The sequence below is a fragment of the Haliotis rubra genome, unplaced genomic scaffold (genome assembly GCF_003918875.1).
Source record: "Haliotis rubra isolate DU_JTF1 unplaced genomic scaffold, ASM391887v1 Scf185, whole genome shotgun sequence".
NCBI lineage: Eukaryota > Metazoa > Mollusca > Gastropoda > Lepetellida > Haliotidae > Haliotis > Haliotis rubra.
The window spans coordinates 346,335-418,423 of record NW_025765836.1 but is presented as its reverse complement, the minus strand read 5'-3'; the positions used below and the strand labels follow the sequence as shown (position 1 = coordinate 418,423).

Here is a 72,089-nt window from a genome sequence, read left to right as displayed (position 1 = left end):
GAAGATATTGTTGTCCTAAACTTCAAGATCGAATTTCTCGAAAATAGGTTTTTGTGACTTAGTACACTCTGGTTTTCAGGCGACGAAATCCTCGAAGGCGTTTTCTAGTTAAATTCGCCAAATACAGCTTACAATCATACTATCTCAGACACATTTGTTTGAGTCCTTTTAAATCATACATTGTAAACGCATTAAATTGCCAGAAGCCTTTATCATTTATCATATGACAATCAAATCACTTCACTAATCTCTGCCACTTAAGTTGGTTCGCTGCTCGTTTTACAGGGCAGCGGATATCATTGTTCACAAGATTCTTTATTTCAGTGTATTCTTATATTGTTCAAATTTTAGCCAGCAACGTTTTCCTTCTTTAATTAATAATCTGATACAGACACGGGTTTGATATCTAAATCTACTTGCGTCATACACAGTCCGCAGCTGCATGGAAGATAAATTGTTCCTACAGAAAGGTCATCCCCTGCAGCAGTGTTTGGTTTCTATCGTCGTGTTACTTATGTTTCACGTTTTTGTAAGAGCATCGCTTGAATTTCAATGATTGCTATTCCGAATAAGTAGATATCTGCAAATATTCAGTTCCGTACTGAATTATGTCCCTTTTACCACTTTCACGTGTTGAGTATCTTTCAGTTTCATATGTGTTTTCCTCACTAATGAATTGTATTAACAGGTACTACATCTTTTCTGTGAGGTCATATATATCTTACTTCATCTAAACAAGGGGCGGTGGGGTAGCCGAAGTAGCTCGTCACTCCGAAGACCCGGGTTCGATTCCCCACATTGGCACAATGTGTGAAGCTCTGGTGTTCCCCGCCGTGATATTGCTAAAAGCGGCGTAAGAATAAACTTACTCACTCACTCATGTGCGTTTAGGGTACATTTCAACTCTTCAAGATTCAGTCGAACGTAGTGATATACATGTGTATTGAATTGTACCTGTAATCAGTTGTCACGAATGTATTATTATCTAATGTAAGCAGTGTTGTGGAAGCTAGTATATATTGATGCTGTTGGAGTCAAGTGTTATCTGGAATGTCCTGGACCAGCTATAGACTAATCCAGCATGGTGTGAGTGAGTGAACGTGGTTTTACGCCGTTTTTATCAATATTCCAGTAATATTTCGGCGGGGACACAGGAAATGGGATTCACGCTTTGCACCCATGAGAGGAATCGAACCCGGATCTCCGGCATGATGAGCGAAGGCTATAACCATAAGGCTACCCCACCACCCCAAGTGCAACAAGAACAAGACACCAAGGAAATTAGTGAAACTAACTTGAAGGAAGCTTGCCAATCCATTGTGTCCGTGTATGAGTTGTTTAACGCCGCGTTAAGTAATATTCCAGCTGTATGACGTCTGTAAATAATCGAGGCTGACCCAAACAATCAAGTGATTGACATGTTCCCCGTGATAACCACTAAGCTGCCCCACCGTCCCTGAGGAACTTTCTTGAAGGTATTAAGGCTATATAAGCAGACAGGCGTAAGCTTCAGTCATCTCACACACAGGCAAATTGTAGCGCAAATAGGGTTGCGCATCAAAGAAGAGAAAGTGACCAGTCTTCCCATTTGCGCGCGAAGCGCTTCGCTCGCATATGGGAAGACTGGTCATTTTCTCTTTGTTGCGCAACCCTATTTGCGCATCAATTTGCCTGTGTCTCACAGCACGTCAAGATCTGCGGTCCTATGATGATCATTTCACATTTAATATCCAGCTCAGTTCAGTTTTGGAAATATAATTATCAGTGAATGTATTGCGGTTTGTTTGTTGTTCGACACCGCACTCAACAATACACCTTTACTATTCTAGTATACACTGCTTATCGGTGTGGTAACTCTTCACGGTCCAGTGACGGTAGCGCTTTTCAAGCTCGTCATTGTCCGACGGTCGGCACAACTCGGCCCATTTCGGCACTGCTCGGTATCTTAGTACTCATTACGGTTTCTTTGGGGAACCTTTTGTACATACATTTTATTAACTAACAGGTTAATCGTATACTTTCATCATGGACTGTCATGATACAGGTGCGTGGTGCAAAGAGAGCAGGTCACAAATCAGGTGAAGTTAAGCAACGTTGGTCACGGAGAGTCCTCGGATGGGTGACCGTGCTTGGCAGCTTGATTCCTGAGAGTTTCTAGGACTTCTGTCCTGCCCCACAATGAAGCACCTAATGTGGTCACACCTTAGGCAAGTGAGTTTGTTCAAAATGGCCTCTGTTCATCCAGCAGAAAATGGGTACCCGGTGGTATAACTCATATGACTATTAACCTTCTAGCGCCTCACAATCAGCTCAGGTTATCCGGGGTAATAATGCATGTCGTATGAGATCGGAACAGGTCCCTGCGACGTGGAGTTCAGCGCTATGTAAGTGGCCAGTTATTATTATTATTATCTCACATGTGTACAAAACTAACAGGTTAATCGTATACTGACGAGCAAAAGAAAGTACACAGGTGTAATTGTTGTTGCAATCCCAAATATGCGTTCTAACTAATAAAATTATTGAAAAACATTGATTGTATAGAACGCAACCATCATGTTTCATTTGCCAAAATGCAACCAAAAACATTTGTACGTGTTTTGCACGAATTTTTGCAAAATTGTGATTATTGTCCCATGCACCAGCACTTTTCTGACAGAGAGTATAAAACCTGTTTGTCGTGAAGACTGAACAATCACTTGACAGAAATCTCACGAGGAAATGCCAAGATTGACGTCGGCGCAACGAGAACGGGCCAAAGGAATGACACAAATGGGTGCTTTCAACAGCGATATTGCAAGGACATTGGGTTGCACAAGACAAACCATAATTCGGCTGTTTAACCGTTTCAGTACGACAGGCCAGACATGTGATCGACCCAGAAGTGGACGTTCCAGAGTCACAACACCCCAAGAGGATCGCTATCTGCGGGTTATTCACCTACGCAACTGGATGTTGACGGTGACGTCATCAGCAGCCACATCATTGGGTCATCGCGTAAGCCGATTCACAGTGACAAGACGACTTCGTCCTGCTGGCATGTATGGGCCTACCGACCGCTGCGTGGAATGGCCTTGACCTTCCAGCATCGTAGGAACCGTCTGCAGTGGTCATCACTACATCGCTGTTTATTGTTACAATGTCATTTTGCTGATAAAACACGTGTATTGCAGTGTGCTTCAACATACATTTTCCATTTCATCAAAAGGTTTTGTTATTTTTATCTTATTGGAAGAAACACAACCTGTGTACTTTCTTTTGCACATCAGTTTAACATATATGAAACACAGGTGCCTCTCTTCATTTCTAGTTGGGGCGGTTAGGTAGCCTAGTGGTTAAAGCATTCGCTCGTCACGCCGATGACCTGTGTTCGATTCCCCACATGGGTACAATGTCGGAAGCCCATTTCTCCGGCCGTGATATTGCTGGTATATTGCTGAAAAGGTAAGCAATGCTAAAGCAATACTCACTCACTCATCTCGAGTTAGATTTTTTCCAGATTCGACCTAATCAGGTTTCTAGGCTTGCCATCACCACACCTATGCTCTTAGGTGGTGATTGTTTAAGAATCAAACTTTAATTTTTTCACGTATGAGTGAGTTTTGTTTTACGCCGCTTTTAGCAATATTCCAGCAACATCACGACGGGGGACACCAGGAACGGACTTCACACATTGCACCCATATGGGGAATCGATCCCGGGTCTTCGGCGTGACGAGCGAACACTTTAACCACTAGGCTACCCCACTAGGCTCTCTCGTATGAACCTGACACGTCATGCTCGAACTTGAATGTTGTTTTAATGTCTAATAAATAGTGTACTAACGGGGATTTACACTAATATCAACAACATATATCATCACACATCACATCCCATCAAGGTCAGATCTTCACAACGTGGCATTGTCAGAGCTTGCTGTCAAATCAAACTTAGTTTTCCAGAATCAAACTGATGGGATTAATGGTTGATGATGGTAGCTCCAGTAAACGAAACTTCTCCAAGACCTCGATTTAACACCAACATTAAAATGCGAACTCGTGAATGTTTGTGATTTCTTTCAGTTTGCAATCTTATATTGTCGAAACGCTCGAAGTTCAAGAGGAGAGCGAAATAAGATCTATGCATCAGCATCTTCTAACGATGGTCGGGTATGTGAGTTGGTCTTCATCGTCATCTGGGGCGGTGGGGTAGCCTAGTGGTTAAAGCGTTGGCTCGTCACGCCGAAGACCCGAGTTCGAATCCCCACATGGGTACAATGTGTGAAGCCCATTTCTGGTGTCCCAGATATTGCTAAAAGCGGCGTAAAACCAAAACTCAGTCAGTCAGTCAGTCGTCATCTTGATCCATGTTCGTATTCGAATCATTCCATGTAGGTATATACAAACCCATAATGTTTGTTGTGGCGATGGGGTAGGGTAGTGATTAAAGCATTCGCTAGTCACTCTGAAGGACCCATTTCGATTCGTCTTATGGTTAGAATGTGTCAAGCTCATTGCCGGTGCCCCTGTCGTTTTATAACGGGAATATTGGTTAAACGTTGTACAAGCGTACTCTCTCTGATCAACTTCAAAGGGAGTCGGTTTGCGAAAACAACACCACACAAAACTCAGAAATACACAGCGGGGACACCAGAAATGGGCTTCACTCATTGTACCAGTTTCAATCCTTTATTCTCATAAACCACCTTGGATGAAGCCGATAAAACTTCCGTTGTATAAAACGATGTCGAACATGTTTGACACTTTCAAAAGAGCAAACAGCAACATCCATCTCTTATGCTATGTGGGGATTGAATTGCAGCGGTTGTAACATCGGTATTGAATCTCTTTTGCTATGTTTGTTTTAATCGGTATTGAAAGTTTTAAGGCGGAAATCGTGAGCATATTTAAGAACTGACTTCTGTTTTCTCGTTTTGGGGGAGGTAAATATGTGTAAAAAACCTCGGCGAGCCTACGATGTAAATCTTCGAATGGAAACTTCAACGCAAACAAGGAGACTTTGTTGGCTAATTAAACGCCACGGAATCACTTATTTGACGGAGACGAAACGCATTCTTCCAAACCATTTTCCTTCTTTGAACTTTCTTTGAAAATTCAGCGCCGATGCTTTTAGACTTCTCATTTCTTTGACAGAAATGGATAATGTACACGCCAGCGGGCGACTGCGTTGGTGGATATTTTTTAGCGTGAGCTGCATTTTTGTATTATGTCTGTTTGATCTGGGGGCAAATCCCGAAGTACTGCAGATCGTGGAGACTTACCACTTGTGTGAAATCAATGAGTACGGGAACGCTACTGACAAACCTATACACATCTTGACGCGTCAGTAGGGTGAAAAGTTTGGTGGGATTCGAACTCGCAGTCATACATTTCTGGTAAGCCATAGCGCTTTCAGACGATTGGACGTCTTGGCTAGAGGATATTAAATACAAAAGGTCTTATACTCCTTGCTCCAAGGGTAGGATATCAAAGGTGACTTGAAATCTGAAGATGATCCTCTTCTATAACCCAACCCTCGCACCAATGTTACCATAACAACTGATATTTAGTCGTAACTGAAGTTAAACCTATGGATATGTCGAATTGAATTTTGACCTACGGTATTGGTAAATGTCTTCCATAAATGCTCGCTGCAGTTGATAACGATATCTATCTTATAGATCTGATGCTTCGTGTAATCGGCACCGGAGAAGGCCGCAATACATAGCTTGACAATTTCAGATTGCGACGTAAATATAAGCGACAAAAATCCTTTCAACATCCATAAGAAATCTCTGCTAAAAGCCGAGTTCGATTGTACAATTCCGACAATATTATGATCATGTGTTTGCTTCTTTGCGTGTTTGTTTAACGCCGTACTCAGCAATATATCGGATATGTGACGGCGGTGTGTAAAGAATCGAGTCTAGACCAGACAATCCGGTGACCGATATCATGTGATACGACAGAGAATGTGTTCATGAACCACTATCAAAATAGTGATAATAGCAAGTGTTTCTGAAAAGGTGAGCGTATCCTGCCCCATCGGTGGCACCGTCACAAACACATGCAAAGGATAGTCAAGTGTTCAAGTGAATCGTGAGTGAGTGAGTTTAGTTATACTCTTCTTTTAGCAATATTCCAGCAATATCACAGCAGGGGACACCAGAAATGTTCTTCACACATTGTGCCCATCAAGTAAATAGATTCGGGGACCTATGGTACAAGTCAAAATAGGGACAGACGCAAATTTTGAACACATGTCTACCATACAAAGTTTAGAAAACCTTTAGAAGACCTTGAAAGATGTAACCTTGATCGAACAACCTAACTTCCAAGATACGCACACCTTTTCGCGAGCAGCTTGTATCAATACTATTTGATGTCGATTCATAAGCACACTTACGATATAGTCAGAGTCGAACCATCGACTTGCTTTCAAAAGAAATTTCTTATGGGCGTGAAAAGGGCTTAGTGGCTTTTATATACAATGAGTTATGTTGAAGAAATACGACAGTTCATGTTCACGTCTCAATAAGCGCTGCAATAACTTGCTGCAATAACTTGCTGCAATAACTATAATTTTATCATATATTTCATTTCTTCAGGCTGATAAAGCGATCAACCACCTCAACTCTTTCAATAGTTTTTACACCGCTTTTGACAAAATCACGACTGGAGCATGACGCATGCGCGTAGGAGGGGCCGGGGCACGTGATATATGCTTTAAGAGAGTCATGTTACATTGACAAAGTATTGATATGTCAGAGTCGGTGTCGTTTTTACAGAAGGTCATATGTCTATAACGAGTTTGTTTCTTACCCGACCTCCATTTGTTATGGGCTGATCTGGGAAATGTCAGTCATATCGGATAACATTCCGAAATGGCGGGGGTTAAGATAATGCCACGTCATGAGTAGAACGCCAAAACAGCCGTCTGTCAAAATGACTGATGGTTTGATGAGCCGAGTTACTGCCAGCATATAAGTGCCGATGGTGTTGATAGACTAATGCTTAGTCTCTGAATATATATAATTTTGATAGTTACAAATAAACCCGTATATATTAAAAAGGAACCACAGTCAGACGGGAAATTCAGAACCTGAGGAAATTTGGACTTAAGCATTGCAGGGTGGGCTATTCAGTAGGCAGTCAGACGGGAAATTCAGAACCTGGGAAATTTGGTTTTGCAGGGACTCAGACAAACATGTGGTTTAGGGACTTCTTGTGTGTCACCTATTACAGACAACAAGAGTTAGCTATGCAAATGCATTAATGTGGATTGGTCTATTTATTGCTAAACTTTTGCGCAAAAATCAAATTAAAGGATATAATGATATATAATCAACTAGACCTTTGTCGTCTCACACAACAATATATCAGCTATGTAAATAGTCTAGTTCGGCGACTGACACCATGAACATCGACTTACATAACTAGGATACGATGGCATTCGTCAAATAAGTCAGTGAGCCTGACCTCCTGATCCCGTTAGTCGCCTGTTGCAACAAGCATCTGTTGATGTAGGGCAAATACAACAAGCATGTGTTGATGTACGGCAAATCCAACAAGTATGTGTTGATGTACGCCAAATACAACAAGTATGTGTTGATGTAGGGCCAAATACAACAAGCATGTGTTGATGTAGGGCAAATACAACAAGTATGTGTTGATGTAGGGCAAATACAACAAGCATGTGTTGATGTAGGGCAAATACAAAAAGTATGCATCGATGAAGGGCAAATACAACAAGTATGTGTTGATGAAGGGCAAATGTAAAAAGTATGTATTGATGAAGGGCAACTACAACAAGTATGTGTTGATGTAGGGCAAATGCAACAAGAATGTGTTGATGTAGGGCAAATACAACAAGTATGTGTTGATGTAGGGCAAATACAACAAGTATGTGTTGATGTAGGGCAAATACAACAAGAATGTGTTGATGAAGGGCAAATACAACAAGTATGTGTTGATGTAGGGCAAATACAACAAGCATGTGTTGATGTAGGGCAAATACAACAAGTATGTGTTGATGTAGGGCAAATACAACAAGAATGTATTGATGAAGGGCAAATACAACAAGTATGTGTTGATGTAGGGCAAATACAACAAGCATGTGTTGATGTAGGGCAAATACAACAAGTATGTGTTGATGTTGGGAAAATACAATAAGTATGTGTTGATGTAGGGCAAATACAAGCATATACAACAAGTATGTGTTGATGTTGGGAAAATACAAGCATGTGTGAAGGGGGCAAATACAAGTATGTGTTGATGTAGGCCAGATACAACAAGTATGTGTTGGTGTAGGCCAAATAAAACATACATGTTTTGGTGTAGGCCAGATACAACAAGCATGGTTTGGTGTAGGCCAAGAGTTAGCACAAACTTATTTCAACCCGGAACTTCATGGGTTCAACCTAACTTCACCAAATATCATTACGTGAGCAATTCATTCATTCATTCATTCATTCATTCATTCATTCAGTTTTGGGAAAATACTTCCAAAATTCGTTTTTTCTGTCCGATGAGCAGAAAGATATATGGCACGAAGCTAAAGTACAAACACTTTTCGTAAAATATACACGTAGGAAACCTTTATACTGTTTTACTGGAGGCTTTTTATGATCACGGAAATGTTCTTATTATCGCTTTTATTTGCACTAAACATGTTTTGCGTTCATAAATAATTTGTTAAAACATTTATGAGATAGACGAAATGTGTCTCTTAATGCATAAGTTACGATCAAGTTCAGAGGCATTGGCCAGGTACACAATTCTTATGTATTTCCATGTCACAAATTAATGAAATACCATACTGACAAAAACGTCAGTCTGTAATTTCATTGTGAAATATCCACATTTGAAGAAGACGGACACCCCCCATGTAGACCCTCCCTGTCACTCACTCCAAGAGGACAGTGCCCTTTCATCACATTTCAAGTATCGCCCTGTTTATGTCAAACTGGTTTGTTTACAATATCTCCTACTTCAGCCTGGGCCAGCGGAGGATTTTACTTACACGTAAGAAGCTAGCCAAGATTGCATTCAAGGTTAGATTTAACTATAATTTCGACCGTCGATAAATTTAGTTTTTACACACACAGACGCACACACTCACATACGGCATATGTACATGTTTAGTGGGAATCGACTATGCATGTTCTTTAGCATGCTGAAAAAATGTCTAAGTGTTCGTAAGCATAGAAGAATGCAGAAAGACCTGCTGGCTGATTTAGTGCAACGTATTAATGTCAATCAAATGATAGTAGACGCTTGTACTAACCTCACTATAGTCTGTTTGCTGTGAAAACGCGCCGATTTCACTCTAAACAAAAAGGTAAATCGAATAAAGTGAAATTAAGATTGCGTTTGAGAACTTACAATTGAGAGTTTGTTCAACATTGTCCCTTTGCAGTTCTTTGCACTTATTCTGTCCTTTTCCCGGGTCACTGATGGTTATTTAGGAAGGTCAAATCCTTGTCTGTCAACTACCCACACACAGCAGCAACTAAGTATTTTTTTTCAGATTTGAAAACATGTTGTAGCCATAAGGGACCCGATATACTAACGGATCTTAGCACGAAGGGGATAGTGAGTGAGTGAGTGAGTTTAGTTTCACGCCGCTTTTAGCAATATTCAAGTAATATAACGGCGAGGGACACCAGAAATGGGCTTCACACATTGTACCCATGTGGGGAATCGAATCCGGATCTTCGGCGTGACGAGTGAACGCTTTAACCACTAGGCTACCCCACCGCCCCTAATTAGACCTAGAATCTACCAAATGATATCAAAGCTTTGGTTTGTCATCCATTCATGATAAGAGTGAGTGAGTGAATATGTTTTTACGCCGCTTTTAGCAATATTCGAGCAACATCAAGGCGGGGACACCAGAAATGGGCTTAACACATTGTACCCATGTGGGGAATCGAACCCGGGTCTTTGGCGTGACGAGTGAACGCTTTAACCACTAGGCTACCCCACTGCCCCCTATGGGCATAGTAATTCCGATACTTCAACATAGGTTTACGGTCGTCGAAGTGCAAAATCGCTTTGTGAAACGGTGTCCAAATCCAGTGATCATGGTGTTTGGCTCTGAAGCTCGTATCGATGCAACATGGCTGGTGTAGACTTGAGCATTGTCTTGATGCAAGAGAACATCATGCCGAACTGTTTACTTCTCGCGATTATGCCGCCTCCTTGGTGTATTGGTTAGAACGTCCGCCCGGAGGGCGGAAGGTCGCGGGTTCGATCCCCGACCGCGTCATACCATAAGACGTTAAAATATGGTACTTGTTGGTCCCTGCCTGGCGCTCGGCATTAATGGGTACAACAAGGACTGGTCGGCTCGGAGTCAGTATAATGTGTCTGAGTGGGGTATTCATGCTTCACTGCGGCATGGTATCTCAGTGGGCTAGCACTATAATCAGCTTAAGTCTGGGCTAGTACAAGCAGCCGCACATACACATACACACGCATGCACGTCGTCATATGAGCGAAATATTCTCAAGCACGACGTTAAACCCAATTTCATCTCACCTCACCTCAACTCACCTCTCGCGATTACAGTCACTCGGTAGAGTACCATCACATAGCATTCCGGACACCCATCATCAGTGATGACACCGGGTGTTTACAAAAAGCCTGTCCTTCCCTCACTGTAGCACCCCAGCGTACATAGTTTTACTTAACAATACGTGTTTGCTGTCAAACATAACAGTCGTAATACTACAACCACATGGGTTCGAATCACTGTTTGGACAATAACTTTAAAAATATGAATCTAGACTTTTGCAATCATATATTGTTTTTATATGTTATGATTAACATATATTTCAAATTTGAACGAATTCGACGAAGAAATAAAGAATTTAGAAAATTCTACCGCTATACTCATTACATAAAATACAATCAAGATTTGTATTTTTTACAACAAGCAATTGAATTTTTTTGCAATCAAGATTTGTATTTTTTTAAATTATTGTCCAAACAGTGATTCTAACCCCTGTGACTACAGCAACCTTGCATATCATTTATGGAGCCATATTCTGTTTCGTTCGCATTTTTGCTTTAACACATGCATATAGGTAATTTATTTTTGAAAACATACTTTGGCCAACATATGCAACTGATGCTATCATATACAATTTCTCAGAATGGGCGACCGTACCGTAGCATGTGATCTTTAACCAATCAATATGAACATTCGCCTCGCCTTATTTAGTGCTTATTTTAATATCTGTTGTGCTATGTGATAATGTTAGAAGGCTAATGACGTATTCACCAGAAGTTTCAACAGATCTCATGGCAAATCATTTGTAGTTGTGGCTCATTTGTACTCGCAGACATTGGCTTCACACGATGAACTTATGTTTGGAATCGAACCCGTGCCATCGACGTAAGAAGCGAATGCTTCAACAAATAGGCTACATGAAACCATCATGTACTGGGTGCAAGGGATAAATGACCAAATCTAATGTGATAATGTATGCATAAAAGACAATGGTCCTGATTTGGGGACTGCAATACAAATTGCCATATGTTCTCGTTTTTTTCAGGTGAACAATTGACTAGCCTTTGTAATTGTTTATGACAGGTGTGGATGGGTTTTGTCACTGTTAAAAAATGTATTTACAATCTAGGGAGGTACAGGAATGGTACGTCTGGGATGTTGGAGAGAAAGGTGGTAAAGGCTGGTAATTGGTTGGCAGGAGATCGTGCTAGATGTGATACAAAAGATGGCTAAGAAAAAAATATCGGAGACATTAGCATTGACAGTAGGAGGGAGTAAGTCCTTGTTGTAGAACTGGTACACGCTGGACCTAAAACCTCTGTTAATAGTTGATTCGGTAAGGGTTCGTCATGGATGTAGCGAGATCTAGGTGAGTGAGTGAGTGAGGTTAGTTTTACGTCGTTTTTTAGCAATATTCCAGCAATATCACGGCGTTACACCAGAAATGGGCTTGACACATTGTGCCCATGTGGGGAATCGAACGTCTTCGGCGTGACGAGCGAACACTTTAACCACGAGGCTACCCAACCGCCCCCGGGATCTAAGTGGTTGGTTCTGAAGTTCGTCATTATGAATTCAGACATCTGAATGTTGACCATCCAGGACGCTGTACACCGGATGGCGGTTAGTGTAATGGGGAACGTGTGAAACTAATGATATAGGGTACCCTTCTTATATTGTTATCAGTATCAATGTCAAGGACCAAAGAATATAACGGTCGCTCAAGCAACTCAATACAAGACATCCTAATGTCGGTGACAGGATAACGATATAATGTCCTATTAACGACAAGCGAAACACGTGGCACGGCTAGTCTGGATTACGATGGCGTGTCATGTGGTATTTGATTGAGGAGGCGCCAGACACTGCTACACGATGAAGATGGCAACACGCTAATGCCCATCACTTTACAGACGTTGTGTACGTTGTTGGACTGACTGGTTGTCTGTCTTTTTCTCTTTGCACGTAAATGTAAAACGTCAGCACCAGAGAATAACATTGTAAACGTCAACGTCATTGAACGACCATACTCGATTATCCGCCCAATTGGTCACAGAGCCAGTATTGCGGTGACAGGTATATGACGGATCATTGAAAATCCGTGTGTGTCAATATTGCTCCCTGAAATAGTAGATTTGTGTACATACCGATATGAGACGCCATGGTACGTGGTGGTATTTAGAAATAGTTATTCGTTACGACTACTGCATCAGTTTTACGGCACGTCACTATAATCGTATATAGACACTAAACACTCCTGTCCTATCTACAGCACCGATCGTTTGTTTGTTTGTTGTCTCACATAGACAAACGTAACTGATACACAAAATCTGTTTCACTTGAGGCGATGGGGTAGCCTAGTGGTTCAAGCGTTCGCTCCTCACACTAAAGACCCGGGTTCGATTCCCCGCATAGGTACAATGTGTGAAGTCCATTTCTGGTGTCCCTAGCTGGAATATTGCTAAAAGCGGCATAAAACTAAACTCACTCACTCTAACTAAGATCTGATTACCCTTGTGTGTGTTCAAGTAATAATTAAACGACATACAGGCATCTTCAGTTTCCAATCTCCATTCTGTCATGATAAATACCCTGAATTAATTCACTGTCATAGCTTTAATGGAATTCGAATTACACTGAGAACGGTCGAACAGTCAATTGACACCTACAGGAACATATATGTTCCTGATGAGATGAAAGTTGTGTGAGCTCCCCTTGATATGGCTGTAACATGACACTGGGGATGTAACCCTTGATAAGTGAGGATGAGGCACAACGACCAGCAATAGTTAACGACAAAGTCAAGATGGTTAATCACCAGGATCACACCAGCTTTGATCAAAATAGATGTGATCAAGGAGAGTTTTAAGCCTACACACACGAACACGCACGTTTTGGGTGTACACACGAGTTACTGAAGCTGTCAGACTGTATATTTAGATCGTAGTAACTTTGATGTTTTCTGTTTATTGCGCATCTAACCACTGTCGGTCTTTCTTTACTTTGTGTTGTATTTGACAGCCATTCGTTCGATTGTTCATGTAATAATCAGAATCATACAATCGACACTGTTGGTAGCAGATATGTCTTAGATGTATAAAGGTTCCATAAATCGATCAAAGATCTATTTAAACATGTACATTTAATACAAACATCCACTATGAATCATTATGAATAGATCTTAATATGAAACAGATGATCTCTCTTATTCCAAACTTTGGAATGTAATTGGTTTTTCACCATTATCTGATTATACGATACCAGATCATCGACAGACATCGTAGTGTTACATATACTAATAATGTAAGATCATACGTTATATAGAGGAAAAGGGCAATGAGATATATTTTCATACTGAGGGCTGAGAATCTGATCCAAGTGGATTTTAAATCGACATGTCCGTTGGCAGTTTTCCTAATTAGAACAAAATTGATCTAAGACGTAACACTAAAGGTCCTGACATCTTTGGGAGAAACAACCTCAGATATTTTAAACGAAACTGGATTATTTTACTTATCATATAAGGTGAATCAGATGGGCTGATTCCTATTTCTGTTATTCTTTCTGCACTGAAGGGGCCATGCTCCACCATGCCTGTTTATTCTCGGTCGAAATGCTTCAAGGAACATCGTCGCGTTGTTGCACTGCCGTGGTTTTGTGGAATACAAAATATTGGCAAAATGGCAAAATGTCACGTTGTACCATTGTCATGCTTTGGTTAATGTTGACACTTTTGGCTTGTTTTTGTGAGGATGACAATGCGACAACGCAAACCAATCTCTCATAGTGCCAGGGGTCAGTGGGGTAGCCTAGTGGTTAATGCGTTCGATCGTCACGCCAAAGGCCCGGGTTCGATTCCCCACATGGGTATAATGTGTGAAGCCCATTTCTGGTCTCCTCCGCTGGATATTGCTGGAATATTGTTAAAAGTGGCGTAAAATTAAACTCACTCACTCATAGTGCCATCTATGAAATCAAAATACTTATCAACCAAGATTGCTAACGTTGAATATGGTAGCGTATTATAATAGCTTGATATGATAAGAAATTTCCAGTTAATAGAAAAGTAACCCACTACTCGATGTGGAATGAGTGAATGAGTTAGTGAGTATGATTTTACGTCGCTTTTAGCAATATTCCAGCAATAACACGGCGGGGGACACCAGAAATGGGCTTCACACATTGTACCCATGCGGGGAATCGAACCCGGGTCTTCGGCGTGACGAGCGAACACTTTAACCACTAGGCTACCCCACCGCCCCCGATGCGGAATTTAAAGAGGTAAGGCAGGTGATTGAATGGCGTATCAGGACAATTTTTATGATGTGATAGTTTTTAGTAGATATTATGTAAAAGGACATATTCATAATTTGAAGTTAATGAATTTAATCAATAGTTCTCTGCACGAAAGACTAAAATGGAAACTCTAAAAACACAAGATTCCTGTGCAATATTACACTTGTTAACAATGTAAGTAACATATAAAAATTAGTCATAACTTATTTACAAAAACACAATAATTTGTAGGATCTTGAAAATTGTTGCGATTGGACAGACAACTGGTCATCCCCGTATATCGTGTGTGTTTATGTGACCATTCTACTTTTGATGCAGATTCTGGAACCATTTAAAACAACGCATTCCTCTAGACCCGTGAAGATCCGGGTTAGAATTGATCTTCAGTAACCTATGCTTGTCGAAAGAGGCGACTAACGGGATCTGGTGGTCAGGCTCACTGACTTGGTTGACACATGTCATCGTATTCCAGTTGTGTAGATCAATGCCCATGCTGTTGATCACTGGATTGTCTGATCCAGGCTCGATTATTTACAGACCGCCTCCATACAGCTGGAATATTGCTGAGTGCGGAGTAAAACTAAACACACTCACTTTTTGCATTCGTGTAGGACTTAAGACGATTTGAAGCGAATGATTCCATGACATTTAACGAATTAGAATCGATACTATAATACACTGGAGATTCCAGAACGGCAGTGTGGTTCTTATGAAAGCAATGTTCGGGCGTTACGATATGGTTTCTGTGTTGAACTGAGAGATATAGTTTTAGTATTCAGTTACTTGGTCAACACTTATACTTCATACAATATTTTGGCCTCAATCGCTGAATGTTCATCCTGCAATAACATCATACCAAGTTAGAGTCAATTTTAGGTTTAAATTATGTTTGGTGCCTCGTGTTTGAGGAACTGACAAATCTTATAGTCAGACAGGCTAATACTGCATGCAGGGAACCAGCAGCCAGGAAAGTTTTATGATCATGACATACTCAACAGCATCAATTGGTATAGTTCACTTCAAAATGGCAGCAAATCTATGTTTTATTCTTACTTCAAAATTTCATTGTCCAGGGAATTGCATTTAAATGTGATTAACATTAAAAAGTTTAGAGTAGCACTCGCTCAGTTCAGATGTTTTTTCATCTGGAAGGTATTATAATATAGATAGAAATGATAGATTATGTTTACAGTGCGATGAAGGTTATATTGAGGATGAATACCATCTTCTCCTCGTGTGTTCCAAATGCCAACAGCTCCGCTTGAACCATTTACCTAAATCCTATTGTATCAACCCAAGTAAAGCCAAATTCAAACTCCTCATGTCATCATCAGATTGTAAACTTATAAATAACTTAGCTAGCTTTATCTATCATGCAATGTATCTAAGATGTTAAACATTATCAATCTATACTGTACACACCATGTTTTGCCGTGTAAATGTAACCTATGTAGTTATGGGCCGATGGCCTACACTTCTGTAATAAAGAATTGAATTGAATTGAACAGCATCATAGAATTGGCGTTCCAGAAGAAAGTGTTGTTAAGATTTTATTAAATTAAATTAAGTCGATTCCAGAATGTAGCATGAGGAACTTAACGAAGTCTATTTTTAAATTCACGATAACCATGTTTCTGCTGATTCTAATATTGTACTAAATACATCAATTTGTCTCATCTTCTGTCGAGTGGATATTTATATGTGATCATCGTAAACTACAAGCCGATCCATATCTATTAACTTTTACATAAGTACAACGGTATTCGAAGCATAATTTAATACTCACAGAACGATGTTTGTTAACTACCGTTATCTAAATATTCAACATTTCACATATATTTATTATATACAATGTATTCAATATTTACAAGGCGATAATTGTAACAACATATCCGTCTACCTATTCTGTATCTATAATTCAATATTGGCACGATATTTGTTGAAAAGCAGCATTTACATATCTAAAATATACAATTCAGTATCCATGGGGCGATATTTGTTGAATAGCTGCATGTTTACATCCAGAGTATACAATTCAATATTTCCAGGGCGATATGTATTGAATAGTAGCATATATCTTGACATTCTGAATCTACAATTCAACTTTCATAGGGGGTTATTTGTTCAATAGCAGCATTTACATATTCAGAATAAACAATTTAATATTCACCGTGAAATATTTGTTGAATAAATAACAGGATCTGGAAAATTCTAAATGTAAATTTTTACACAAAGCCTTGAGTGTGTCTTGATGCATGTCATCTATCGCCAATTTCCCAAAACGCACAACAAAAACGGTCATGCGAACAGTGCTTCCATCGATTCACACGCAGACAGGACACGAGAGAATGCACATCCCCACCAACTAATTATCTCAACCCAACGACACTGTTGCCGCCGAGAATGGTGTACAGCTGACAAATGCCAGTCTTTGGCTGTCAAAGAGTAAACAATGCAGTTTTAATGAGAAGAGATTATTGAAGAGAAACTTTGTGTGGTGCAGCCAGTGAGTGAGCATCCACGTGAGACATACTGCCATTGTTCGAGGCATCTGATGCTCATGACTGATCACACAAAAATTCTATGTCAGAGAGTGTAGAACCAAGTTGACATATTCTGTGATCTCAACTAACGTTGAAATTACTTGACTGTCTTGAAGAATATGTTTTTCTTCTATAATGAGGTATCTCTTGGTTTTGTCATTACATGTCATACAGTTTTGGCATAAATGAATGAATGAATGAATGAGGAATGAATGAATGAGGAATGAATGAATGAATGAATGAGGAATGAATGAATGAATGAATGGAGGAATGAATGGAGGAATGAATGAATGAATGAATGAGGAATGAATGGAGGAATGAATGGAGGAATGAATGAATGAATGAATGAATGAGGAATGAATGGAGGAATGGAGGAATGAATGGAGGAATGAATGAATGAATGAGGAATGAATGGAGGAATGAATGGAGGAATGAATGAATGAATGAGGAATGAATGGAGGAATGAATGGAGGAATGAATAGAGGAATGAATAGAGGAATGAATGAATAGAGGAATGAATAGAGGAATGAATGAATGAATGAGGAATGAATGAATGAATGAATGAGGAATGAATGGATGGAATGAATGGAGGAATGAATGGAGGAATGAATGGAGGAATGGAGGAATGAATGGAGGAATGAATGAATGAAGGAATGAATGGAGGAATGAATGAATGAATTAATGAATGAGGAATGAATGAATGAATGAATGAGGGAGGAATGAATGGAGGAATGAATTGAGGAATGAATGAATGAATGAGGAATGAATGAATAAATGAATGAGGAATGAATGGAGGAATGGAGGAATGAATAGAGGAATGAATAGAGGAATGAATGAATGAATGAGGAATGAATGAATGAATGGAGGAATGAATGACTGAAGGAATGAATGAAGGAATGAATGTCTTTATTTCCTCCAGAGTTGAATCCGAATATCATACAAAGGCAATACATTATTTACAATACATCACTTGCATTAAACAAAATGAAACAGTATTTGTAGCAAATTAATAGATAATTTACAATGTACAATTTGTGAGCAATAGGGCGATTGTGTTCAGTAGATGTACATCAGATGCTTCTTTAGATTCCATACGAAGTGGGAAAATGACAGTATTGTGTATTCCCATGTATCATAGTTAATTTTTCAGTTAAGTCATGAATATCTGCGCCGAGAAACAATGACGGCATATTATCGTCGTCAAGCATATCTATTTTCACATATATATCAACATCAAGTTTATCAATCAGGCAGGAGAAGAAATTATTTCTGTAGGACATGAAAGATTCACAGTGCAAGATAATATGGCAATTATAGTCACAGCAATGTCGATTACAGTGTTTACATTCTTTCACATTTTTGCTCTTGATCCCATTTTGACACAGAGTTGCAGGGGTTGTCGTGAATGTGGATAGATATGGATCAGATAATAACGGACGTGCATTTGTCCTTCATACTAGTCTTCAACACAGTCTCTTGGGGTTATCACATGGTAGCTTGGAAGAATTATCCAAAATTGATCATATAAACAGGTAACTACTGAATTATACATGAAATTGATTTGTTTGGTAAAATTGTTTCTTCCTAGATTGTGGATTACAGATATAAAACTCTGAACTGATATTGGTAGTTTCTGTATTTGGGCGTGTGTGTTGGGTCACGTTATGCATTCCCATAGCTATATTGGCCTTTACACCAACTGGAATCGGCCTGATTCCTGTATATTAACTTGCATTGACGTCTATATTGCAAATAACGAGGTGTTCTGAGACGTTTCTGATCCAATCCTATTGGTTTAAAGGATCATTTGCTGCTGATTGTATGTTAATCCCACTGCTAAGCCTGGTCATCTGGAGATGCTAAACAAGCAGGAAGTGCTCACATGTCAGTGGACAGGTGACCTGTCTCATACATGCCATTTATTGACATTGCCGAGATCTGGTTATTAGCCAAGGTTGTTTGCTCCATACAGGGACTATAGGCATAACTGTATAGGATGAAGTTACTTATATGATCTCTATTATGTAAATATATAACGATTTTGCCGTAACATGGGAAATCTCTTTGATGTCTCGAAGTCATATATGTTTGTATTGCCATATCTGGATATTCATTTAAAAATGAAAGGTCATAGTTGTAGAACCTTGTCTAACCCATGTTTTCAGTTTTGTAGACAATAATGGAAGTATTTAGATTTTCATATGTGATAGCTATAGAGGCTTATTTGCTTCTTAAGATCTCACTGGGGTTATTTAGACAATATGCATTGTCTGGATGTTTATGACGCTGTTATGGAGAGGGCGTTGTTGGTGCCTTATCATATGATGTTGATTTGTACAACGGTCAGGTTGAACCTCGTAATCTAATGTCGATCCAGTATGTCATTGTGAGTGAGTGAGTGAGTATGGGTATACGCCACTTTTAGCAATATTCCAGCAATATCACGGCGGGGGACATCAGAAATGGGCTTCACACATTGTACCCATGTGGGGAATCGATCCCGGGTCTTCAGCGTGACGAGCGAACGCCTTAACCACTAGGCTACCCCACCGCCCCTTAGAGTAAGAGAGTCTCGAAAGGTAATGAGTGGAGTGAGTGAGTGAGCGAGTGAGTGAGTGGCGATCAAAGCCGCGTATCCCCGTCATATCTCGGCGGGGGTCAACAGAAATGGTCTTCGCGCATTACACCCACACTGGGAATAGAGCGTGACTCTTCCATGTGACGAGCCAACATATTTCCCACAAGGTTAGGCCACCCAACCACAGATGTTGTCGCAGGGCGGCCATGTTTGATTTTAAAGGTTTAAACTGTGGCGCGAGAAGAGGTCATCTGATATCAGCAGTAGTGAGTTATGGCTATGTTTTGAAATTTCCTTGGGCGTTTGTTAAAATACCCGCGTATACAAAACACCCGAGGTAGATAAGATCAGGTGTCGACATACGGGTACCGGAATGTCGGAGGTCGCATCATACACATTATGTTGGTGCAATGCTGATAGGCGAGTCCATTCTGTAGAAGGGGGGATCTGGAAAACATCCCATAGCAACAACGTTGAATTGTATTAGTGTGGGTTAACGGTACACCAGCGTCCGTGTCATGGTGGCAGACACGTAGATAACAACCGATAACCAGCACAGGGCGATAACATCTTTCCCATTTATGTGACCATGATACGATACCTGCCCCAAAGGGCCGGGCAGTAGGTACAGTGTAAGCCACGTCTCAACACATCTGATTACCCAGATCGATAGTCAGAAATAACAAGTGATCTGAGACGCGCCCAGAACGCTACGTATAACGCCACCTGTGTAATTGAATCTGTCTCATCCGGCGGCATAGCTTTCATGTTACAGGTGTAACATGATGTTGTAACGACTATGTTGGAACAGATGCTAACACTGCCATATCAAGAATGGTTGACATAATGGACTTCGTCACTTAAATGGTAAGTGTATTCCTGAGTTACTCTGAGGTAATGTTATCAGTACTCCGTAAGTTGTGCTCAGGTGTAATTTACAACAGTAAGGCGTTGACTCATATCATTGTAATTTCGTGTGAACCATGTTGTGTGATAATGTGATAATTCCATAACATAATGCTCCAACATTCCTCTGTTTACATGGATCGTCTTTTACAGCCTCAGTTTCTGAGCGTCACTTTAAGTACAAAACAGTTCTATTAATGACGCCATTTTCTTTACATTGAGCGAATGTTATAAATGACTACAGCAAGACGTGGTTATCTCTTTGAAAGCGACGGACAAATAACGACCTTATTTCTAAACCTTTGTGATAAAATAAATATAATGACTTTTCATAATGTTAATGATATAAAGTTGATGTACTGTTAAGCTGTAAAACATGTCTCAGATTATCTTCATTTGAGATGCTGAACTAACAACCAGTAATCCTGCCCGGAAGAAAAATGCAATAAGAGATTGTTAATTGATTTATCGTACAGTCCAGACATCCTGCGGTATATAGTGATTACTTATGTCTACGATAGTAGCGTGCTGTACTATATTACTATGCACTGTGTATACTTCACTAGCGTACTGGGTATGCTTGCATTCTACGTACTGGCGTACTGCATTCTACACTAGCGTAAGTATGCTTGCATTCTACACTAGCGTATTGAGTACATGCTCTGAATTCTTACACTAGCGTACTGAATATGCTTGCAGTATGCTTGCATTTTACACTAGCGTACTGAGTATGCTTGCATTCTACACTAGCGTACTGAGTATGCTTGCATTCTACACTAGCGTACTGAGTATGCTTGCATTCTACACTAGCGTACTGAGTATGCTTGCATACTACACTAGCGTTCTGAGTATGCTTGCATTCTACACTAGCGTACTGAGTATGCGTTACACTGAGTACTATGCTTGCATTAGCACTACACTAGCGTACTGAGAGTACACTAGCGTACTGAGTATGCTTGCATTCTACACTAGCGTACTGAGTATGCATCTATTGAATATTTGTGAATGCTACAGCACTATACTGAACGTGATGATCAATTGTTTCTGAAAACCTCCATAAACAGTGGGAACATCATTGGGAATTATTAAAGAAGTAAATCATAAAGTTATTCAACTTTCAGTAGTATTGTACAATGTTATTACGATAGTTATTTAATAACGTACTACAAATCCTGTTCGGAAGAGTGATTAAAGTACTCAGTATGCCTTTATCATGCTTTTACTAGGGTCGATCACTCATGTCATATTTTATCTTAAGATATCCGTTTTATTTTGTGGACTTAATCTTGAGCAGTTACTTAAAATGGACTTTATGTCCCGACCGTCCTAGAGCATTTGTTGCTTGCTCAATGAGCTGTTGGACAGTTCCCAACAGGCTTGCTAGTTTATGTACGCCCAGTATTGAATTGTACAGAAAATTGTATACAGAGCATTAAAAATGCATTGCGCAAGGTCTTCCAAAGAAAGGTGAAACAGACGCAGTCAGAAAGTAAGAAAGTTTCAGGTGTCAAGTCTTTGTTCCAACCAATGAGAAGTGGAGTATCCCGGAAGTAAACACCAACGTGCTTTTGTTTTGTGTCCATTTGACGTCAACCTCGTGAAGCACATAAGAATACTGGGTGCAACGTTACAAACGCCCACGTCTCGAGAACGTCCCTGAACGTCCAAAACACGCCCTTGTATTTTTAGCCATTGTCAGTCGATGTCTGTAAATGTATGTACACAGTCTCTGGCTACATCAGCGACATGTGCATGTTTTGAGCGACATGTTACAGTTGATCATATACCAGTGAAAGTATTTACATAACAAATGTATTGATGGTGAATTAATCATTGTTGTCTGATTGGAATTGATCCACAAGTATAGTGTAACAGATGTTAGAACATGCTAGAACATGTGATAAATATAGAAATAATCTGACAGTGATTCATAAACAGGTGCCCGCAATATAGTCGGAATCGTACACTGGCCTCTGAGTACCTGAAAAACTTATGGTTGGGAAAAGGGTTTTGTCGGTTTTATTAATAATAGAGTAGAAACCGTTATCTCGTATGTGGCGATATCTCGGACCGCCTTACTAATTAAATACATATACATTTGCCTGCTTATCTCGTATGTGAGACATAAAATACAAACTTGGACTTTACTTGGACTTAAAAAATATGTTTACCTTTTTGTCGAAGTTGGCATTTGCCACATTAACAGTTTAATCCGGTAATATGGATACGGCAATCCTGTGAAAACTTGCTAAATCATCCAACACTCCCTCCACATATAGGACATGTGGTCCAGTTATGTATTGGCTTTGAATCATTCTGCTTGAATCAAACTACGGTTTCCAAAGGACCACAAAATGATAGGTTCATTACTTTATTTTTCGTATACTATTGATTGTTCAAAGATTGTTAAATATTGCAAACATGTGACAAATCTGTGTACTTGCATTACCTAGGCAGTTCCTTAATTCATATTTGGATATATATACCTCGTACAAAGTTAGAAATCACTTACAATATATAAATAATGATTGTTATGATTGTATGAACCAACACTGGCGACCTCACCAGTACCTAATACAGCCACCCCTTGCACGGTTAACGTGTGCCGCTCTCTTCATACTGGCAATTAAGTATCGAATTATCAAGATCGTAATTCTTTGCCCCTCCTCATGCCGTGCCTGGGTCAGTTCCTGCAGATTTTGAACAGGAGCATCACCAAGAGAGTTCCAACAATGTTTGATGGGCTTCATATTGAGGCTTATTTGCAGGCCATGGTAACGTTTCGATGGCTTTGTTCTACAAATGGACGCTAACAACTTAAAAACAATGAAGTCATACATATTATCGGATGACTGGCAAGTGGATGGTTACAAAAATGTGGCACGATGGCAGTACTTTATATTGATAACATTTATCCCTCCCCATTCTGCTAGGGTATGGTGGCCTATGTAACAGTATTGCTTGGGTTCAGATGTTGCTTTATTAATCTTCATGTGTATATTAGTGTGTATTTGTAATGCTGTAGAAACGGCCTAAGAGAAGTATAATGAAAGCGCTGAATCTTAGGCAATGATCAGAAGGAATGAGAAGATCATTCCTCGTCTGTGGAGCAGTCGCGATGACTGATCTCTGCCTTGGTGTAGATGCTGGCACAACAGTGTCAGTTTCTAACGAAGTCATTTGCTCGACATTGTAATTAGAGCGTGACACCGACTATTTCGCTACCAATGAGAAGACCTACATGGTGTGCGGACAAAGACGGACATTTGCCTACATAACTGATCACGTTGTGTTCTTTTAAGCTTCACTTCGCATACCTCCGATCGATACCTTCTTCTCATCCATAACTGTACACCCAAGCGTGGAAGTTCTGCCAGGTCGAATGACTTAAAATAGTACCAGTATTTCTCAGAAATTAATTATATATTGCCCTAAGTAATGTGACAGAATATACTGACATTTTCAAGAGCACCTGATATTATCACTATCTGAAAGTAGTTCATAATCAAATGCTTATGTAGAAAAAATCGCCCAAAGGGATTTATTTATCTATCAATCTGAAATTGAGCCAGGATATCTAAAATCAACTATATCTCAATGCATTTAAATTACCCCGTGATTTTTAGTACGACCAAATAAGAAAGATAATTATATTTTGACTTTATCTGTTCCGGAGAGAATTTTCTGCTCGTCACTGTCACATGCAACGACCTGAAGTTACATCGAAACAAATGCGACAAGTTAAAGAAACATATATCTGTCCTTTCACATTCACAGTTTCTGTTCTGCCAATCCCGATACAACGAGAGTCTATTTGTGTCAATTGAAGGAGGAAAACAAATTCTCGTTATAAAGAGATTGAACCGAAAGTAAGGAATGTGTGACAGCTTTTTGAGAAGGGGTGGGGGGGTTGCACACTATTGAGAAAAGGAGGGGTGCACACTTCATTTTCACCCGAGTTTCAATGGTCATTTAACAAACTTTCAGCACAAAAGGGTATGTGCGCACCCCTGCACCCCCCCTCTGGATCCGCCTATGTAGATGGGGCGGAAGGACAACGGGATGGTGAAAACGGTTTGCTCGTGTATAAGCTTAAGTGTGTTAGGCTCGCTGAATTGGTCGACACATGTCATTGTTTCCAAATTACGTAGAACGATGCTCACGCTGTTGATCACTTGATTGTCTGATCCAGACTCGAGTTTTACATACCGGCGCCATATAGCTGGAATATTGCTGAGTGCAGCGTTAAACAACAAGCAAACACAAGCATACAAATGAAAGGACACTTTTCACGACAAGGAAGGATATTAGAGTCTTACTAACTAAATCATACTCTGGCTATTTGAACCCGTGCAGATCTGTGTTGGAATTGAGCTTCAGTAACCCATGCTTGTCGTAAGAGGCAACTAACGGGATCGGGTGGTCAGGGTCGCTGACTTGGTTGATACATGTCATCGTATCCCAATTGCGTGATGTTGATCTCTGGATTGTCTGGTCCAGATCCAATTATTTACAGACCGCCGCCATATAACAGGGCCTAGATTTTCGAAGCTCTCTTAGTGCTAAGATAGTCGTAAGTTAATGTTAATGTATGGGACTTACGACTTTCTTAGCGCTAAGAGAACTTCGAAAATCTAGGTCCTGGAATATAGTTGAGTGCGGCGTAAAACTAAACTCACTCACACTCTGGCTATTTGAAATATTTAAATTATTTGTTGCTTAGTTTACATTTCGAAACAAAGACTGCCACAGTCTGTCTCTGAAAAATATATTTCAAGATCACTTAAAATCTCACAGGGAACCTAATGGCAACCCAGAAACAAATGCTTCACAGTTAATGATCACAGGAGCAATATCCGTCGTTGTTTGGCGTTAAGTCGCTTGCAGAACATCATGGTTCAATCTCGATCATTGGCACCGTTGTAGGGAACGTTTATTGCTCGGTGTGGCCGTTTGCAAGAACAAACACTCACCTTTTATTGGAAATAGTGTGAGTGGCGGACACCCGGGTAAACAGGAGATGCTTATCTTTTATACAAACACCTGGTGTCATCACCAAGTTTCACTGATACTTTTAAATATGTTATTACTAGTTTGCCTTTAACACTACTCTTTCGGCAGAAAATGGACACTTATTGCTATCTGACGCTGACATTTCATAATTCTAGATGTCGTAGGATGCAAACTAACATAAAGTTTAAATTAAACTACATACCTCCACGTAACATAGCAATAAAGCCGTTTCCTCCATACAATTTGAAACTTGGGTTTGTTTAAAAACAATGGCATTTTGAAATACCGAAACATATTTACATCATGTAATGACATATGTTTTTATATTACACGGAAATAGTTAAGTAAATACCTTAAGTTTTCAGTTTCTTCATCTGTCATTAATATGATATGGCTTAGACCTTCCGGCTATCTGGAGAGCACTGTGGCTATCTGGAGAGCATATAATGCTCAGCTTTCCTCTGTTCATCATCATCGGTAATATCATTTTCATGCAACTGGATAAGGTCGATATCATAGGTTGATATCATAGGTTGATATCCCCCCAAGATGCAAGTAAGTCTGGTATTGGGGTCTCTAATTCAACGTATATTTATCTTTAATTGCTATTTTTGTGTCTGTTTGTAAGTTCAGATTGGTTTCCCGTTCTTTGTGCTTGCCTTAGATTTTATGAAGCTTTCAGAATACTTTTCTGGTCCGTCATTTGACTATTATGGCATATGACGTTTTTGTGTATATTAAACCAGATGATTTCACAATGTGCTGAAATTAAATATCTAACTTTAGAGTTAGCATCATCAAATACAAAAAGCGTTCAATTTTTAACTCTTTTGAGAAAGTATTGTGAACAGTTTCAGGGTTCAGTGTAAGGCGGATTTATGAAGTATGATATCTGTTAATGCTAATACTTAGCATGCAAGATCAGTTGCCTGAGTACATTGTTAAGTTCTTTCAACATCAGTGGTGTCACGAGTAAAGAGATATGTCCATTGTTTCGAAACAAAACATTTACAAGTCGTTTACATAAGAGAGATTTGACAACTTGTTTGGATAGTCTGTGGTTTAAATGTGAATAACACGGATGTGTTGTAGAAGTGTTCCATACAGTAGTCGTAGGGGATGAGGAGGCCGTTGTGTAGCAGGCTCTGTATCACCGTTTACACACAGCAGTATGTACACACACCAACTGATACACACAGCAGTATATACACACCTACTGGTACAGACAGCAGTATACACACACACACCTACAGGTACACACAGCAGTATATACACAGCAGTATATACACACACCTACTGGTACACACAGCAGTATACACACACCTACAGGTACACAGCAGTATATACACACATCTACTGGTACACACAGCAGTTTATACATTCATCTACTGGTACACAGCAGTATATACACACATCTACTGGTACACACAGCAGTATATACACACATCTACTGGAACACACAACAATATGTACACACATCTACTGGAACACACAGCAGTATATACACACAGCAGTAAATACACGCACCTACTGGTACGCACAACAGTATATACACACAGCAGTATATACACACACCTACTGGTACACACAGCAGTACATATACACAGCTATTGGTACACACAGCAGTATATACACACACCTACTGGTACACAGCAGTATATACACACATCTACTGGTACACACAGCAGTATATACACACATCTACTGGAACACACAACAATATGTACACACATCTACTGGAACACACAACAATATGTACACACATCTACTGGAACACAGCAGTATATACACACAGCAGTATATGCACACACCCACTGGTACACACAGCAGTATACACACACCTACAGGTACACACAGCAGTATATACACAAAACAGTATATACACACACCTACTGGTACACACAGCAGTATACACACACACCTACAGGTACACATCAGTATATACACACATCTACTGGAACACACAACAATATGTACACACATCTACTGGAACACACAACAGTATGTACACACATCTACTGGTACGCACAACAGTATATACACACAGCAGTATATACACACACCTACTGGTACACACAGCAGTATACACACACCTACAGGTACACACAGCAGTATATACACAAAGCAGTATATACACACATCTACTGGTACACACAGCAGTATATACACACATCTACTGGAACACACAGCAGTATATACACGCACCTACTGGTACGCACAACAGTATATACACACAGCAGTATACACACACACCTACAGGTACACATCAGTATATACACACATCTACTGGTACACACAGCAGTATATACACACATCTACTGGAACACACAACAATATGTACACACATCTACTGGAACACACAGCAGTATATACACACACCTACTGGTACACACAGCAGTACATATATACAGCTATTGGTACACACAGCAGTATATACACACACCTACTGGTACACAGCCGTATATACACACATCTACTGGTACACACAGCAGTATATACACACATCTACTGGAACACACAACAATATGTACATACATCTACTGGAACACATACAACAATACACACATCTACTGGTACAACAGTATATACACACAGCAGTATATGCACACACACCTACTGGTACACAGCAGTATATACACATCTACTACAGGTACACACAGCAGTATATACACACAGCAGTATATACACACATCTACTGGTACGCACAACACACACAGTATACACACACACATCTACTGGTACACACAGCAGTATATACACACATCTACTGGTACACACAGCAGTATATACACACACATCTACTGGAACACACAATACAACATCTATGTACACACATCAATATGTACACACATCTACTATATACACGCAGTAGTATATACGCACAGCAGTATATACAACACGCACACTACACAGCATATACATACACACATACACACAGCAGTATATACACACATCTACTGGAACACACAACAATATGTACACACATCTACTGGAACACACAACAATATGTACACACATCTACTGGAACACAGCAGTATATACACACAGCAGTATATGCACACACCCACTGGTACACACAGCAGTGCATAGACACAGCTATTTGTACACACAGCTGTATATATACACATCTACCGGAACACACAGCAGTAGATACACACACCTACTGGTACACACAGCAGTATATAGAATTGGTCTTCAGCAACCCATACTTGCCTCAAGCCGGCTGACCTGGTTGATGCATGTCATCGTATCCCTATCCCTGGGGGCGCGGTGAGCGAGCTGGCTAAGGCGCCAGGCTAGTGATCTAGCGAGGTTGAGGTGTCAGGATCGAGCCCACCTTGGAGTCAACTTTGTGTGCAGACCCTTTCAGTGTTGTCACAACCCCTAGTGTAAAGTTAAAAGAACCCACGAATACGTTGGTATATGACCAGACGGTGGCCACATGAATACGTGCAAGCACCTATGTGTCCCAGTCCACCCAGCTGTGAATGGGTATCTCGTTAGGATGAGAAAGCCACACTAACTCGGTGCGCCTAGTGGCTGCAAGAGTTGTATACTCCCCAGGGAGTTGAGATTGATAACACGATGTGCCGTTGAGAATGACATCCAATGATCGAAGGAACAAAAATACCAGCGCCTTGAGCATGGACTAGTTGCGTGGATATGTGCGCTATATAAATATCCTATAATAATATTCCGTATGTCGATACTCATGATATTGATCACTGGATTGTCTGGTCCAGTCTCGATTATTTACAGACCGCCGCCATATATTTGGAATATTGCTGAGTGCAGCGTTAAATAACAAACAAACAATCAGGGACGCGGTGGTTCCTCATAATATCAATCACTGGATTATCTGGTACAGACTCGTATATTGTTGAACGCGTGTTAAACAAACCAAGGCAAGGAAAATTCCATATATGTGGAAAGTTAACATTATAAGAAATATGGCGTGGTACACAAAGTCCTAAACTATCTGTTTACCCCTCTGACCCAAATAACATAGAAGACGTGGGGATTCTGTCTTCTCCTTAGCTTCTTATCAGTCCAAATCTAATATGAGCTGTACACCTTTCATCCTTAACGTGGAAACTGATAGCAGTGTGTCTTGATTAAATATACATGTGTAACGCTTGACAGTTGCTTGTTAGCTTGACGACCAACTCTCCCGAGCCCCAATATAAACATGCCGACCTACCATGGTTGCTTTGTTAAAAAGGTTCACGCTATGTTTACTTTTATGTAACTTGTATATAATGTTATTGCTATCATTTAATACACTTTGTACAATCCATCCAAAGCGACGACACATTTAAACGTCTCTTGTTTTAAATAAGCATGAATATTTCAAATGAATTTAAATCAGCGGAAACACGGCTGTCTGTATCTTAACTTGATCTGGTTTCATTACTTATCATCCAACCGAAAAGACCACTAAACACCGACCCAAATACCTGTCCGAACCCCGCCAACTTGATTGACACGTGTAGTCGCTGTCTTTGAAAAAGAAGGCGAACATTCCTCCTCCTTTACGTAAATCCTTTACAAGCCTATTGCTATGACGCACGATTCATTATATGTGCAATGTGTTTACGGATTCCGCTACAGTACAGAGACACATATTTTAAGTTCCTAGCATATCGTGCGTTGTCTCCCACGGGAATAAGCTGGAAGATAGGAAGATGGGAAGATGGACATTTCTTTGAATGATATCTTTGAAGCTATTTGGACAATACTAAACGCCACATATATTGATAAGTTTGGTTTGTGTTTGATTTAGATTCGGGTCGGTAGGATGGTCCAGTTGTTAAATCAATGGTTTTTCTGAATACATGAAGTTTGATTCTCAACATTATTACAACGTATGACACGTGAAGATCCAGGTTAGAATTGATCTTCAGTAACCCATGCTTTTCGTAAGAGGCGACTAACGGGATCGGATGGTCAGGCTCGCTGACTTGGTTGACAATTGTCATCGGATCCCAAATGCGTAGATCGATGCTCATGCTATTGATTATTTACAGTCCGCCGCCATTTTGCTGCGTCCGGCGTAAAACTAAACTTATTCACTAACTATTACAATATATCAAGCCCATTTCTGGTGTCCTCCTATCTTAATAACTGTAAAACACTTCTAATTCACTTGAAGTTAGACTTGAATAATCATAATTTAGTTGAAACACTTCCCACGTGTCTTGTCACGAACTTCTGGTGCCATCACTGTTTGATAGTGGCTCATGAACACACGGAAGTGTCAGCTGGAATCGTACAATGGTTTCTGATTTTAATAGAGACGCCTTATTCATATCGTTTTGTGGGCTTAATCTAAAGTTTCCTGCACTCACTCATACTCAAGTTCATACACTCGTCAAATAGAACTATCTTTATGCTGAGGTTCTTGAGAGGATAATAGAAGTTGGTATTAAAGTAAAATACAAAATATTATGAATGTCAACTTCTTCTTTATTGCATACACAACGTTTCTGGACTATTCCTTGTCCCTTGTCATTCACCTGACGAAAGGGCAAAGAATAGCCCAGGTTGACATCGATAATATTTTGTATTTTACTATCTTTATGTTGTTTAAGGGTATCTGTATAGCTGATGGACCATAATCTTCTGTTAGAACGAATAAAGTTTATTTATTTTGAAAAATGGATAAAACAATTATTTTCGATGATCATACATGAAAAACAAATATTTCAATAGGAAATGCCGATATTATATTTTAAACAATATTGGAATTCCGAAGACCCACATTACATTGTGTTATGAATATGTGAGTTACAGAGTTAATTTACAGAAATATGGTTACTTATAAAATGTACATGTACGAAAATAGCTGTAGATCTTATATCTTTCTGAATGATAGATTCTCTAAACTTAATGCTCTTTTATGCAAAAATCAATTCATGAAGATTTCTTTGAGAGGCATTTTAGAAGTTGTATAGATGAAGGAAAACCAAGTTCTATGGATAGTCAACTTCTTTATTGCAATGAGGCGACGTTTCGGTGTAGGTACTAACACCGTTATCAAGCAAGTGATACAAAGAGTTGCTTGATAACGGTGTTAGTACCTACACTTGGTTTTCCTTAATTCCTGAAGATGTTCTTCTTAGATATCTATAACTATCGCACATCATGAAGTGCATGAAATTCATATTTGAGATATACACACTCCATTCTACCATGACTTTGAAGGATCATCTATACTACCCATCAAAAATTTAGACTCACTAGTGTAAATGTAACCACTTACTTCAGTCAACTGTCCTAAACTAGATTTTGCAAATATTCTATACTGTTTATATGTACTGTTTACACATGAACTGATGTATTGTAAAACAAATTCGTAATGTTGAAAAGATTATTGTCATGAGTTCAATAAATGATGAAACCCAGTGAAAATTGGCGAATTTGTAACAGAACTTTACACCAAAACGCATCTGTTCACACGCACGATATTTGCACATTCTTTTCAGCAGTTTGATGCATGATCCTCGTGCAATTCATCTGTATAAGGTTTGCAGTTGGTTCCCCCAAGTTAGAGGAGAAATTCATCTTCTATGTAACCATACATATATACATAACATATAGTGAGTGCTTTAAGTGAGTCTAAACTTTTGATGGGTAGTATACATTGATTTGTCAATTTAACGAGATTGCGATGATCACTTCAGATGTGCGGAAGAGAAGTACAACTGAATTGTTTAACAACGTTGCCGTAATTCGTCGTTGATTAAACACAGCTAAATGTGACATTTGAAAACTCAACTAAGAACCATATGAAAATCCCAAAGAGAAACGGTATGCCTTCTTATCAAGAAATTCAAGATCCCTGGACCAAAGAACACTACATCACAGAGGAAGATACCGTGTGAATGGTTGCATACCTGATCACATGTAGCCGATACACGTGACCCAGTCCGGTAACTGGCCCAATCTGTAAAGGACTATCCACGGTCTGAGTGACAGGGAAATCATATCATCCGTACATTATAAGCCAGAGACATTGTCAATTCATCACAAAAACAACGAGACAATGAAAGCAGTTTCTTCAAGCATCCTAAAACAACAAAGCGTCTGTACAACGGTGTGCATATATATATAATGCTGCTGATGAGAATCCTTTGGGGACGAGAAGAATAATGCCACATCCCATCAGCACACAGTCATTAAACTAATGATCAAAGATTAAGTTGGATGAGTAATTATGTGAAATGGAATAATTACGTTTGAAAACGTAATCTGTTATGTTTGTCATTTATTCCAATCACGTGACCATACAGTGGTAATATATTGCTTATATACAAAACAAGAATAACGATGATGTACTATAAAGTATCCCCCTGGTTTTGTATAGAATAGGGATTAAGATTAGGGATTATATAGGGATGTGTGTGTATATATATATTCACACACACACACACACACACACACATACATATATATATATACATATATATATATATATATATATGTGTATGTATATATATATATATATATGTGTGTATATATATGTGTATGTATACATGTCACAGGAAACAAATATAATCAGTGATTATGTATATCATTGGAATTTGCAGTGATTATGTCTAATGCCTGTTTCTGTGTTACATTATTATTTCGTATGAGAGTTCATTGTACAATTTCAGTAATTAGACATAACCACTAAGTGTAACAGGCATTAGACTTAATCACTGAAAATTATCACTGATTATACTTGTTTCCTGTAACATATACAGCCATGCATGCATGCATGCATCCATACATACATTCATACATGCATACATACATACATACATACACATACATACATACATACATACATACATACATACATACATACATACATACATACATACATACATACATACATACATACATACATACATACATACATACATACATACATACATACATACACACGCATACATACATACATACACATACACATACATGCATACATACATACATACATACATACATACATACATACATACATACATACATACATACATACATTACACATACATACATACGCACGCATGCGCATGCGCATGTGATGATATGCGCATGCATGTGTGTGCGTGCGTATGTATGTATGCGTGTGTATATGTGCGTGCGTATGTATGTATGTATGTATGTATGTATGTATGTATGTATGTGTGTGTAATGCATGTATGCATGCATGTATGTATGTATGTATGTATGTATGTGTGGATGCATGCATGCATGCATGGCTGTATATGTTACAGGAAACAAGTATAATCAGTGATAATTTTCAGTGATTATGTCTAATGCCTGTTTCACTTAGTGGTTATGTCTAATTACTGAAATTGTACAATGAACATGCATACATATACATTACACATTACATATTACTCAATAAAAATGATTAAGGACCACCCCAATATTAAATATTTAAGTATTATATGGATCATAGTTTGAACTATTAAATACTTTAATATTGCGGAAAATTGGGGTGGTCCTTAACTCTTTTAATGCGTATATATCGATAGATCTTTACATATCTATCTATCTATATATATCGATATATCTTTACATATATCTATCTATATATATCGATATATCTTTACATATCTATCTATCTATCTATATATATATATCGATATATCTTTACATATCTATCTATCTATATATATCGATATATCTTTACATATCCATCTATATATATATCTATATATATATATATATATATATATATATATATATATCTTTATATCTATCTATATATCTATATATATATATATCGATATATCTTTACATATCTATCTATCTATATATATCGATATATCTTTACATATCTATCTATCTATCTATATATATAGAGATATATCTTTATCATATATATATCTATATATATATATCGATATATCTTTACATATCTATCTATCTATATATATCGATATATCTTTATATCATATCTATCTATATATATCTATCTATCTATCTATCTATCTATCTATATATATCGATATATCTTTATATATCTATCTATATATATCGATATATCTTTACATATCTATCTATCTATCTATATATATATCGATATATCTTTACATATCTATCTATCTATCTATATATATATATCTATATACATATCTATCTATCTATATATATATCGATATATCTTTACATATCTATCTATCTATATATATCGATATATCTTTACATATCTATCTATCTATATATATAGAGAGATATATCTTTACATATCTATATATATATATATATCGATATATCTTTACATATCTATCTATCTATATATATCTATATATCGGATATATCTTTACATATCTATCTATCTATCTATCTATATATATAGAGAGATATATCTTTACATATCTATATATATATATCGATATATCTTTACATATCTATCTATCTATATATATCGACATATCTTTACATATCTATCTATCTATCTATCTATATAAGATCCATGTTCTTGTTTTGTATAGAATAGGGATCATACACATACATATTATATATTTATGATCCCTATTCTTCTTTCTTTTGTACATATACATGAATAGAGTATATAATGTCATCTCAAAATAGCTTTACTGTACAATGAACAACCAATTGCTTCTAAAGACGTGTTTATGTTTATGGCGTGCTTACATGTTTATGCTTTTATACATCATGACTAGCTATATATAAATCATGTCTATATATCATGTAAACGTGGCACCCAGGTCTCCTGGTGCGCATTCCTTCCACTTATCATTCATAATTTTTAAACCATTAGTTTAAGTTACTTATAAGTATGTGTGATTATTTTCTCTTCGGTGAAATATCGATTATGATGGATAGGCCAAAGTGTTACCACTGTCAAGTAACCTCTGCCATTTAGGAAAAATCATAAAAACATGATTAAATAAATCCGAGCCGTCGCATGTAAACTGAATATAGACACGGAAGGAGATCCAGAATCGTTTTCCAGAAGATCTAGTCATGCTGTAACAATATATTATCGTGTTAATAACAGAGTTCCGTGGACTATTGATTGTACCGTCGTCATGCCCCTAGGGTTGACACTACAATAATGTTCATAAATAAGTTACATTGCTATGTTGCACGTATTGAAACAATATACATTACGTTTTGGCAAAGCGGTGTTTTGTTTATTACGCATTTGATGAGGAACATTTGAACATAAACAATCAAAAACCTTATTTAACTTGAGTGGAGTATCCTCTACTTTCAGTCTGCCTGAGTGACGCTTCAGTGGGGATGAGTAGACAAGTCGGTATTTTCAGGGGTGGGATAATATATTCGCTTTGTATTTATATTTTTTTATATTTATTTATATTGTATTTATTAATCCTTGACAAGAATAGACTGGGGATTTGGCTTCATGGTATAGTGATGGTTTAGTTTACGCCGTTTATAGCAATATTCCAGCAATATCACGGCGGGGACACCAGAAAAAGGGCTTCACACATTGTGCCCATGTGGGGCATAGAACCCGGGTCTTCGGCGTGACCAGCGAACGGTTTAACCAGCAGGCTACCGAACCGCCCTTCATGGTATAGCGCAGCGGGCTTAATGCACTGGGGATTATGTGATAAATTGGGAACATGCTGGCTGCACGGGCATGACTCAGTAGTCGACACTGCAACAGCCCTACGACCCGGCGATAAGACGGCGTGATAAGACGAAGGTGATAAATACCCTTATCGTTGGGAGAGGCGTACATGCAGTTATAGCGGTACATTGTTTCTGGGATGTGTCTACACCCAGTTTGGTTTGTGACCGGGACGTGAACACAGTTTGGTTTGATACAGGGATGTGTATACACCCATTTATGTTTGCTACAGGGAAGTGAATACACCTAGTTTGGTTTGTTACAGGGATGAGTACACACACAGTTTAGTTTGTTACAGAGATGTGTATATATCCATTTAACTTTGTTACAGGGATGTGTATATACCAATTTAAGTTTGTTAAAGGGATGTGTATACACCTAGTTTGGTTTGATACAGGGAAGTGTATACACCTACTTGGTTTGTTACAGGATGTGTATACATGTATACTACAATTTAAGTTTGTAAAAGGGATGTGTATACACCTAGTTTGGTTTGATACAGGGAAGTGTATACACCCAGTTTGGTTTTTACAGGGATGGGTATACACCTATTTAAGTTTGCTACAGGGATGTGTATACACCTGGTTTGGTTTGATACAGGGATGTGTATACACCCAGTTTGGTTTGTTACAGGGATGTGTATACACTCAGTTTGGTTTGATACAGGGAAGTGTATACACCCACTTTGGTTTTACAGGGATGGGTATACACCTATTTAAGTTTGCTACAGGGATGTGTATACACCTGGTTTGGTTTGATACAGGGATGTGTGTACACCTGGTTTGGTTTGATACAGGGATGTGTATACACCCAGTTTGGTTTGATACAGGGAAGTGTATACACCTGGTTTGGTTTTTACAGGGATGGGTATACACCTGGTTTGGTTTGATACAGGGAAGTGTATACACCCAGTTTGGTTTTTACAGGGATGTGTATACACCTATTTAAGTTTGCTACAGGGATGTGTATACACCTGGTTTGGTTTGATACAGGGATGTGTATACACCCAGTTTGGTTTGTTACAGGGATGTGTATACACCCAGTTTGGTTTGTTACAGGGATGGGCATACACCTATTTATATTTGTTACAGAGGTGTGTATACACCAGTTTGGTTTGTTACAGGGATGTGTATACACCAGTTTGGTTTGTTACAGGGATGTGTATACACCAGTTTTGGTTTGTTACAGGGATGTGTATACACCAGTTTGGTTTGTTACAGGGATGTGTATACACTCAGTTTGGTTTAATACGGGGATGGGCATACACCTATTTATATTTGTTACAGAGGTGTGTATACACCAGTTTGGTTTGTTACAGGGAAGTGTATACACGTAGTTTGGTTTGTTACAGGGAAGTGTATACACCTATTTATATTTGTTACAGAGGTGTGTATACACCAGTTTGTTTTGTTACAGGGAAGTGTATACACGTAGTTTGGTTTGTAACAGGGATTGGTATACACCAGTTTTGGTTTGTTACAGGGATGTGTATACACCAGTTTTGGTTTGTTACAGGGATGGGTATACACCAATTTTTGTTTTTTACAGGGATGTGTATACACCAGTTTTGGTTTGTTACAGGGATGGGTATACGCCAATTTTTGTTTGTTACAGGGATGTGTATACACCAGTTTTGGTTAGTTACAGGAATATGTATACACCAGTTTTGTTTGTTACAGGGAAGGGTATACACCACTTTTGGTTAGTTACAGGGATGGATATACCCCAGTTTTGGTTTGTTACAGGGATTTGTGTACAGGGCATTGTGGTTACGACTAACACGTTGTGCTTCCTCCGGTTTGGAGGGCTGTAGGTTTAACCGCTTTGAGCAGTATATCAGTTAATCGCGGAGTATTATCTTGGTGTTAGAGGAAGGTACAAAGTAATGCGGGTCGTTGATATTTTCCACTGTTTCTGAAGTCGACTGGTATGCTATTGACAAACCAAGAGCAGTAAACAGGAGAAAACCGGGGATTGTGAGTGAGAGATCGTGTGAGTGGATGGGAAACAAAGAGAGTGAGTTTTAACGTCCTTTTAAACAGTGTATAGTATGTTCACAGCATATCGGCTTAATGTGGAAAGATTTAACACATCACCCAGCTGGATTTATATTTTCTAACGAGCATGATGATATGATACAAAACAACAAATACAGAATGAAATATTCCGATATATTCCCATCGACGCCCTCGGCATCAAAACATGTCGTTTGACGACCAAGGAATTGGGTAGATGCATAGACATGCTTGGTACTTGGTCATGACGTCACGTTGCAAACGTCTTTGTTGTCATTGTCAGTGAAATTGCGATCAGTAGGGAATGGAAAGACATCAGACGTTTGGATCAGCTAGCCAGCAACATGCAGGTGGTCGACAGCGTTCCACCATACAGCGAGAGGACAAGTTTCTCCTGATTGCAGCAGGATATCACCTTGTGACTGCCCCTTTACTCACACATGAAAGGCGCCTCTGTGAGGCTGGTCTCCGGCCATTGAGGGCATGCATGGGCACCCACTGACGCGACATCATGTTCAGGCACATTTTGACTGGTCATCTGGACAGACCAGCACAGGTCTCTTGTGCTTTCCAACGATAATGACACATTCCAGACGTCAAATATCGCGGTGCCCGAGTGAGTGACAAGGATGTCAGAATTCCGTAGTGGAACATGACCTCTTTAGAGGGCGCTTAATCACGATTCCGGCCGCAATCAATAGAACTGGAAAATGATTACACTGTCCTTTTGGGGTACACGATGACAGGTGCGCTACAGGGGTGACTACTAGCCTCAACTCCATCAAACACAGGTTGAATCATGACTAACACATGACGCCCTGTTCTTTCAACAACTTGACAGGAACAGGAACATGGCAAGGCTCTTACTGAAGAGTCTAACAACCCTCCCTTGGCAACCATCCGGACACTTACTCTGGGCATAATACTACGGTTCGAGGCTTACGGTTGTTGTGGATAAGTGTAATTATTTGTGACGTTTCAGGTCAAATACTCTTATATTTATTTGTGGTCTGACAGGGGCTCTCACTAACTGTTGGTTGCCATTGTGTGACACGCAATATGCTACTCCATATGGTTTAATGAACTGATATTTTGAAACTTCTTTTGGAAGGAATAAACTATTCTCATGCTCCCTCGACTTTTAAAACATTAGAGTGTGGAATCAATTCATCAAACCATTATGTTTAATCTCTTTAAAGTCAATGCTTTATCAAGTCATTAGAGATATGCACGAATTTCTAAAATGTAATAATGCATACATATTTTCAGCGTGTCTTCTTGGAGTCACCCACCTTCCATACTATATGATCTGGGGTCAAGCAGAAAAAAACATAGTTTGTGTAGCATATCTGATAGCCGAACCAAACAATCTAATACGTTTTTGTGGATCTCATTTCAAGACTGGATAATGTTTAATGTTTTTCGAGATCAAACTGGGAATATTAAAGAAACTGTTGAATCAAAGGATTTCCACATTTTTAGTTCATATTTGTGAGATTGTCGGAGTTTAATCTATTTTCTGCTCGAGTGTTTCGCAGTAAAACATGATCCAGACAATGTAATTGATGGATAATTTTTTGTGAGGCAATCTGCGAATAGGAGTTATTTGAAACACAGGGAACAAATTAGACTAAAGTCTAAAGTTCTGATAATTTGAATACAATCCCAGAGTCGCTCTGATGCTGATTGTGCCCTGAAGTATATTCGTGGAGGTTTGAAACATTCTGGTCTAAGCTACGTTCATAAATATTTTTAATGAAATTCTGTTCCTTGCCTCCACTGCAAAAGAATTATCCCCAAATGTTAATAATCACGAACACATTTATTCTCTCTATATATTTTAAACAGCTAATTTATTGTTACTACATACGGATTCAAGTTCAAAGGGAAAACCAGTCTAATCACGTCTCTGTGTTGCTCACCGTATCAGATAGCAGTGGAGTCGCTGATAGACGCACATTTTGACGAAGTTCACATGTAGTAATCTCAGATCTACGTACACATTGGATGACATGTTGCCTTGAATATTTTTTCTATGACTTTCATGCTTGTTGTATCTCGCTATCGCATATATGAACGTCGCATGCAATTCATCTTATGATATGTTATCAGCCTCATAAGTATTTGCTCATATTAGTGAAGGGGTACATTTTGATCCGGTAGGCGTCTTGTACCATAGTCCATTTTAAATATGTCAAGATAACGAATCTTGGGTTGACAATCGAATGTCTACTGGCTTTGCAAGAGGGGCGCCTTTAAGTAGAATGACTACTAGTATATGGAAACTTCAGCAAAATATTGAAATACTCATAAACTGAACCCTAACATTTAACTAGAGGGATGACAAAACATTCACAAAATTGCATGAACATGAACATACAACGTATAAATGGTAGAGAGTAAACTATCTATAATTTGTCTAAACAAATTCCATGAACGACAAAATAGTGATCCAGTGTTAATGAAAGGATCATTGACGAAACTGAATTGAAATTATAGTAGAAGAAAGTGAAATGAAATATCATGAATCTGTTTGTAAATGAGATTGTGAAAGAAAGTGAAATGAAAGAACATGAATCTGTTTGTAAATGAGATTGTGAAAGAAAGTGAAATGAAAGAACATGAATTTATTTGTAAATGAGATTGTGAAAGATAGTGAAATGAAAGAACATGAATCTGTTTGTAAATGAGATTGTGAAAGAAAGTGAAATGAAAGAACATGAATTTATTTGTAAGTGAGATTGTGAAAGAAAGTGTCATCACCAGAAAGAACTTGAATTTGTTTGTTAAGAAGAAAGTGAAAGAAGGTGAAATGCAAGTACATGAATTTATTTGTAAAGGAGATAGTGAAAGAAAGTGAAACCATAAGAAAGAACATGAATTTGTTTGTAAAGGAGATACGAGGGTCGGTCAAAAAGTAGCCGGCCTAACTATATTCTCGATGTCCAATGTTTGAAAAGCTTCCAGTTTATTTGGACTGAATCATTAGCAAAGCCATATCCAAAATTTCACATATGTGGGTAATGTGGTTCACGGAATACTAGTCATCACAACACATTGGGGTATAATATTTCTGAAAAAATTGAAGAAAATGAAAAAGGATCTGCCATTTGGTACCTCTTGGATAATGGTATAATGTAAAATAGGTATCATGTAAAATAGGTATTGTATTGGATGACTTCCCGTCATAATCAACAGTCAAGGATTTCGATTGCTTGATTTATATTTTAGACGGGGCTTTGTTTAAGGACTGCCCCAAATCTTTCATAAACATTGTGTCCAGATATTCAAGCTGGCACTGAACATATTGAGAGCTGACACTTGTGTTACCATTCAGTAAATTGTTTGAACCCTTGGCATCATGTATGAATAAGTGAAAACATTAGAATAAGTTGTGTCATTAAGATTACGGCATCTGAAAGGGGGTGGGTAGTGTCACCAAAACATGCTCTTTCAGTAAGCATGGAGGGGTGGGGGGGAGCCACTTTAACAATCGATTGTAGTTTCAAATTGCTTTTTTTATCCACTTTCATACCTAAGTTTGATTCTAGGGCACTTCTACCTATCTCAAACACACAAAATGTTTCTTGCATATTTTGTTTCCTGAAGTTTGTGACGCATTTATCGCAGATTTTGCGTTTTCGGGGGTACCAAGATAAAAAGTCAAACAAAACGGGGATCGTGAGGCTGGAACAAAACCAATTTGCTTGAGGTTGACAGATAATATGTAGAAAAATAAAGTATAATAACAGCTGCATTTGTATCGTTTCCTAGGTGAGGCCAACTACTTTTCGACCGACCCTCGTGAAAGCAAAATGTAAAATATGACCTCGGACAATCAGTATTACACGAGATGTTTGCTAAAATGGTAAGCATGTCCGGCTTTACGTGTATCACCAGTCACTTACACAATTTGCATGCAAAAGTACGTTTGTTCCCTGACATCTCACATCAGTACTCCTGCCATGCAACACTGACAATTAAAAAACCCAGCCATTAATTGATGGACCAGAAATCCGATAGCGCATTTACTAAATCGATGAAACTAAAATTATGTTAATTCCGAATGTTAATTAAGCCTCCTGTGTTCAAGGGCAGAGGTCCTGCTGTTTATAAGTAAAGACAGACCTTGACTCCCACTTGTTATCTTTTACTTCCATTGGAACTCAGTCAAACGTGTACCGTCCGTCCGAATCTCAATCCCACGCTTTCCCATCTATGTCTTTTAAACTCAAACAATAACTTGCTCTCGCCTACCATTCACGCAATCTTAACACAAATTCATTCACTGAATCCCAAAACTCCTCAGTGACTGGTTCCTTCTGTGTCGTCCAGTCCTAAATGGAACTAGGCGACATGGGTCTGATGCTGAAGTACTTGTAGAACATGGAGCAGTGTTAGCTGTGTCGACAGTTACTTTCCGGCTCCGTTGCGTGTGCTTGTCAAGTAAAGGCTCATGGTATCCGATTTGATGGCGAAATCCGGCATGAATCAATACAGGCAGCCGACAGAGAACACACACTGCAGACACCGTCAGGAAAATGTAGTTCCCAAAGCATGAGACTACTTAGAACTTGGAAGGACAATTACAATTAGAAAAAGTTCGAAGGCGGGATTTTAGTTCTCAGTGTCATGCCACCAATTTGAAAAATCACCTTCTGAATCCCCATCTTTAAGTCGCTGTATTTGGGCCGTATTAGAATCTGTGGTGTCAATATAAGATGTCCATCGAGATTAAGTTTGTGAAGATGTCACACGTCAAAGACAGGGAATAACCAGGCTTTTTGTGCCAGATTCTATTGGTTATAATTGACAAAATAGCATTGAACATTATATGAATAGATCACTTAACATCAGTGATGACACCAGGTGTTTGTTAAAGTCGTAAGCTTCAGGTAGCACTAGCATATAACAAAGTTTGCATAAAATGTTTCCGTGTTGCTTGGCGCTATACAACGGTATTGTTTCCCACACAACGGTATTGTTCCCACACAACGGTATTGTTCCCACACAACGGTATTGTTCCCACACAACGCTATTGTTCCCACACAACGGTATTGTTCCCACACAACGGTATTGTTCCCACACAACGGTATTGTTCCCACACAACACTATTGTTCCCACACAACACTATTGTTCCCATACAACGGTATTGTTCCCACACAACACTATTGTTCCCACACAACACTATTGTTCCCACACAACGGTATTGCTCCCACACAACAGTATTGCTCCCACACTAACCCTAACCTGTAAACAATCGAGCATTGACAAGACAATCCAGTCGTAACCGAAAAGCATCACTGCTCATAAATAAATTGTTTGTTTTGCTAGATACGTCAACAGGGAGTATGGTTGACGTGTGAACTGAGAATTGTCAAATAAATCGCATACTAACAATACAGGGTTAAATCAATGATTAACTAACGAAGTAAACACACCACATAACCGGAGAATACCCTTTATAATATTATTGGTCGTATCATCCGTGTGTTTGGCCAATCCGATAATTTTAGTATCTAAATCCAATAGCTATGTAAATGAGGTCACCATCCTGGATCTGCTTTGAATAAGGTCCACATATCGATGCAGTTTCTACTTTCTCAATAAACTGTTGCATATCCTTCCCAATTAGTTTCTATTAGACAGGTGATTTTCGTTGTTTAAGTATTTTCGAACAAAAACATATCAGGACATTTCCAAATTTGACGCATCAAAAAAAGTTAAATCTGATTCAATTCTATATTTTGAATTTTGCCATACATTCCCCTGTTATTTCGACTGAACAATTGCCTTGCCTTTGCATGTGTTTATGACGGGTACCATGTCATGGGGTAAGCTCACCTTTTCGCAAAAACCTAGTATGAATACTATACTCAGCAGCAAAAAAACGTCAGTAGGAATTCAAAATTAGATAGGCACTGTAATCAAATCATTACAGAGATGGACATAATAAGCGGATGGAAAACATCTTTTGTGTACAATATCTTGACACATCAATGAATAACTCAGCACAATTTCAAGACATAATTACGTGAACGTTTGCAGTCCATTCAGACCCTTGACTTCAGCATCTAGTGTGACCACCACGAGCGGCAATAACTGCAGCACAGCGTCTATGCATGCTGTGCACCAATTGATTGATGAAGGCCATTGGCATCTGGAACCACACCCTGAGAAAGGCCTGGCGCAATAAATCGGCTGTGTTCGGCCTTGGTATGACATTATTCAGTCTCCTCTGAATTTCATCCCAAATATGTTCCCACTGACTGGCGAGCTGTTTCCGATGCCTGCATGGAGGGATTCTGTACATGCTGTCGCACAACATGGCGGTCTTGTCACCCTTGGTCTGCCAGTACGGGGGTGATCATTTGTGGTGTTGGTGGCCCGGAAACGTTGCTGCAGCCTGTAGATGGTCTGAACGTTGACCTGGAAGTGATTGGCAACGGCTTGTGCAGTGTGGCCAGCTTCAAGTCTTCCTAGCGCCTGGTTCCTCTGAGCTGTCGTGAGTCGCGGCATCCTGCTGACGTTGTAATATGAATGTTTCAACCAGGTTTGGGGGTGTATTTAATAGGGCTGGTCCTTGTGAACAGCACGTGTGGCATGAAAAACATGGAGAACACCGTACCATCTCCGAGATCAGGTTGCGTTTTTGAGACCATTTCCTGGGTTCCATTCTGAGTTTGGGAAGGAATGTCTTTGCTCAGGTAAAGCTGGAGATGCTGTCAAAAATATACAATCAAAACATTACATGAGTTTACAATTATCCGTTTCTGCGAAACTAATTTCCAAATTGACGTTTCTTTTGCTGCTTAGTATATTTGACAGTGATTCATAGACAAGTGACATAATCTGAATTGTACCACTGATACTGCTTTAGCAGAGTAATTTTATGATTATTGAAACAGGTTTGTTGCAGTTCATCTATGAGTGATATGCCTGTTGTTTATTTATGATGGCTTCAATACAGACAAACACTCGGCTAATAATTGCAGTTAATGAGAATGCATCTATAACAACAGGCGTTTTGGGAAGGCAGTATATGACCTGAATCGTTGAAACAATAATCCCATATCAACACTGATTGAATCCGACTTTCCTCAAGTTAATCTGATCACATAAATCTTGCATAAATTCTTATATACAGAGATGTGTAAATCTCATTGATTTTGTGAACAGTTTTCTATTTTTGTGGCTGTTTAGACTCTGAGGATGAATTATGGAAATGATTAAATCAATCGTAAAGCTGCTGAATGCTGTAGGGCGTAACTAAATAGAAACAATTATCTGTAGTTTGTAACGTTGGATTCACCATCTATCACGTCCAGGTGTCATTATTATGTTAGAAATCGCCGACAGTCATGTTTCTGTGCGTTTTTCCTGCGTTGTCATTGAATATAACCAACCAGTAACCTAATACACCGTACACAGACGCATCTATACATATGTGTGTATATTTGCACACATGTGAAAATATACATACGAGAGTAAACATGTTCTATGAACGCGTTTTATTCTTTACTGTAGTTTATTCTTGTGAGTATGTTTACGCCAGTAGCAATTTTACAAATTAAATTATACTCAAATGCAAATTTTCATTGTGTATAGATGTTGTAATTTTTTTTAGATTTATGCCAAACCGAGAGAATGACGTAATCAATTCCGTATCTATTGATTTAAGAAATACAGTTCGCTCTACCAACATGTATAGTGAAATATAACACACTTTCGCCCTGAACTATTATAGTTAAAGTACGAGGACGCTTGCGTCCGAGTGCTTTAACGTTATAATAGTTCAGATCGAAAGTGTGCTTTATTACACTGTACATGGTGGTAGAGCGAACTGTATTTCTTTTCTAAGATGCCAAATTTAATACTTTCTAAGGATAATTACGATTAATTTAAGGCAGAAAACAAACGACGGTGTCGGTGACCTAAATTAAGAATCCTCGCACAGGGCTAACTGCGGCGCTGTTCTATTGATGTGTCTGCCCCCCTACGTTAAGACGAACGTTACCAGAAAAATTGATAACAGTTTGATGACGGTTTACGTTCGGATTAAATATCTTCTCTGAATTATTTTAATTACATCTGTCATTAACGTAAACCATATGGGGCAATATGGACGTCGCATTTCTACTACCAACGTATGTTTAGATCAGTACATCCAGATGAAGCTGAGTAGTCAAGCGACATTCCACGATTGCATTGTGGGAATGTATACATTGCGAACGTTACCGTGTCGCTGAAAACTTGTGAGTCGAATTGACATATTTTAACCGTCGTAAAACATAAACGTAATGTTTCCACCAGTGATGTTAGCTGCGTGAAGCAACTGCAAACCAAGAAACGGGATGCAACGGAGTAGTTTACTGTAGGAGGCCGTACGAGGCGATGACAACTGACATGCATCGTGACGTCGCTTACATTGTGACGTAATGTAAAATGGTTCGATTACGATGGGGCACACTAGAATGGCGCAGTGACGCGATAACGTCATTCAATTGTTACGTCATCAAAAAACTATACTTTATTGTCTGATAATGCATTTTTTTTCGATTGTTCTAACCGCTAGGCATCTTAAAATTGCCAATAAATTGGCAATAGTTCAGTTTGCTGAAGTTGACGTAATTCAATATACCACATTACCGATTTTACGCGGATCTTCAGAGCTGGAGGCCCAGCGTTTTTAAAGTTGCGTAAAGATGAAATAAACAACATCTTACTTCATGTGAAGATTTAAGTAAACAGGGGGTATTAGGTTGTTGGATAAGATCTGGAGTGTCATGAAATGAAGTTATCTGACGTTTAGTAGTTGCTAATGTTTAAATGAATAGCGTGTTTAATTCCTTGGTTGTGAGAAGTGTCCGTATACCCTGTAAATTTTCACTTTTTTCTAAAACCTATTTTAATTTTACAAATTGGAATTGTCTACCAATTTATGTTTTTCACAACTTGTGAAGGTTTTGTATTTCGAAACCATACATATAAATTATTATATCTCAGACAAATCAACACATTCGTCTTCAATATATAAAGCTAAGCAGAGAACGTCCATTAAGTATTTTCTATATTCATTACATTTATTTCCACGAAATAATAATATTGTTTCTGCAGAGAACAAATTATTCAATTTAAAACGGGATTTTTACATCCCCTCATGATAAACTAATGTGGGTTTACCATAATGGAAAATGTAATGAAAAAAAATAGACCTGACAAATGGATTGTCAGTTAAAGAAATCTATCAATGAAAAGCGTGATCTCTAAAAACTTAAGTATATCAAAATAAGTTATTTTCCTACAATAAATGTTCTTATGTGTTCAGTTAATGTTAAAGAGCTCACATTAGATCGTCACACGATCTGGCTTCTGCTGACAAATGTGGATTGCGCAATATTGTTGATACCCAAGCGGTAAAACGATTCCTCGTATTCACGACACTGAATATGTTATTCAGTGGAAAACACTCATCTCAACATCATCAGTAAGTTAAACATGAACCCGTAAAGACCCTAACAGGTGCATGAATCAACAACAGGCAAGGATGTTTATGAAGGGATGCACACAGCACTATTCCTCGTAAGGATGAATACGTTTTTCTTATTTCTCTGTTTAAGAGGAGTCTATGAATGACTATTTAATAGTGAACATTCCAGGCCGGTTTCTCGAAACAAACTTAAGTCAGAGTTTTGACTTAAGTTAGAGTTTTCACTGAAATTTGAGAAAACGCAGGAAAATGCATTTCCCAGAACTGAAATCTATATTAAGCTAAAACATTGTAGACAATTTGAGTTAGGTGGATAGATTACTCAACTTGCTTGGGCTTTTTTTATTTTAAAAATGCAGTTGAGTTAAAAATTAAGCTGTTTCAAATTGTCAAATTGTCAGTTAGAAATTTGAGTAAAAACTTAAGTTTGTTTCGAGAAATCGGGGCCAAGTGTTCGCTGAAGGTTGAGCGTATGCTATTCGCCAAAACACACGCAAAGGCATGGAAATTGATCAGTTGCATCCGGTGTGATCATTATTTGACGAGGCAGTGCACGTGCATTGAAGACACCAGACGATTGAAAACAGCCTCGGCGAAGTTTTTCCAAATATCACCTAAAGTTACATACTATACGTACATATTTTATGGGGGAAGGTGTCTGGAGGAACAGTTGATAAACGCGCTACAGCAATGCCACGCTCCCCCGATGTTAGGCATGTCTGACAGTGACATGAAAGCGAGACTGGTCGTATGATGGAGTAATCCCTCAACCGGTTGCCCACACATCTGTCACCAACACTTGTTTGGTTGTTCTTTATTGAACCCAGGAATTGTTCCAGCTGTTAATGTGGCAGTTTGGTATCTAAACGTAGGTGCACCAACTGAATATGGCTGTCTTTGTTGACTTGGACGACCGGCCATCAGTGTTGCCCTGCTGTTCATAAGGGCTCCAACAGAAACGATATTGTGTTTCGGTGAACATTAAATGTAGGGCAACTTCGTTTCTTACCTAATTGTTTACAACATACCCCTGTCGCGTAAGCGTTGATTTTCACCAAGCTGAGGAATTGCTAAACAATCACTGTGTCATGACCACATTGAAAAATACACGTTCGTGAGTGTTATGTGCCCAACAAACATGGGCAAAACATGCAATTTCTAACTTTATAATGAATCGAAAGATTCATTATATTACTTCAGAATAAATAATTTTATTGAACTTTCATCAAGCATAGTTATATTTCCTGCTACAGGAAGCACCCACACGAACACAACTTGAATAAACAAAAGTATTATTTCCGCCGCAGTGCAGTCTTGTAAACAACCAAGTTTTGTCTAGTCAATGAAGCAATCCACCAGACAATATAATATATGCCATTCACTAGAACCATCGCTCTTCCCGCAAAGAAAGAAAACAGTTTGGACACGCTGCAACATACACATGAAAAAGTAGTTAGTTCTTTTACAATCACACAATACATTGTACCTTGTACATTGTGCACTGTGTCCAACTGGGCGCATGTGTAAACATGAATTATGTAGTTACGAAAGCATGGACCCTCTTGAATTACAGCGTTAAATAGTTAAGTCATTTGAGACGTTCATTGTTAATAAACATGTCTCGAGATATCTGATGACGTTAGTCCCCTATGAAACAACAATAGGGCTGTTTTATTGATAGTGTCATGTAATTTATATTCATGACTTTCCTTCAGATAAGGACAGGTAGGTTAGTGTTTACGTAAGAAAGATGTTGATAAGTAAGAAAAAGGGGAGCGTCATATATCCTTTTCCACAATCATGAAGTTTGCATTGACTCCTGGGTCTATACCTTCCCTGCGATAACCTATTAATTAGAAATTGGTTTGCGTGTATGCATGACTCACTCGCTCTGAAACACAGTCAGACAGCAGACACACAGACAGTCTCATAGACTCACAGACACACACAATACCTTGTTAAAATACGAACACACAGTCTAGAAATAACAACAATCCACAACAAAAAGTAATCAGTAAAATGATAATAACAAAGAAGACACAAAGGATTTATTTGACAGTGTTATATTTCTGGCAAACAAAAACAAAATTGTCATAGCCTCAAACTGAACATTTATAGAATAAGGAAGACTAGCTCAAGGCAATGGAATGAATAATTTAATGAATCACATTAATGCCAACGACTTTCATACAGACATTGATATGTTATCTTTGTTTGTGAGAAGCCCTTTATACCCTAAGTGTTCCAAATATAGTTTTGTTATCACTTATCACACAGTAAGGAGATAACAAGGAGATTAAAGTCTAAAATTACACAAAGGATAGGGGAAGGAAGAGACCTCCTTGATGTCGTCCCTCCTGCGACTCTGCTTCTGTACACTGCACTGTTCATCTCACTCAAAATACACTGTATCGCGGCCGTGTGTACAAGGTAAGTTGTGCCTGTAGTTTTCACACTATGACCAAAGAACTTCTTTGCGTGGCATTTTTCTTAAGTTGGAGAGTCCGATAAGGACAAACTTTAGGGATGAACAACTTCTTTATTCAGGTGGTGCGACGTTTCGATACAGATTCTTGTATCCATGTCAAGAATCTGTATCGAAACATCGCAACACCTGAATAAAGATGTTGTTCATCCATAAAATTTGTCCTTATCTATGCCTTAAGAGTTAATTTCCTTTTTTTAACATCTCCGATGTATCCTATACAAACGTTCGTTTGCTGACAATCGCTTTTCTCATAAAAGCATTACATAATTTATTAATTAGCCTAACTAGTTATAATAACGTCAAGTATATGTGTTTAGCACCTAACAATATTGGTTTGTTATTTGTACTTGTAGAGCATACTGGTATCCAAATATATTTTGTTTTCATTATACATGTGTAATTTCATTTTTGTTTTCATGCATTAATTGAATTCTGACCTTTGTTACATTTCGTAAGGAAAGATCAGTCCGTTTAAACGTACATTATGCTGGACAGCCCTAGCTCTCAATTTGAAATACTATGGTTGAAGGGTCCATAGTGAAAGCATTAACCTACTCTGCACCTTTGGTGTAATGTGTTAAGTGGAACAATTTCATGTACGTATGTACGTATGTACGTATGTATGTATGTATGTATGTATGTATGTATGTATGTATGTATGTATGTATGTATGTATGTATGTATGTATGTATGTATGTATGTATGTATGTATGTGTGTGTGTGCGTGCGTGCGTGTGTGTGTTTGTATGTCTGTCTGTCTGTCTGTATATATGTGTATGTATGTATGTATATATGTATGTATGTATGTATGAATGTATGAATGTATGTATGTATGTATGTATGTATGTATGTATGTATGTATATATGTATGCATGTGTGTGTGTATGTATGTATGTTTGCGTGCATTCGTGCGTGCGTACGTGTGTCTGTGTGTTTAGTGTATGTATGTATTGTGGATGGATGGAGGGATAGGAGAATCACGTGATTTTTAGCAAGTGGTAAATACTAAAATTGTTTAAAAATGATGCCGATAAATACCTACATAAACAATAATAGAAAGTAAAAATGACCCATCAGTTCTATTGTCAACAAGTTCTACAAGGGTCATCCTCTAAATTTGTTCTATTCATGTAGACAGGGACGCTATTTTTGTCCCGTCTTATTCATAACAACGTGGTATCTTTCCCCCTGCTGATTACAGGGGTTCACTGATACCTTAGTGCAAATAGGTCGTTTGACATAGAACTTAGACTGGGTCGAGGTAAAATTACACTTCATCTTAAAATGTTTTATTCTTGAAATAAATGAAATGTATTGTACGTTATAACTAAGAGCAATTCTCAGCAATGATTTCAGTGCTTTTGTTCAACAAATATTGGAATATCTTGTTTTAAAAAGAATATTATCTAGTACTGTTTGTTTGTTCAATTAGACATTCTTACATTTATGTTTCAGAAGTTCCCTGTTTTACCTGAGGGTACTTGTCTTCAGAGAAGGCTACAACCACAGTAGAAACCGTGTTCACGGTTCAGTGTGAAGGACTTACATATTGTTAACTGGTATATTCGTACAGCCGAGGACTGTTTGTTAAGCCACAGCAAAAACTGACCCCTGACCAATCAACTCTCAACGATTTTTTCTTCATCCAATCAGCTGCTACAGCACAGATATGCGTGATCAAGTCATGGCGTGTTTTGGAGGTTGTGTAGAAGAGACAAGTCCATTCCATTCCACTGCCGAGGAACACAAAGAAGCGCGTCTGCGCGACAAACAGCTGACCAAGATGTTGTCAAAGTATCATAAAGATGAAATGAAACGATTAAAGCTTCTTATGCTAGGTAAGCTTCATCACACATCCCTTGAAACACATCAGACACACAAGAATTATATATATACTGTAAAGAAGTTCTGTGAGGCTTGAGGCAAAAGGTTCCCCTTTCAGTTTTCCGTTCAAACTAGTTTTCTTTAAAAGCGCAGAATCCATTCTGTGTTTTATATTGAACCTGAAACATCTATTGGTATTTACTATGGAACTGTTCGCAGAATCTCATAATGCTTGTTATCAGAAAGTGCATCATAAGGCGACGTAAAGGGGCTTCATCGCAAAATCGTATTCTTTAAATAGTTGAATGCAAAATTGAATAGCCAGTACGACTGCTTTGATCCCACTTATCCGGACTCGAGGTTTCCTACCGACCTTGCCGGATTAGCAAAGGTCTGTATGGGTGAAAAAGTTCCGTATACACACATGAAGAACACCCAGAAGCTGGGGTTCCGAGTTACCGGGGTCAGATTGACGGGGATTTACTGTATGAAAGCTTCCTTATACAATGCTTTGTAAATACACTCTCACACACTCGGGCTGAATGATCTCAACAAATGTTCTGTGATAATAAATCACTGAACTGCATTAAACTGGTTCCAGAGACGTTAGCCTTGTGCAAACACTTCAGGTTGCCCGACATCCACAGGGTATAGAGTCAAGAAACGTTGCCCATTAATTGACTCTGGATTAATAAATAACTCGCCCACCTTACATGATCACAGCAACGACCATTTAACTGCATCTTGATAGATTTATGATGCTCTTCAGAAACCGCAGACAAATGTCCTCATACAACCATGAGTCACAAACTCACATTATTTATCATTCACGACAGAATGTTTGTATTTCAGATATATTTATATGATTCCTATCATTACATCTTTCATTCATCCATAAGACATTGAGGAAGCAAATGGCTATACGAAACAGCTTCGTATCCATTACCGTGACATCAATTTAACGCTACGGTAAACTAAAGTCTGTTTACAAGGACATATTGAATTCTTCTTTGAAGTTCGATCATGCTTTTGACTTTGCATGCGTAAAATGGCTGGAATATTTTACATGTCTCCATCAAAGAGTCGTATTAATTTTTTAATGGTATATTCTACGCATTGATGTTATGAAATGATTCGTCATATGTTTTTACCACTTAGTAATATATTTCCAGGTACTGGCGAATCCGGTAAAAGCACAATCACGAAGCAAATGCGAATAATACACATCAACGGTTTTGATAACAGGTGAGTCATGTCACAAATTCCTGTGACAAGGAATTTGGTTCATAATAAAAAGCGACAAAATCCTTCCACGTAAACTAGAAACCTCTGCCAAGAGCAAAGATGATTGTACGTTACCGAATATATCATGACTTTTTTCTGTTTTACGAATTACGATATGAAATAATGATGATAATCAGACCTTATACAAGTTAGCACTTGTTACATTGTGTCTTCAGAGTGGTACGTGTTGATTCTCAAGTCGAAACAAAAATGTTAACCGGGAATCAGTCCGTGAGAGAACTAGATGTGATACCAATAAACAACAAACCAATGTGTAGCACTTTCCAGATCTTTCGGTCTGAATCTAGTACAAGTCTAAATATAGCACTCCACTGGCCCTTACTGAATCGACAGGAACAATGAGTAGTGAGTGAGTGAGAGTGATTGAGTATGGTTTGACGCCGCTTTTAGCAATGTTCGAGCAATATCAGGGACACCAGAAATGGGCTTCACCTATTGTACAACGCCCAACAATTGAAACGTTGTTGCACAGCATTGCCTCACACTAGGAGATACTTGCTCAAAACACATGTCCCCATATAACCAAGCATACTGTCATATGTTTACTGCTGTATTCATGTTTACTCCCAATTTTCTTCGCTTTATTCAATTTATTATGGCAATAATGATGTACTTTCTTTTAGGGAGAGAATGTCAAAAATTGTTGACATCAAGAGGAACGTCAGGGATTCCATTCTGGTATGTACCATAACAAATAATGTTTTATTCACGAATAAACAAGGGACATAGTTCCTCTTACTCATTATATATGTTAATTATATTGACAGAACCTGCTCATTGAATAATACAGCTTAGAAGTTCGATGCTTTTTAATTCAAAATTAGCTGTGTTTTTAAATTTGGTGACACAAACGAAGCCCAAGGAGTGGTGTTCATGTACCATTGGTCTGTCGTGACACATGCTTCCCCAAGTTCGCGAGAACCAGTCGTGTCCCAAGACGATAGAGCATTGGTTTTGACACAAAATATGAATCCTTTGTCGGACAACGTGTTCAGTTGTATTGGGATGTGAACAGGCTGATATTCACAAAAATGTGCTGAGGACGCCATTTTGATATTTTGGAAAATATAATTTGGTAGTCTTGCAAATTATGCAAATTAATGCTTTAGCCATTGTATACAGTACGGGGATGAAAGTGAATCAAAGGCAAAAATGAGGTTTTTGGTTTACCGCCTGGTTTAACTGTGTCTAGTTTAACTTTAACTTTTACAAAGATCAAGTGTTCTTTTCTTGCAAAGGTTGGGAAATTTATTCAGTATTCCATAACATGAAATAGATTAATCGACAACAAAAAACAATTTGGAAATAAAAAAAATATTGTATTTGTTGCAGGCAATATTAATGGCAATGCCGCAGTTGGACATATCTCTACATGATGATGAAAACCAGAAGAGTGTGGATCTCCTGTTGGAGGAGGCACAGGACGCAGACAGGCCGGTTTCAAGCGTGAGTGGATTACGATATTTTAATGAAGGGAAGAAAGAGTTCGTGGTGTTCGAAGTATTTGGGGAATGTTGTTGTTGTTGTTTCTCGCAAAGAGCAACAATCCAGTTGTATCCAGTAAATAACTGAATTTCCGGAAAAGCCAGCGGTTGACATAATGAACATCGTACTACGAAATTGGGATACAATGACATCAGCCAAGTTACAGAGCCTGACTACCCCATCGTGCTTGATCACCGGTGGCACCAAGCAAACTAATGATGTTTTAATATTTTGTAGGATTTCCTGACACATACAGAAATTCTGTGGAAGGACAAGGGTATCCAGGAAAGCTACAGTCGTTGTAACGAATATCAGCTATTGGACTGTGCAAAATAGTAAGTGAAGTGAGATGACATGCTAATGTATGATTTTCAATGTGTCTATGACTTAATATTCATTTTTCATCGTATACTCTTACACCTGTATTTTATAGAGAACCAGGATATATGCATTTTTGTTTTTATAACGGTACACATGTAATACTTATGTTGAGAATTATGCAGGATGTTCAACATTTATTCATATATAATTTCAGCTTCTTGGACAAAGTCAACGAAATCCGAAACCCCGATTACCTCCCTTCTGACCAGGTGAGCTAATGTATTATGGTGTATCAATTACTAACTGGGAACGGAGTAGCCCCTTTGAATTGCGTCCCTTTACTCATGGTATTTCCGATCGAAGTTGGACGTGAGTCAGCCTGGTTCCCTGGGTCTGTTGCGCCTGCGCTAACAGACCCAGGGAACCAGACTGGACGTGAGTGAGTGAGTGAGTGAGATTTGGTTTAAATCCTTCTTTAGCATTACATAACATCACACCTATTGTCTGTTCCAGGATATCCTCCGTTGTCGAGTCATCACAACATGCGTGCAACACATAGATTTTTCAGTCAACGATTCCGGTCAACAAGTGCAGTTCAGGTATGGCCCTTACACTATTGATAATAATCAGAGAAGGAACATTTGCAATGTTTCCATACTATATCGATGAATTAAAGCGACAAAGCCTTTCCACAGATTTTTGTGTGTTAGAAGCAGAGTCGACTGTACGATCCCGACCATTTAATGAGCATGTCTTTATTTATCACTGTCAAATAGTGATTGTTCGAAAGGGTGTGCGTATCCAGCTTGACCGATGTCACACGTCTGTAAAGCTTATTGAAATTTTATAAAAGTGAATTGAAAGAATTATTTAAGTTTATTTTGTTGGACATGAAACCTTAGCAACACCGTACCCTACATGTTACAGTGTTTACGATGTTGGGGGACAGCGAGGAGAGAGGAAGAAGTGGATTCAGATGTTCGACAGTGTCGTTGCCAACGTCTTTGTTGCTGACGTTAGCAGTTTTGACCTTACGTTGAGGGAAGACCCTGAGAAGAATAGGTTGCTCGAGGCACTGGAGATCTTTGAACAGGTCTGGAACAACAGGTGAGTAAGAACTGGAACTATGGTTGTCCATTCGTTGTCTGACGCCGATCCCATATGTGTCCCAGTCCACCCAGCTGTGAATGGGTACCTCGTTAGGATGAGAAAGCCACAATAACTCGGTGCGCCTAGTGGCAGCAAGAGTTGTATATTCCCAGGCAGTTGAGATTGCTAATACCATGTGCAGTTGATATTGACATCCAATGATCGAGGGAAAAAATACCAGCGCCTTGAGCATGCACTAGTGCGTGGATATGTGCGCTATATAAATATCCTATAATAATACAAAAAATAAAAATAAAAAAATGTCCCAACTACGAGTATATGACGGCTGCCTGTAAATAATCGAGTCTGGTGACTTTTATAACAAGCAAAGTTCCAAACGATCTATTTGTTATACAACAGGTACTGCTTGAAATGTAATTATCAGACATGATAGAAATTTATTCATTTATAGATAAATATTGCATATTGCAGTTAGTTGATTAATATAAATATCTACCAAGAGCGGGGAGGTGGGGTATTCTAGAGGTGAAAACGTTGAAATGAAAGTGCCTAAAAGTCATTTCTTACATGTTATCCGGAATCTACTTAAGATGAACCTATTTTACTTATATAGTATATAGTTGTACATTTTCCAGATTCTGTAAGTAACAACCATGTGCATCTATGTTTCAGGTTTCTGAGGCACGTTTCTTGTCTCCTATTTTTGAACAAAATCGATATTTTGGCGGAAAAAGTATCCCGTAACCACACGCCCCTTGAACTCACAAGAAAATATCCACATGTTTTTCCTGACTATGAAAAATTCGAACCAACGCGTAAGTTGAAATGTTAGATGCTGTTTGTTGATGTATGTTTTGAATCTTATCTGTAAAAATAATAATAGCTTTTCAGTGATGAAAATATCAGATGCGCATATTATGTGAGGTACATTTCTGACAATACTCGAATACTTTAAAAGCGGCGTAAAACCTTATTCACTCATTATTAGATCTCAATCGAAAAATAACAGCCGTTTAATTCTGCTTTACGTTTTATTCTATATTGTCATTATTCATCTGTGAAATACCTATGTACTATTTTTGTCATTTTTGTCAAATAGATCCTTTGGCAATGTCGCGTTTACAGATCAAACTATGATGTCTAGCTATGCTTAATATATATACATCTATTTTTTCAGCCAATGAGAGACTGGACTTCATCAACTCTTTCCCAGGCAATGACGAAGTACCGAAAAAACGGAACAAAAAAACGTCTCGAACTGACGTCGACCCTGGCACCATCAAAGCAGCTGTGTACATCCGCAACATTTTCATGGTAAGTTGATGTCTATTATACAGCTATACACCATTAGTACCGACAAAAGATAAGGGATTTCATCAAATGGCAAAACTTTGGGGGATAAACCTTCGTCTGGAAACGTCTTACGCCATTAGCGTAGAGCCCGCCCGAGACTGCCAAGTGCCCCCCCAAGCTTTGAGAATACTGGCATAGTTATCTCCCTTGTTGGGACTATATTTAATGTCTTCAAGCCGTCAGGCGATACATGAGTAGGGATGGATCCCCCGAGCGCACCCCACCTCCACCGAAAAAATAATTTCCCCTGACAAGCATTACCCCCTAAACTTTGGACTTCACGATTTATGTGCAAACTTCAAAGTTAAAGTCACATGGCCAATATGTCAGCCATATTGTGACTGGAGAACGTTCTATAACTTTACCTTAGAACTGTGGCCGAAGAACTGTATAATAACCAGCAATAGTTGGTTCAAAACTAGTCACAGAAAATTATAATAATGGAAAACTATAAAAATGTGACTATAGAGCACCGGTAAGAAAGGTAAGGTATCCTAATTAGGGACCATGGGGATTTACGGTACCTCTGCGTCCATGGTTCCCAGAAGGATTTATACCTTGCCCTTAATTACTGGTGATTGTCGCAAGTGTAGCCAGAATTCATTCGATAAATGGATCAGGGAAATAAGTTATCACGTGGACCAGCATATGCCTGATGTCGTCGCGTGTTGGTAATGCACGTGGATACTGATCAAATACAACGGATGTTTCTGCTTTATTAAGCATTGGTCATATCTACCAATCTTCTTATGTTTGCTCATGCACAGTTCTGATCTTGTTGGTCATGCGAGGACAAGAAGGTATCCTGTGAAGATGAAGATATACCATCACGTACATCAAACCCGTTATAACGGTTGCTCTACCTGCCTGCGTGCATAAAAAATACGTGTAAGAGACGCTACAAAAGGAAATCGATATTCCTTACATATCGTGAACAAATGAAATCAATCTTGGCTGGGTATCATCAACAGCTTAATCACGAAGGAAACGTTTTAGGACGGAGAATAATAAAATGCTAGGTTTATTGTTACAATACTGAATGGTGCTACCTTCTGGGAAGGATATGTTCATCAGTTATCGCGAATATGTGTCATCACAAATTTACATCTAGGGTTGTTTTAGTAGATTTCTTTCCTTGTGTGATAATTTTTGAAGAAATAATATTTTTACAAAAGTACCCACACTGTCCCCGTCGGAGATCAAGAAACAAATGAAAATAAATGGATAAAACATTTAACAGAGGCTAATGGTTATTTAAGTAATGAAATTGCCTCACATCAATTGCGTTTTAATTATTTTATCTTCAGGACGCATTCTGATGTTGTGTTCTCGTTGTGTTCTGGTACCAGAAAAAATGTTCCGCTTATCCATATGTCAGAAAAAAGGAACTATTTTTACCAAAATATATAATGCCAATAAGATTCTGATGAAAGAGTTTTCACTCTAAATGAGTAGAATTATGTCTCGTAATAGTTAATGATAGATGTTTAGTTGTTTTGTATTTTCACATTCTCTTAATTCATTATCTTCATTGTAGAGAATCGTGACGGGGGACCTGAGGTTGCGTCAGTGTCTTCAAGACCAAGATCCAGACTGGCACCAGTTCCATACGTGCCAATATTACTACACATGTGCCGTCGACACACAAAACATCACAAAGGTCCTCGAGGGCTGTCGTTCTTTGATTATAAGGAAACACCTGGAGAGGTTTGGTATCATATAGACTCCACACACAGGTGATTCACCATCATCGGCACTAAAAAGCTATTTAACTCATGGACATCATTGGACATCGATCGAGTTATACGATGTTCGAGACAAGCGGATTGTAAAGATCATGCTGGGCCATAAGATAAAGGTCTTAATGATATATCGAATTCTCGAAGTTCGAGATACCCAGGTGATGTACAGCGGACTGCAATGATTCACGTAACCATGTCTGCATATGCCTTGTGCTTTCGCCATACAACCTACACACAGACGGATATGTGTCTGGAACGAAGCAAGATGAACACCTCGACAGACTATTTGAATCCTGAATGACATATGAAATGACCAGCGTATGTGTGAGATATTCAGATCTAAGTGTGCTTAGAACCAGAAGGCCTCGCCATAGACATCATTATTGGTATAGTGCCATCAATCACTTCGTTATGGTCAAATCAGGTTCTACGTGATCATGACGTCATCATGTGCTTTACGGACTTCACGAACTACGTCATCATGACGTCATCAACCTTGTATAGATCTGACAATACTGCCGCTACTGTGGAAGTAACGCAGTTGACTCGTCTTTCAAAAAGCGAATAATATCGTTTGTTATCTTGACTGAACTATTGTGACTTTGTTAATACAACCATGACTATTGTATATAACCCAAGGCTGTGAAATTATGTATATAAGAAACTTACATTTCCATGTAGATGTTTATACTTTTACCACTCTGATTTGCTTTATTTGCATACATATTACCTTCACTGAATTTTGCCATGCATAGAAAATGAAAACATTAATGAGTTAGAAAGACAATGCATATAACAATCTATAGCATTATGTATTGATTGTGAGCAGCTAATTCTTTTGATGAACGAGTGAAGGAAAGCGAAAGTCATATCAATGAAAAAAAGGTGAAGGAAGCCATCGACAGCAAAACGTTGTCGGTTGAGCTTTGAGAATCTTGACATTGTGTTTAAACGGTTACTGAACAATGGCCATCTACTACAACCAAACCCCATAGAAAGGGGCTGTCGATTTGCTATTCTGGACTAGGAGAAAATTGGATATACAGCTTCAAATACAAGTATTGTTTTAAATTGATACCATAAGTCTGATAAATGAAATAAAAACATCTCGTAAACATTCATTTTTTTTTCAGCAACCTGATGCATAATATTTTTAGAATTTGTGAGACAATTTAGATCTTTTGGCATAAAATCCCACGTCCGAAACCCACGGAAACCAAATGGTCGGGCCTTATATGGAAATGAATGTGATAAAATCAGAATGCAAATATATCGTGGTCCTATACTGAGACCTTTTACTAACGCATCGTTCTTGCTTCAGAGACCGTGTCTGTCAGATATGTCGCTTAGTATATTAATACTATGAAAACAACTTAATTCGAAAGATTTTGACATGTAAAGACAGAGGTGTTCAAGTATCAACCCTATGAATCGTATCCAGGTGTTCTTTCGCGGTCACGTGACCAGGCTACGACCTGTCCTAAAATTCAAAAAATTAATACAATACCCTATCGTTAGCCATCATAATAGTATTTTAGTATGTGATTTGTTTAGACAGTTATTGTTGTTAACAAACAAAATTCATAGCTTAAATCCTTCAGACGTTTGTGCGACCGAAACAGCTGTGTTATGGAGACTGCCATTGTTTATATTTAAATTGAGACATAAAACACAATTACACCAACTTGCTTCGCGTACACACCCTGGATTTTCAATTTACATAGCACGTGGCTTGTAATAACCGTGAATACATGTGTCTGTTTTCAATAAGTTATGCTATTATATTTTCAAAATCAATTCACCACTTATTACATTAATTCATTAAATCAAGGCAATGGGAGTCCTTTCTCTTTTTCCTGTCATTTCAGGATACGGTTGGGTTGTTATTCCTCATGCTCCGTTTTCAATGTGGAATCACTTTTGTTAGTTTTTTACTGATTTTATCATAATGCTAAATATGCTTGGCATTTCTATTTCGTTCTGTTTCTGTAATAAAATCAGTTAATACAGACTATGTACGTGTGTTGAGTGATTGGAAAAATGAAATTACACAATGTGAGTTATCCTAATGCTCTGTCCAGATTGCTCGCGATAATGGATAAATAGACCAGGAATTGGATTAAAAGAAGACGAAGCTCGATGGTCCGGTATCTATTTCAAATGAATTTCTAGACGTCATAATTATGAATGAAATTGAAGCATAACTTCTGACATTTATTCCTCGTGTACCAGATCATAAAACGTAATTCGACAGATGTAAAACGTTCTTCTTGAATGAACTGATTCAAACGTATTAGGACAGTATATGCACCCAAACACATTCCAACCTCTATAATAGAACGATGTACAGCAGGAGCTTGGTTTACATGCATGTGGGGAATGAAATGTGGCTTTGTGCTAAGTGGACAAATGCTGGCCTTTATGAAGGAGTGGTTTGGTTTGACTCTGGACCACACAATCCAGTGATCAACAACATAAGCATCGACCTTAATTGGGATACGATGACATGTGTCACCAAAGTCAGCAAGCCTGTCCACCTGATCCCGTTAGTCGTCTCTAACGACAAGCATGTGTTGCTGAAGATCAATTCTAACCCGGATCTTCACGGGTTCTATGAAGGAATGAAGTACAGCTGATGCCATGTTCTACACCAAATATTCTCTCCCCGACTTAATCAAGAGCAGTCTGAATGGTTATAGCTGATGATTGGTTTGCTTGTTAGCTGAAACCTATATCAGCCTCTATGAATTAATATAGTACAGCTGATATGAGTTTACTTGAGAGCTTGAACATCTCTTATGTCTTGTACTAAAGCAGCATCTTTGAAGGAATGCAGTACAGCTGAAACCAGGTTTAAACGCTGCTGAAATATATCTTTGTCTCTTGGCCTGAATCAGCCTCTGTGAAGAAAACACAAACAGTTGATGATTGATTTACGCGCCAGTTGAGTCGTCACTGTTCTAAAACATTCCAGCGTTGGTGGAGACACAGGCCACAGACCAATAATTTAGATGATAAAACCACACATTAACCACTAAGAATAAGAAACATGCAGAATGTTTACTCAGTACAAAGGTTTCTCCTGTGACTGTACTCTACACCCAGCGTGATAGCCAATTTAGTCAGGATATATACATGGGGACATCTCACTGTGCCCGGTGCGTTTGTTTTGGTTACTAGTGCAGTTACAATTGGAAACAGGCCGACAATAGAAGGATTAGTTACTGTCTGTTCTAACAAAGAAATAACAAAATTCATTAAGCATTTTTAATTCAGATTTGCCTATAAATTAATTACGGTTTAAGCATATTTTATTCAGGCTAACTTATATTATGCTACATTTATACACAATGTTGTACATAATAATTATAACAATGATTAAAAAATTCATAGCCCTACAGAATTACACACAACATCAACATATTCAAACAGTTTTTCTGCCCGTAAGTAGGTTGTCCTTCTCTTGCTGCAATTTGTCCTCAAAGCATCTATACTTTCTTCTCTTGGGTGGCAATCTTCCTCCTGAACTGATTTGAAGTAGAATAATTTCTGTGTGGTTCCGTTCCTTCTTCAACATTTCCACACATTTGAATATGTTGGGATGACTGGGGCCTAACTTGTTGAGCTTGGCGTGCCAGCCTTCGAGGTGGTTTCTGAGCTGCTGACTCAAAGTCGGTGAACACTGTTGTCGGGGATAGATTCAGGTTGTGGTCGGAGGCTTTCTGCTTCAAACACTGCAAGAATGACACTATGTCTCTTTCAAAAGAACTGCTAAGCTCTTCTTGGTATATGGCAGGCACGACTGAGCCCACTGTCCTGACCTTCTATTTCAGGGAATCAATGAATTCCTGAATCTCGATGTCCTGTTAATCACCTGGATGGTTGATGATATCTCTGTAAGTGGTGATAAGGTTGTTGTGGGTGTTGATGGTTGCTGAACAATCCTTCTGGCAGCAGCGCCAATGGATTCTTGTATTCTTCCTGTTCTTGACACGAAATCTGTATCCATTATATACTGTTCTGTCCACCTTGTGAGTTGACAAATCTCACATTAATTTGAACATTGGCCATTTCAGTGAAAATCTAATGTATGGACTGCATACTTTCAAGCATATTTATAGTGAAAGTCATTAAAAACGCAATTGGTATTTGTTGTTCTGGAACTTAAAAAGTTCTATTGAATTGAAGCTGTTATTCTGACACATTTCGAGGCCGAGTCCCTGAGCATTCCTCTCACATGAACTTCGATGCTTAAAACTGAACCTTTGACATTTATCGTAAACACAACCACATTCATGAAACACGTTGTGCTGGAAATTTCGCACTTTTATGAACTATATAATGAAGAGGCAAAGTATGAGGGAAGTATGGTTAAATGGATTTATGTTAATAAGTCAGGTGCTATTTGTCAATATTGCGTTTATATATTAATATCAATTTAATTGTACGCGATATAAGCACAACAAGGCCTTTCGTGTTTCAGTTGGAGAGTCGGTTAATACCATGCATATTTAATATAGAAATATACCTCATGAAAGCTATAATAGGCTTGGACTAACTTCAAGTGATGTCTTCCAGATAAATAGTTTGTCGAAATAAAAAGATTCGAGGTAAGAAGATATTGACATGTTCATTACATCCCTTGGTGAAGTATACTCTAACCATTATCGCCGTTCATTGAAGATATCCGGACAACCATTATCTGGCGTTTATCTAGGTTCACTGATGGCAGAAAACGTTGGTGACAAAGTGAAGAAGATATACTTGGACAATTATTAACCATGATCGGTCAAACACGACAGGCAAGCTCATTTAGTTATCTTGAATGAACCGACCAGCGCTATGGTGACGGATTTTCGAAGAAATTTTGAATTGCAAGAACGCCATCGACGAGAAGGCATTTGGACATCCATCTTCATAAGAGCTTCTATGGGATGTTCTCTGGCAGAGAGTGTACACCAGTCAAACAACAATATGGTCCAGTTTGGTATAGCTTTCGCTGACGGAACTGCAGGCCCATGACAAGCGTACCCATGTTAGTAATTGGTATTATGGTTGCACAACATGATCGATACCCGAAATACTGATCTGCACCCGATATGAGTTTCACAGACATTTATCGCCATAACACCCTCGTTGTCATTCCATCAATTCCCTTATATTTATTTTGGTAGTTTATAATTTGTGGGAACATCTGTCAATCTAGAAATGAAGGAGAAATGTCAATATAAATGTACAATAATTAACAGCCCACACCTTTTCGTGTTCTTGTAGGATGGGGGCATGCGTTGATCGGACGAGTATATGGACTGTGTGACATACCAATCATGATGGAAATACAATCGGAATATAAAGGATGTATCTGATACGGAGTTATATCTGGTAAAGTATTGTAAGCCAGAACGAATGAGTCACTGATCCCACTCATGTACCAGCTTGTGATTCACGGGAGGTAACTGTCTCTGTTAGCTAACCTGGACAAAGCCTGTCTCTTTAGAAAGGAGCGTTCTGTATTTCACATCATTTTTTAAAGGATTTTCATCCGCAGTATCTTTAAAATTATCATGAGTAATGCATTTTTGAGACCCCTTCCCCTGGTCACAATAAAGTAGTAGAATTGTCATAGTGTAAGAGAGCTGTGTGGAAAGATTCTGACTGTAACACATAGTACTTTTTTCAGGGAAATGCAAGATTCACATCCTGTGACATGAAGTTTGCATCATTTTCGTCACGTGATTCTTTGTTGAACGCCGTACTCAGCAATAATCCAGCTGTAAGGCGGCGGTCTTGAACAGACAATCCAATCAACAACATGAACATTGTTCAGTTTTACGCCGCACTCAGCAATATTCCATCTATATGGCGGCGGTCTGTCAATAATCGAGTCTGGACCAGACTATCCAGTGATTAACACGATGAGCATCGAGTGAGTGAGTTTAGTTTTACGCCTCACCCAGCAATATTCCAGCTGTATGGCGGCGGTCTGTAAATATCGAGTCTGGACCAGACAGTCCAGTGATAAACAGCATGAGCATCGAGTGAGTGAGTGAGTTTAACTTTACGCCGCACTCAGCAATATTCCATCTATATGGCGGCGGTCTGTAAATAATCGAGTCTGGACCAGACAGTCCAGTGATAAACAGCATGAGCATCGAGTGAGTGAGTGAGTGAGTTTAGTTTTACGCCGCACTCAGCAATATTCCATCTATATGGCGGCGGTCTGTAAATAATCGAGTCTGGACCAGACAAACCAGTCATCAACATCATGAGCATCGATCTACGCAATTGGGAAACAATGACATGTGTCAACCAAGTCAGCTGGTTTGACCACACAATCCCGTTAGTCGCCTGTTCCGACAATCATAGGTTGCCGAATACCAATTCTAACTCGGATATTCACGGGTTCCTCATGTGACCTGAGCATCATGGTAAATGTATGGTCTCATCATCATGGTAAACGTATGGTCTCAGCATCATGGTAAATGTATGGTCTCAGCATCATGGTAAATGTATGACCTCAGCATCATGGTAAATGTATGACCTCAGCATCATGGTAAATGTATGACCTCAGCATCATGGTAAATGTATGACCTCAGCATCATGGTAAATGTATGACCTCAGCATATGGCATGACCTCAGCATCATGACCTCAGCATCAAATGTATGACCTCAGCATCATGGTAAATGTATGACCTCAGCATCATGGTAAAAATCATGGTAAATGTATGACCTCAGCATCATGGTAAATGTATGACCTCAGCATCATGGTAAATGTACCTCAGCATCATGGTAAATGACCTCAGCATCATGGTAAAATGGTAAATAAATGTATGACTCTCAGCATCATGGTAAATATATGACCTCAGCATCATGGTAAATGTATGACCTCAGCATCATGTATGACCTCAGCATCATGGTAAATATATGACCTCAGCATCATGGTAAAATGTATGACCTCAGCAAATGGTAATATAAATATGACCTCAGCATCATGGTAAATGTATGACCTCAGCATCATGGTAAATGTATGACCTCAGCATCATGGTAAAAATGACCTCAGCATCATGTATGCATCATGGTAAATATATCATGACCTCAGCATCATGGTAAATGTATGACCTCAGCATCATCAGCAGCATCATGGGTATGTATGGTCAGCATCATGGTAAATGTATGACCTCAGCATTATGGTAAATATATGACCTCAGCATCATGGTAAATGTATGACCTCAGCATCATGGTAAATATATGACCTCAGCATCATGGTAAATGTATGACTTCAGCATCATGGTAAATATATGACCTCAGCATCATGGTAAATGTATGACCTCAGCATCATGGTACCCACTTATATGGCCGTTATGACTGCAACAATGTAGCGTTATGACCTCGGTATTATAGCTGTTAAATGACACATATGTTTTTATGTGACCTATGCATCATGGTCACAATATGAACCATATGCCTATGAAATACTTTCAGCACTAAAATGAATTATATTAACATCGGATTTAAATGTTTGACCTACCATTACAATCAAAACAACATGTTGCTGGTGTTCCGTATTCCGTATTTCAGTCACTAATCATATGTGTTAGGAAAATGCCTTTGCAAATATATTTCTATTTATAATAGATTTAGAAACACACCCGTAATAAAAGAAGACCATACAGTCACCTTCTGACACGAGAAACAAAATCAGATACATCTAAAGTGGGCGACAGTATCTTATAGGTAATCTTCTTTGAATAATAATATACCTCCAGAAGGAGTCTGATAAACTGTTGATCAGGTATCAAATGAGGTATTTCATTTATTGTATTTCATTTGCATGCTCCTTAAAAATAGAGAATATTGTTTTATACCTTTTGCAACGCTCTCAGCTGAAACACATGACCCGTGGCACATGACGGGTGCCGCTGTGGATACAGGATACACACATCATGCGGGATGTCTTTGGTATCATTTGACATAAGGATCAATTCATAAAGATCGTACAATGGACTCTACTTTTAGCAAGGATTTGTTACCAACACATACGTTTTCATTCACATTGTGGATGGTGCTAAAAGGAAATTGGGCAGGACATGCTGACCCTTTTCACGAATATCTGGTATCATCACTGGCATTCTTTGTTCTTCCTCCCCAGCAGGCACATCAACGTTGTTTCAACGTTGAGAATAGGTTGATCATCAACTTTGAAAATAGATTGAAAATAGGTTGTATATGAAAGTTTTTTTGACGTAGATATCCGACGTGGAATCAACGTTGAAGTTTGACCGATTATCAACGTTGAAAAAAGGTTGATCCTCAACGTTGAAAATAGATTGAAAATAGGTTGTATATGAAAGTTTTTTTGACGTAGATATCCGACGTGGAATCAACGTTGAAGTTTGACCGATTATCAACGTTGAGAATAGGTTGATCCTCAACGTTGAAAATAGATTGAAAATAGGTTGTATATGAAAGTTTTTTTGACGTAGATATCCGACGTGGAATCAATGTTGAAGTCTGACATATTATTAACGTTGAAAATAGGTTGTTCCGTGGTTGTGTCTGGGAGGTATTACGCTTTCCTGTAAATAGACTCGCATTTCATCTTTAAACTACAATAAAGTAGCACCAAACTCCTGCATCCAGCTAAAATACCCCAAAAGCTACCTGCAATAAACAGTGTTCAAACAGAAAATTGCAGTAAAAATATTTACCTGATAAAATACTTGGTTAAAATTCCACATTCAATATAATGTTCATTTAAGTTTTATGTCAGTTGGACGAATAATTCCAGTAAGAAGAAAAGAGTATTCCAAATTAAGAAAAACTATTTACTGTTGTATTGTTACCTTGAAAAGGTGAAAATTGTCTCCAGAAGACATTTTGTCTGAATTTCAGCTCTTAGACAGACCCCTGAATAAACACAATGCAATTACTTTCACCATGAAAGGGATCCAAGATGACCAGGAACTATACCTGAAGACAGCACATAAAACAAGTCACTTTTCATGAAATCTTTATGAACACACACGCACACAGAAAACGTGGTTTAATGCATAATGTAAAACATCACACATGACATAGTCTGTAGGTGATCTCTGTTGTGCTAATAACACAATATCATCTGCATATAGCATCAAAGTGACATTTACGCCACCAATTTCAATACCACAGTTCAGATTTTTCAACACAATTACAACTCCAAAAACACAATTATCAGCTCCTCTTCTTTCTGCCACTCCCTGCCTGGAGGTCAGGTGGATACTTCAGAAACGTTCCTAACTCTTTCTTGAAATTTGCTTCGGATGCATTCCCATCTCATTCCCTTGAGATAGGACACATTCTGAAATTTTATATTTAAATACATGAATAAGTTATATGGAAGATATATTGTCTTAAATGATTCAAGTATTTGTTTAATCAATCACTTGAAAGGTTCATTTCACTGCTGTAACTTGGCATGTGAACATATGAACAGCATCAATACAAAATATGACGAAAAGTGTAAACAATTTATATTTTCAACCGAAGGAATGGAAGTTTTCTTAAACATTTTCAAAGAAAATCCTCAATTGCAAGTTGATTATTTAATTAGACTATGAATTACCGGTAGGATGAATTAGACGATGCTTTACTGTCATATATTATTTGCTATGGTCATGATGAAAATGCTGCACTTGTTAATTAACTTACCAGAGATGATTGAATAAAACCTTGTATTCTTAAAAGAAAACTTGCCGTTTTGCCCATCAACATTCATTCTTGACATCAAGTTGTTTGACATTGTCCTGCAAAACAATGGAAGATTGTTGTTATTCTGTCAGATTTAGTTTAGAAAATCTCTCATATAATGAATTATGTGTGCGTATTATCTGCGACGTCAAAACTATGCTTCTCTGAATCATGAACAATAAAATAATGAGATTAAACTCTACATTGCCAGAAATAATCTATCATACCATGAATAATAAGACATTGAATAACATCTCTTACAACTCCAATCTACACTCAAAAAGACTTAAATGTACTCGTAAACAAACATCGGTGGCTAACGCAAATTCTTGGAAACAGTGCATCTCTGACTCTCAATTCCAAGAAATGGAAGTCCTACTCTATTTGACCAAAGGGGTGACAGGTGGCCAAAACATATTGAAATGTAGGTCATACACTGAAAATAACTCTGATTTAAAACACTACAAATATACACCTTCTCTCTAATATACTCGATAGATGATCTTAACAAGGGAACATGTATATAAAATGCTGATATCTAACAACACCTGTACTTTAAATAATGGACTCTTCCAAATCTCAGTATGTTTCACTGCACACATATTAGATTGCAAATAATTAAAAAACCTACCCTTTGACAATAATAAAAAACATCATATTCAAATTCTACAGCTGACCAAATACCTGAAGAGTGTGTTTCCCAGCAATAAACATCTCTATATATCTATAAATGTATGACTTCTGTCCTCTCGCGTTCTATCTTGCATCCAGCTGTTTACGGCGAAAAACAATATGGCGCCAAGCAAGGGAGTGCTCATTAAACTAAACATCTCCGGGAGAAATCATTGTCAATTTTTTCTCTTAAATGATCAACCTTAATATATAAATGAAAATAAAGACCAACTATTATCACCAAAAAAAGACTAAACATTATCACAAATATTCAAAACAGGTGGTAATGAAAGAGCATTATCATCTTTCTCTAAACTTTGTGGTGGATATACTGGAAACAAGTGAAATGTTAAAAACGTGTTACCTTAGCCTTGCTCCTTTTATGTGATCCACAAAATTGCTGCCACCCAGTCTTCGAAGATGAGATTTCTGCAAATTCCATTAAAATAATCTTATTTCATAATTAAATGTTCCTTACATTAAAATTACTTCTTTTGTATGTAAGATTTTAAACTTTAAGAGACATGAATTATCATATCCCTTCCAAACAAGTGTAAGAATGAAAGTCTGTGGGTGCAGTTTTGTTAATTGTCCCATCAAAGAATCATTAGTGAAGTTACACTTTTTGTAAATAAATAAAAGTTCAAATAAATTATATACAATTTCATCCTTAACAAAGACTTTCACAAGACATTTTAAAGTGAAAATTTTCGTTGCAATTCCTTACGCCATTCTCCACCACCCCCTTCCCCCAATAATATACATATGTTGACAGGGTTCAGGGCGTGCTCAATGCATCATTTACTGATAGATCTATTCAAACGAACAAATGTTCATAATAATGGGATGCAATATAAAATGTTGATTAATCCTATCATATTTCGTATAGCTGCCCTTAGGGACCGTTCATAATGTATGGCTTTGGGGTGATGTTGATTTTTATGTACAATGTGAATTCCCCAAGTGTATGAGTATGTACAGAATAAGAGACGGCCCACCCTGCATGTCATGTACATTATCTATGACGCCCTCTCCCCTTCCCATAATTTCTAAACATAGTGCGTGTGTACAAAACTGCTGACCCCTTAGCTCCCCTGAACAAAATGGGTGACACCCCACCCCACCCTCCAATCCTTACAATCAACACCCCCACCCGCAGCCATATATTTAATTATGAACGGTTCCTTATATTGATGTACTTCATTGATTATTTGAAAATGTATATTTGCAAAATTCAAATCAGGTGATGGGTACGAAAGGAAATCTTATTCGATTATATAGTAAAATGCCAAATATATGCATGCAAATATATTGAAAAATAACAAAACAAGTTCATGGAAAACACGGGCTTCCACTAAATTTTGAGAAACATGTACTGTGACATACCGGTAACCTTGTGAGATAAAACATGAGCCCTAATTCGGAGTTTCTTGCTACTGCTAGATTTAAACGGCATTCCTACGTTTTCATTATACATGAAGGACATACTTACCAAATAAACACCAGCATGCCGTGAAGATGGTGAAAACAGAACGATATTGCGTTGAACTTCGCCAAAGTGAACTGACAACGATCAGCTGCCTTTACGCGCGCGATAATTGTGCGCATGTCCGGATATGGCCAAACAAGGCGATCGAAAGGTCAACATCTGGCTTGTGTTTGAAAGCAAATTGTCGGGAATTATACAATTTTCACAGTTTTGTAGGAAAATATCAAATGTAATGCAATTTGGATAACTGATGACTTTATACCTAAAACTGCGATTTACGTAATATTTCCGTCCGTTGATCGATGCACAATCAAATAATATATAAGATTATATCTGTCACTAGCTCGATCTTGATCTTTTATGAAAATAATGTTCCGAAATGATAGTTGCTAAGTTGGATACCTATTACCAATATGAATTATGTATCAAATTTGCCAAGGAAACAATTAGTTGACATTTTGTTGGTTCCTTACGTTGAAACAACGTTGACAACTAAACGAATCTCGACTAACTTTCTTTGGTCGCATGATAAACGTTGAATCAACGTTTATGAAAGGTTGATCAACCAAACAACCAAAATTCAACGTTGATTCAACGTTGATTCAACGTTGTTAATATAGG

At 38.4% G+C, this 72,089-nt stretch overlaps 1 protein-coding gene across 4 annotated transcripts; it reads left to right on the top strand.

Moving 5' to 3' along the window:
- The first annotated feature begins 20,403 nt into the window (after nt 1-20,403).
- Nucleotides 20,404-61,595, top strand: LOC124273842 (guanine nucleotide-binding protein G(s) subunit alpha-like). Of its 4 annotated transcripts, none has more exons than XR_006897754.1 (13): nt 20,404-20,778; nt 51,897-52,279; nt 53,438-53,510; nt 54,194-54,248; nt 54,903-55,016; nt 55,293-55,390; nt 55,591-55,645; nt 55,890-55,975; nt 56,304-56,483; nt 57,159-57,301; nt 57,664-57,800; nt 59,377-59,678; nt 59,800-61,595. XR_006897754.1 is itself a non-coding variant. In XM_046709152.1 (13 exons), exons 3-13 carry the CDS (start codon nt 52,111-52,113, stop codon nt 59,560-59,562), a joined length of 1,296 nt encoding a protein of 431 aa, XP_046565108.1. In that variant the 5' UTR covers nt 20,404-20,778; nt 42,238-42,331; nt 51,897-52,110; the 3' UTR covers nt 59,563-61,595. The 4 variants fall into 4 exon arrangements, 3 of the variants coding, with proteins under 3 accessions (XP_046565108.1, XP_046565107.1, XP_046565109.1); XM_046709152.1 differs by adding an exon at nt 42,238-42,331 and having other exon boundaries at nt 59,377-61,595; XM_046709151.1 differs by having other exon boundaries at nt 59,377-61,595.
- The last annotated feature ends 10,494 nt before the right edge of the window (nt 61,596-72,089 follow it).

What these genes read in the sequence shown, in the direction of transcription:
- LOC124273842 (XM_046709151.1), top strand. Translation starts at nt 52,111, where the DNA reads ATGCGTGATCAAGTCATGGCGTGTTTTGGAGGTTGTGTAGAAGAGACA. An exon ending in ATCAACGGTTTTGATAACAG is followed by an intron (nt 53,511 to 54,193) that starts GTGAGTCATGTC and finishes ACTTTCTTTTAG; the next exon opens with GGAGAGAATGTCAAAAATTG. An exon ending in GGTCAACAAGTGCAGTTCAG is followed by an intron (nt 55,976 to 56,303) that starts GTATGGCCCTTA and finishes TACATGTTACAG; the next exon opens with TGTTTACGATGTTGGGGGAC.